Here is a 72,089-nt window from a genome sequence, read left to right on the forward strand (position 1 = left end):
CATTATGGTGATTATATCTCCTGCCATCCCTGCCACGAGCCTAGCTCAGAAATTATTCTGGGTAGGAAAAATCCCAGAATCTTGAGTTGAATACTGAAGAAATACAATTTAGCCAAAATCTGTATTTAAAATTTTAATTTTGGTTGGCTAGTTCTTTCAAAAGAAAGTTTTTGATATATCAACAAGAATCCTTGGCACTATGCTAGATATTTGAACACAATTAATTCATGTTTGACAGTGTCACAGCCATTGCAGAATTGACTGCCTTATTCTCTGCGTATCTATGGCCAAATAGGATTACTCCTCTCTCTTTCACGTGTCTTCATTTAGTTCTGTGCTATTTTCCCATACTCCTTATAAACCTCAACTCTTCAATCACCTATTCATAGAATGTTAAACTGGATTTTCTAATAATGAGCCTCTAATATTCTATTTTAAAGGTGGGGAAATGGAGACTGTGAAGGGAAAAAGAATATCTTGTGCTGGTTAGTGCTAGATTCAGGTTCCAACTTGTCATCATGAACTCTTTCTCCTAAAGCCTGACACTTCCTCCAGACTTATTTCCTGTTCTGTGTCTACAACTGCTCTTCACTCTCTAGCTCAGATCCTATGTCTTCAACAAAGTTTTTCTATTGCTATGATCTAAAGCACTTCTTCCATTCTCTAATCTCTTCTAGTGACCATTGCGTGTAGTACACAAACTATGCCTTTCTTTACTGTCCTTTGTCATTAGCAAGTTTTTATTGTGTAATTTTATGTGGCTTTGTGAACTATTTTCCAACGATACTGTAAACTGTTCAGATAGGGAATAGCCTTCTCTATCTTTCCATGTTCATCAGTGTCCTGTAGGTACTATATCACTATTTATTTTTTCATACATTCCTGTCTTGTTTTTTGCTTCCCACAGTGAGCTTTTGGGGAAGAGAGAGGAAGAGCTTTGGGTCTGGTTATTTTCCTAGTTCCCAGCTTAGCAGCCTGCACCTAGGTTTGGTGGCTATAGTAAATATTTGTTGATCTGAAAAGCTAGTGCAATCCATTTCCTGTCCTTATCCTCCACTTCTGAATGTAAACTGCTCTCTTTTCCCAAGACACCGTGCCTTCATTATGACTGCAGCATTTCACAGAAATGCTGCTCTCTCTGTACCAAGAGGACACAAAGCCTTGGGGAAACCACTTCAGGGATGAACATACCCAGTGACACTTCAAAATTGCTGTCCCAAATGTTTTAAAAATTCTTCAAATTATTTATCAAGGATTGTAACTTTACATGCTTTTCTTTGAATCCTCAATATAAATTGTATCCTTTCCTTGGTTGCTATTGAAGAAATCTCCCCTGGTTCATTTGTGAGTCTGACATGCTCTGCATATAAGATTGAAAGCTGGAGATTTTTTAATAGCAGTCAAAATTAGAGCTGCTTTGTGCCATTTTCTTCCTCCCACCTGTCTTGACTTGAGTCATTTTGCTTTTTGCTCCAGCTCTAGCACCACATGATCCTCTCCAAATGTAGTATCTGAATTATTAATACCGCTCAGGCCATGAGCAGTGCCCATGAAGATTGTGCACAGCTCAATCTGAAAGTATGCACCAAATCATTAAATGTTGGCCTCCCACTATAAACCCTAGGACTGTACCTGTCTAGAGATGTTAATTTGCTAAATTATTTTCCTACTGCTAGTTTCTAGATTACTTCAAGTTCAGTTCAATTAAATTTATTTTAGCACACATTTGTTAACCACCAACATTGTCCCAGGAGGCCAAGTCAGTCAATGTTTCTCAGCAGATCTCAAAACTTAGTGCAGGAGAAACACACAAACAAGGCAGGTGGAGGCACCAATGTTATCAGATATCAAGTCATGGTCATTACTTCAGAATTATGGGTGGAAAAGACTCAACAGAGGAGAAAGAACGTTATCTCATCCCTGAAAGATGAGGACCCAGAGAATGTTGGGGAAGGGCTGGGCTAGAGAGCATTTCAGACAAAGGTAAGGATATAAGTAATATAGTCCATGTGAGAGCAAATGAGGAACATTAAACATGAAGCCCAAAGTTACCAGGACAAGAAGGACATTTAATAGTGCAACACATGTTGCACAAGAAGTATCATGTAACTCTTCTTTCCACCATAAAGTGGATTCTTAGCTCAGACCCACAAAGGATCTTCCTTAAATGTAAAATGTGGTCAGGGTAAATACCTGCTTGCCACCCTGAAAGACAAAACTTGTATGCACAAGTAGGAAGACTCGGGATAGTAAATACTAGGATGAGTAAGGGCTGAGCCCTCCATGAATAACAAACACCCAGTTATGAGGATGTTTCCCTGGATGTGGCAGATGATTGACACAAGTCAGTTTTATCTCTGCAAGGGTCTGGGAAGAAGTCAAATGTTGGAAACACAGGTATATACTTGAGAATTACTCTAAATTTAGATAAAATTTATGACAGGACACCAGAAAAAATGTATTTATATAACTTACTAGAACTATGTAAAATGGAAATTAAAACTCAGTGTGGAGCTGTGGGCACCAGCAGAACTGGTGATACAAGAGGAGAAAAGGTCCAGACAAATCTGGACAGATTCTTCCCTTGGAGATAGCTGGCTAAGGGCTTGAACCAGTTTTTCCCTGAGGAGTGATGGGAAGTGTTTGTTAAAATACACTCTATGTCTTTGTCTTTCAAAGTTCTTCTTTCAGAAAATCACACTCAAATTGGATTGATTCCATTTGCTGGAATAACTGGAGTCCAAGGTCAAGGCTTTGTTAGGTCTGGATCAGTCTCTTTGATGGGTCAGGAAGTGTCTCCTTAATGCACATCCAGAAGAAAGAGAAGGCCTCTATTTCCCAGCAATGCAGCATAAGGTCCAGATGTCATTCTCACTGGCCTTGATACGGATGTGTGCCCACCCAGGACCAACCACTGTGGTGAATGGAATGGACTGATAGGATAAAGTTTTTTTTTTGTTTTTTTTTTTTGTTTTGTTTTTTGTTTTTTTTTTTTTTTTTTAGAGAAATCGGGATGGTGGGAGGTAAGAGAAGTGCTGGATGTTCATGGGCTCACTCAAGAAATGTATATCAACCAATGACATAGTAGAACTCAACTCAAATTTTACCTTTTTTGGGAAACCCTCTCTCACTTGCTCAGTGTCTGCTTGTCCTATCGCATTTCCCCTCTCCATTTGTTATAATCCTATTTTCACAGTCAAACTGTGCACTCCTTCAGAGTCTGCATCCCATTTCTACAGTGTACCAAACCCAGGAAGGGTGTTCTGGGGTACAAGTGAACAGGCATGGGGTGCACAGAAACATACTATAGACCTACAGAGACATGCAGTATTGGTAGTATTGCTGAATTGATTCTTTTTTTTTTTTTTGATGTATAATGACACATTATGTTAGTTGCATGTATACAACATAATGATTTGATATTTGTACATGCATTGATTTTTGAGGGTAAAGATATAAATGCTTCAATATTTTTACCAGTATTTGTAATATAGGTATAATTTATTATAGGTAATAACATTGAATAAAAACATTTCTTGGTCCAAGGAAGGCACTCAATGAATAGTTTTTGGATGAATGAGTGAATAGATGAGTGCAAGCTCCACATAATATTATTACTTAAGAAAATAACTAATATTTACTTATTATTTTCTCAGTGCCAGGTACTATGGGAAAAAAAACCCCTTTTTTTCTCTCTCGTTTGTCACAAAACTGCAAAATATCCAGAATTTGCTTTATTTTATAGCTAAGAGGAATGAGATTCTGAGAGGTTGCTTGATGTATGCAAGCCCACACCAAACAAGTTTGTCTGTGTCCAAAGTTAATTCTTCAGTCATTAAGCCAATGGCAATCAAGTATTTTGAGGTGTGATAACCTTTCTTAAATTCCAGCCTGAGGTAGAACAGTTGAGGAAAAATGTGTTCTGGTTAGAGTAGCAATGTATAGAGAAAGTGTGAAAGACAGAGAGAGAGGAGAGAGACAAAAAGACAGAGACACAGAGAGAGAGAGAGAGAGAGAGACAGAGAGAGAGACAGAGAGTGATACACAGAGAGAAAGACAGAAGAGAGAGAGGTGAGATGGAGGGAGAGAGAGCGAAGAAGTCTATGTATGTCTGTGTGTGGTGGGAAGCCAGGATGGGGGTTAGGTTTGGAGCCCTTATCCCTATAACCATGCAGAGATGCTCTGTGGAATAATCAGGGCCCTCTGAGACTGTAAATCATGCTCACCTTCAGACTGCTGCTGGCCTGATTTGAGGCCAGTTTCTCTGACTACTAGTCTTTACACCATCCCCAGTTGTTGGTTGTTCAGGCAGTGGTGGAGAGCTGTCTGGAAGAAAGAGGAACACGCACCAGTTTCCTGGATTTCCTAAAGGAAACCCCACCTGCTCAATGTCTCAGTAACTGAGGAGGGTTAGTTCCCTCTAGGGTCTGGTGTACACTCACACAGGTTACACCAGGACATTGGGAAGCCTTGCTTGTAAGAGTCAAAACAAGAAACCCAGTTCAGCTGGGACCTTGATGCCTTTAGCCTGGTTCATCATAATAAGAAATATTTCTAGTTAAAATAATAATAATTACAAAATAAAAGATGAATTGCATATGTCCTGGGGACTGTGTTTATCCTTCAAATTACTGCTGGATCTGGAGTTGGGGACACATTGTTAAAAACCTTGTCAACAAAGCCCTCTGAGTGCACTGCGGATGTGGATTATAAGAATTTGTTTGGTATTATAATCCCTATACTCTTCAGAACATATGCCCTACTTGTCAGGGCAATATGAGAAATTGCCTCTCTTAAAAGAAGAGAAACTTCCACATGGATTTCATATTCTTTCTTAAGGAAATAAGAGCACAATTAACAGAAAGCCATGTTTTCACATAGGAAAATATATTTTACTTTTTTCTGTTCAGAGTAAGGTATTTAGAATAAGTTCATTATCAGGCAAACATATTTCTTTTCTAGAACTTTTGATGAATCATTGGACAAAATTGGGGCTTCTCAAGGGGTTCCACACCTCCAGAAGATGACTTGGCTTTGGGAGATACAAATCTACTCTTGGCTCAGTTGTGTGCTTCTTTGTTCAACAAGCTTATGTTTGGAGTGCATGCTGCCAATTTGGAACTGAGCATAAATGGGAACAGGGTGTGGTGTGCTGGCCATTGGCTGGGACCCCAGTGTGAGACAGCAAGGTCAGTCACTCAGAGCATTATTGCAGGAGAGCATAAAGATGCTGGGCACAGCGCCTTAGTGTTGACAGATGGTGGGGTGTGGAAGACCCACGTCTGGGTGCAGAGAGAAGACCTGATGGCTGCCTGGACTTCGTGGGCTCCATATCAAGGGCAGGGGCAAAGCCACAAGATACCACCACTCATTCATTATGTGTCTCCTGCCTCTTTGACTATCTTGGAGTTGCAGGGCCAAGATATGGGTGAAAGGAGAGAACAAAAAGCCAAGAGACCAGCATTTCTCCTGGTTGAGGAGGTTGGAGGCAAGCCTCTGAAAGAGCCCAAGGGAGTCACATCAAATAATGTTTTCTGACATCTTGTGTTTAAACATAAAATTTTGTAGGAGTTTTTTCCACCACAAGCCTGTATTAATAAAAAAAAAATTCCTTTTAGCTAAGCAAAATTGACATGTCCCAGTGGCTCTGGCCCCATGGTGTATACTCAGAGGAGGAAAAACAAGATATGATGAAAGGTGGACTTATTTGACCTCTTAGAAAGTTGTGGGATTGGGACACCAGTAAGATGCATTTGTCTCAGTCAGAGATGGATGTAACTTGTCAAGGGAGCCCTCTTGGTCCATCTTATTCTGTCCTGAGTCTAACTTGATCTCATGATCCTGTCTTCCATTTCTGTAAATCACACTGCCCCTATGTCTGGGCAGGCCATTGGTTGTTCTCTCCCAGAGCCTTTCTACTTGTCATTACCCAATCATGCCTATTCCTATGTATACACTCACAGGACTTCAAACCCCACCTCCTCCAAAACACCTTCCTGGACTGTATCACCCCATGTTGAGCCTTGTAGCATTTATTATATGAAGAATTCAGTGTATTGCTCATTATACACTGATTTATTCTATAACAGCCTTACTCAGGGCTCACAAGAAGCAAGTGATAGACCAGATTTGAATATGGATGTGCCTGGCTAAAAGTCCATGTCTTATTTTCTGAGAGAGAAAGCCCATAGCTGCAATCTTCCTGTCTCACCTGGGTATTTGATCATTTCCTCAGCAAGTCTTCAGGTGTTCATGGAAATATTCTACTACTTGTGAGCATGACCCCAACAGGGTATTCAGAAATACTCAAAGATTCATGGAAAAGGCCTCAGAGACAATCTTATTTGACCTCCTGCTTTCAGAGAGGGTACTGAGCACCAGAGTGGACCACAATATGGGCAGTGGCCGAACTGCGTGACAGCTCCATTCCCTTGCCTGCGTTCCACATTCAAGTGAGCCACAGAATCTCATGATGCAGTGAAGATAAGGTGGGGGAGGCAAAGAAGTCCAGTGTTACAAGCAGCATGTCTGCTTCCATCCACTGCTTTCAGAGAGCGTTAAGGTCTGGCCAGTGTCTTGCCTGCTAGGTCTTAATCTATGCCAAAATGCTGATTTTGTGTCTTCCAGAAACTCAGTTCTCCCATTGAAATGGTTTCTGAGCAGATACTCTGGGCTTTATATGCTCAAAATAACCTGGTTTATTTAGTTCCATTTCCAAGTGCTCTTGAGAAAATAACATCACTTCTGGTACACTGCTGGAGTAGTGTACTAATGGAGACAGCTGCACACTGATGAGGTCTGGCATCATCCTTCCAGTACCCATTCCTAGACTCCTGGCCCATGCCTTGTAACCTGGGCACCTGGAACTCAAATTCCCTTTGACTCTTCTTATTCCAGCCACCAGTCAGGAGTAAGCCCCTCTCAGGGTCCCCCACACCCATTCCTTCATCTATTCTCCTCCCTGTTCCATCCAGACTGTCATTCTACCTGGGTGTAGGATCATCTCCCAATTGCCACCTCACTCAAACCCTTCATGCCTCACACCAAAGTGAGACCAACCTTCATAAGACCCAATTTTGACCATGTCATTTAATCTTCTTTATTAAAAATATTCAGCTATCCTTTGTCTAAACTATGAAGCCGATCTTCTCAGCTTCCCACTTCTCACATGCACAACATGGTGTCAGTCTAGTTTGGATTCCCAGGACCTGCCCTCAGGTCCTTTTCTTGCAGGGATGGGTAGGGACCACAGGTTTTGGGGTAGGCATGCCTGCTCTGCTCCATCCATGTGTGTGCATCCCTAACATCTCTGGCCCCTATCTTCTGCTCTTCTCACATGGTTGGTAGCCCTAGAAGTGCTGGCACAGAGCTCTCACCACAGACTGCCCACTCCACAACCATGAAGTTTCTCACTTCCTGACACAAAGTCTCTCTCTATGCCCTTTCCCTGTCCTCTAACCTCACTTGCAGGTGCCTCTTAGCTTTACCTCTTTGCCTGTCTTAGTCTCCTATGGAAAACCTCCTCAGGCACCAATTTCCATGTCCATGTGTGTCCACCTCGGTCACCCCAGGCCACAGGGGTGTGACCAGTTGAGGTCCTACAGGCATCACTCTCTGCCTCACCTCAGAGGATACGCCAGGTTTGCAACATCCTTGCTTAGGTTGCAAATGCTATCAGCCTTGTCTTATCCCCCAAAGCAGGAGGAGTGTCTCACTCATTATGAGCAGAGGTAACGGTTATCCCCACAGTGTGAGGGCTCTTAAAGGAAAGGCTGCTCTGTTTTATTGATGTCCTGATGTCTCACATGGTGTCGGGAGCACAGCTAATGCTCATTTGATGCATGGTGAGTAAGCAGCATGTGGGTCAGTGGAAGGAGCCTGGGGCTTTGCAGACAGTGACTACAAACTCACTCTGCTCCTTACTAGCTGCAGAGCATGACAAGCTATTAGGCAACTCTCTGTGCCCCATTTGCCACATTTAAACAATAAGAAACTTTGCTATTCTTTGGGCTTCCAGAGTGAAAAATGACATAAGAGAAGCACTGAACCCCTGACAGCAAATCCTTTTTCCTTCAAGTTCTGCTGCTAGGTGGTCATGGACAGCTTGGGGTTCATGGAAAGGATTCTGGGGCCAAGTCTGGGATACAGAGAAAGCTGGAGTGGTAATGTGTGTTATCAGCAACTGTATGTGTCATTTCCTCCTAGGATAACATGTTTTTAAGACAAGGGAATGGTTATGTTTTGTAGCTCTCCTCTTGGAGACAGTGTGAAAGGGAGTCACAGAAAGACTCTGTCAGGCACTATTCACCCTGGTTTTGTATCTGGGTCTCCAGTTTTGTGGTTCTGCCTTCCACAATGTCAGAACAAATTGTCCTGTTAACCACTTACGGGTTATGGGGAGGAGGGCCAAGATCAGATCTGGTAGACGAGATTGACAATGGGTTAGAAATTATTCACTTTGCAAGCAGGTGCTTTGACATTTTGTAGATACAGCCTTGGGTTCACTGCCAGTATTGCAACCCACACCAGTCCACTAGGAAAGGGATGTTTTTGTGTAGATTATTAAATATTGATTGTCCATCTTCCTTAACATTTTAATTGCATTTCAGAGAACACTAAGCTGCAATAAATGTGGGGCAGCCTGGTTTCCCTTTGCCCCTAGGGGAATAAAAAATCTGGAGAAGCAAGAATGCAGAAAGAAACCTTATAAATAAACCAGAAGAATTACAGTGAGGACAGCTACACATGGCCTGACTGGCAGCAACATTGTAAATCTGAATATGCAGAGAGCTGATTTCTCCAGTGTAGGAGAAAAAAAAATAAAATCAGCTTTCTTGTGTGAAGATTCAAGACATGTCTGAGCACATATGCTCATTCTTGGCCATCCTAAAGATGTCTGCACTGCCAAATGCTGTCCAGCCACTTCCTACTGCTCTGCCTGAACACAGGCTGGGTGGTAGTCCTGGATCCCAGGAAGAAGTGGGAATGAACCTTGAAAAACGAAGTTCCAGGCTAATGGGGAAACATATACATGATTTCTGTTCTCTTGGGAGAAATGTGCTGGTGTCTGGGAAGATGGGGGTTACAACCTGTTCATCTGATGGGAGAGAAGCAGAATGCACTATGATCATGGACACCTGAGGGCTGAGTGCAAAGAGCTGTCTGTGGCTGCCCCCAGGAGCGTTTTCCATCCTTGCACTATGTCAGTGGTATCCCTGGGGCTTGAAAGTCCTGGCCCAAAAAAGACTGCATTAATCCAGTAAAATGAGACTTGGTTTATAAATTAAATATAACTAAGTGAAGCTCTTCCAGAAGCCTCCCCAAGACACCTTGTGTTTAGGAATGCCTCTCCATAACCTTCCAGGCTCTAAGAGCAGGAATTGCTGCTTCCATTTACTCCTTGTCTACAGTTTTTCTGCTTTGTGATTTATTTTGTGCTGGCATCTTCTATAGTTAACTTTTCACGTGATGCATGTCTCATCTTTCTATCTGTGTGGCAAGTACCTCAAAGTAGTGAATGCACCATATGCTTCAGAATGAACATTTGATCTCAATTATGAAAGATGCTCTTCTCCTCAAGCTTTATTTTGCTGATGAAGAAACACCCTGAAAGTGTACATGAGTCCTCAAAGCTCTGTGGGGCACAAAGCAGGTCTGGGGCTGGACCTCAGCAACCCCAAGGACTGATGGCAAAGGTGAATTCCTGCTTGTCAACACTGGGCTGCATGGGAACATCCAACACAGTTACCACACAAAATACAACATTTCTTTCCTTCCTTGCTTAACCAAATTACTGTCATTAATGATCCTGTCATAGCCAGGGATACTGTTTTCTTGGGTAGATTCAATTTTAAGTCTATTATTAAATTCAATAAAAGTATTTCATGTATGAAATAAATTTTGCACTTACCAAACAAAATATATTGTAATCTCTACTGTTTCACTAGTTTAAAGTTTTAACAAAATTGAAAACTCAATGGGGTCACACAGAATTAGAGTCGAAATGACTAGTTTCATGTGTTTGCCTTTATGCTACCACTGATGACTTTGAATATACTGTTTAAATACAAGAATATGAGTACTTTCAGGGATGGAGTTGCAAACTGCACCAAAGGAGACGAAATTTTGATGAAATTTTGAATGGTTCCCATTTTATGATTGAATATACATGAAGAGCTGAGTTGGATGAGTTGGTGTGTGTTTGGGGTATACTGTATGAGGGGAGGTCTCTGAATCAACTTCCACGTGGAATACAATCTTTACTTAAACATAAGTAATGAAAATTTGCTAATATTAGGCTAATGTTTATATTATTTTAATAATATAATTATATAATTTTAATAATATAACTCATGAACTCAACATGAACCATAGCAATTGTTTAAAACCTAGACCAACATAAGATTTTCCAGAGGAGAAAGATGTTATTAGTGACATTCTTTAGACTGGTGATAATAGAAAATAGATCAAATTTGAGTAAGTTTTATCATTTTTAAAGTTCTCTATTGACAATGTGCTGCCTATTGCCTCTACATGGAGTGGGCTGCTCCTGTGCCCCACCTTTCGTTTGGTCCTGTTCTGCAGATGGTTTGTGATAACCAACCATATTTTTCCAGAGGCATAGGTCCCCAAACACTCATTTTTCTCCTGGTCTAGCTATATCTATGAGCTCTCATACAAGTGGGAACAATAGCAAAAGAACACTTGCTTTGGTCTGTGGCCTAACACCCTGAATGGAATCACAGGGAGTATGTCCGGGCCACCTGGAGGCTTTCTGCCTAGATCAGAGGGGCTATATATCCTAGAATGAAACCAGCTAAATAAAGCACTCTTCCAACTTGGCCCTAACTGGATATGTGTGACTTTAAATTCTGCTGGCAAGGAACATGTTGACATTGGCAAAGCAGGTCAGCTGTTGAGAAGAGTAAAAATCAAAGAGAGGGATATTATTCATCTGCTCTTGTTTGGCAGCCCCAGTGCTTGGGTAGTCAGGTCACTGTCTACCCAAGTCAGCCACATACCACCAGACACTGCCACCAGCATTGAAGAAGAGGTTCAGAGAGTAGAAGAGGTTAGCAACTGAGAGTTGGGGTAATTTGACTGCAGAATATTTGTGAAATTTCTTACTCAAAGGTTGCAAATGTCACTTTTGTTTTGAAAATATTCTTTACCTAAAAAAATACTGCTTATTCAAGAAAAGGAAAAGTGGGGAGACTTTTTTTTTCTGCCAGTCATTCTTAACCACAGCTGCACTGGATTCACTTCTTGGTGGACCCTTAGAAAAGCTAAATGTCTGAACCAACTCCAGCCCAGTTGTATCAAATTCATGGCCTATGGGCCCAGCATCTGTGTTTTTTTTTTTAATGTTTATTTATTTTTGAGAGAGAAAGTGAGGCAGAGCATGAGCAGGGAAGGGGCAGAGAAAGAGGGAGACAGAGAATCTGAAGCAGCTCCAGCTTCTGAGCTGTCAGCACAGAGCCTGATGTGGGACTCAAACTCACAGACTGTGAAATCATGACCTGAGCTGAAGTCAGATGCTTAACTGACAGAGCCACCTAGGTGCTCCTATCAATATATGTATTTTTTAAAATGCTCTTTAGGTGATCTTAATGTGTAGTCTGGGTGGGTATCTCTGCTAGGCCCAACAGGCAGAAGCCTGAGAAAATAGCTTCTTTGGGCTATTTCTACTGTCAATCCCACTACATGTCGGGCAGGCCACTGAGGCATTGGGTGTTTGGGCCATGTACTGGAGCCAATTTATAAACTCTCCACTTCAAAGCCAGTAACAAAATTCCTGCTTGGGAGTGAAGAAATTAACAAATGATTCCAATTTCCTATAATTTTAACAAGTCCAAGGCTATAATAAAGCACACACAGTACTCAGTGCCAAGTGAGCCACACCAGCATGGGAGATGCATTGGTTTGGAACATGTCCTGTGATGGCATTAGTGATGCTCCCACCAGTAGAGAAAATGTCCTGCAATCATGGAGGCAATATCTTCTTTGCCAAATAAATGGAAGTGAAGATGGTAATATTGGGTACTCATTTAACCAGAGAATACATCTTGATTTATTTTCTTATGTTGCAGTATATTGTTGATTCTAAATGAACCAGTTTGTATCCTTTAATATTCTGTTGAGATCATGTGTAGCAAATCTTTTTGATGCCTTTGGGGGATCAAAAGTGTTCACCATTTTTTAGTGATCTATTTAAAATCCCTGAGAGTCACCAGTAGCCGTGGTGATTTGAATATTCACTTGAAGAAGACTTGCTTTGAAGCCTTCTATGATACATTGCAAGGTTTATGCAATTTTTTAAAATAAGGTTCCATGCCCAGCATGGGGCTTGAACTCAGAATCCTTAGATAAAGACCTGAGCTGAGATCAAGAGTTGGACACTTAACTGACTGAGCCACCCAGGCGCCCCAAGGTTTGTGCAATTTAACAAGAAACCCTGCCAATGTAGCTCTCAACTTGTTCCGTCTCTCATGTTATTTTTGCAATTTCTGAGTACACAGAATCCAACAAATGTTCCACTAACGTCTGAGGCATCTTTCCGTAGCACGTAAATATACAACCTAGCAAGATACTTGTGACAAAGGTCTCTTGTGTCCTTAAGCTATGATCAAACAGGACTCTGACAGATGGCACTGCTTGCACTCTCCTGGTGAAAATAGTCAATAGCTTTCACACTTAAAATTGGAATTTGGAAATAAAAGGTGGGTCAGGGCAGGGGTCTTCACTGAGTTCTGTCAATCACCATCTTATAAGAGATACAAAAATGAGCAAAGCGTTTATGGATTTATTTCTTCAACAGGGACACAAAACCTGGAACAGACTATAATTATGACAGTGACCATCATGAGTTATAGCCATGTCATCAGGATCACAGCTCTAACACATTTTCATTTGCATGTATGTAAACAGAGTTCCTCATGATAGTACTAATTCTACTCTGAACACACCGTTCCAGGAAGCTGGTCCTCTGGCTGGCTGGGCTCCACACATGAGCATCACATAGTACCTGTCAGCAGACACCACTCAGCAGTACTGACCATTATGTACTCTAAAGTAAAAAGCACCACAAACTGTCCATAACCTGTCATGTGAGGAAAACATTGCATGTGGGGTGACAAACACAGGCAGTGCACTGGCCATTAGGCACATGTGCATCACACTTGCCTTCAGTTAGGCTGTCATAGGTCCACATGTGTGTACCACCTTTTCACTCTAAACCATACTGGAAAGCTCATAGCCCCAGAAAGGGTGACTTTCATTTTGTGAGCTACTGCCTCAGTGTCTAGGAGGTAAAGACAAGGAGAGAAGCTAGGAAGAAATAAAAGTAGGATCAGTCTGATGAACACAGGAGTTTGAAACCATGGGAATGAAAGCAGACTAGAGCAAAGCCTCATTCCATCAGATCCACTAACAGGAAATTCTGCATGCATCAATCAAGTGGAAAGTGCCAGCCTTCTTGGTGCATATGTCTGGACAGAATTTGATTCCGGAGGAGATTGGCTTCCCTCCGGGGCTGGCGGCCTCTGTGAGTGATGTCACCAGCTGGTTGGCAGTGAGGTGACAATGTAAATCAGCTGCTAAGCAGCAAGGACAAGCACAGACCAAGGACTAACCACAGGGCTGGAAGGGAGAACTATCACCTGGGAGGCAAAATGGAGGGGCCAGCTGAGTCCTGGAAGCAGATGGTGGACAGGGCCTGTGGCCACAGAGAGAATTCAACACAGCAGTATGGTAATACAGCTCAATTCTCAGGACGTCTTTGTGCAGAGAAAAAGTCTGGGGAACTGGCCCTCTGCCTCGCAAGTCGTCCTGTTCCTGGGATGTTTTTGTGTGAAGACAAAACCTGGGTCTTGGCCCTACAGTGCTACAAGATAATTTTGGTTTCATTACTCTCAAATTTATTCTCTGCATCTTCCAGGTGGTAAAATGCCATTTCCCAGCATGTGATACCTGAAAACTGACAGCAGGCCTAAATCCTTATTTTGGTACCTGAGCTCCCAGCAGCACAGACCCTGTTCAACTCTTCAACCTCCTCTCTAGCCCCTCTGCCCACTGATCCGTGGTCATTCATAGCAAGCTATATCCTTTCTACTTCTGTGGGTCCACAGGGAGATCTCCCTCCCATCTCAGCTCTGTCTTTCCCTTGCACACACCATTGTTATCCATTCTTCAACACTTCTCAGCCCTTGGCCCCTGCAGGAAGCTCTCCCTGACTCACTTGACATGGCCCTATCATTGAATTCTGGCTTTGACTTCTCTTACCTTGCATTCCCCAGGCTATGAGATCCCAAGAGGAAGGTCAAGCTCTGGTTTTCTTATTTTCTCTACCACTTAGCATGTTTCATTGATGTTTAAATATTCCTTGTGATTTGGGTTCAAATTTAAGCTGTGTTTTATTTTGGAAATTTGTTTTTCCTTCATAGGGAAATCCTAAAAAATATTCAAAAGCCATTCATTGATCGGAGCTTTAACAACAAAGGGAAATATGAAAATGTGCCCATTGTGACCAGGAAAGTTGGAGCATTCTCTTTGCAGTTGTCATTTCTTCATCTAATCCCAAATTTAACTTAGGGCTGAGTTAGATGCCATCCTGTAGGCATTAAAAAGTGTAGGTAATATAAACACAGTTCCCACATGCTTCAGTGCCAGGTGTGCTGCTGAGCAGACCAAGGAGATCCAGCAAACTGTTCCCAGATCTATAAATCAGGCCCCAGAAGTGAGCTTCTCCAGTTCTGAGGGAATAAAGAAGAAGAGAAGGATGATTAGCTTTTTATCAATTGATTCCTAGGCCTGGATCATAGTCAGGTTCCTTAGAGGGTAGCTAAGTTTTGCATTATAATTTATTGTTGCTTATAACCTTGGCTTTGTATTCTCAGGAAAGGGAAGCAGAACCTTTCCTTAGACTAGAGGATACACAGTTGATGCAGGAATGCTGGCCCTCTCCTTAGAACTGGATTAGAAATCTGCTTGTCCCAACTCTTGTAAGTGATGATGTGGAAGGACAGGGTACTTTAATTCACAATTACTTCTTCTTTGACATTGATTACCTAATCATAGTTCTGCCATAATCTCCTGGTGGGAAGTGTGTTTTCATCTCATTTATCTCACCTGTTAGAATAAAGACAGGGGATATGTTCTATTCGTTACTCTATTCCATTCCAATAGCAGAAGGTAGGTGTCTGAAAACGGCAACTATATGAATGAATAAGTTAGATCATCCTCAATGATTTGTCAGGGATTTAATGCATACTTATTAGAGTTAAATGGCTAACCTTTGTGGGATAAAGTACAAAGTGACCTACAAATGCCACCGTTACAACAAAAGGAGGGAGGAGATATTACTGTCCCATTTCATAAATGAAGGCACATAAGGGAACACACAACAGCATGTGGTGAGGCGGTGCTTTGTGTCCAGGCCAGGCCTGCCTCTGTTCTCATTATCCTCCTCCAAGCCTTGCTTAACTCTTGTCCCCAGAGAAAATATGCATGTTCACATCACATATTTGTAAGGTTGCATATCACACTGCATTGTGATTCCTGAGTTGTGCTAGTTGGTGAGATCTTTGAAGACAAACCTGCTCTTACAGCTGCTAGCTGCTCCCGGATTGGCACTGACTGGGTGGCACAGGGAGGCTGGAATTCTAGATGGAAGGAATTGTGGGGCCTGGGACTGTGGTCAGAAGGGACACTGAGGGATGGGGCCAGGAAAGAACAGGGATGGGTGGGGACATGGGAGTCTAGAATGGTCCTCAGGAGTGTGGACCACAATGGGGAGAGGAGACGGAGCATCTCATTTGAGCCACAATGTCTCAGAGACAAGATTGGCAGTACTTGTTAAAAAGTTACACAGTCCAGTTGGTCCTCTCCAAGAAGTTTTCTGAATCCTTGGCTTTCAGTGACAGAGGATTTTACTTTTTACTTGGGGAAAGAGGGATTTTGGAACTAAATCATAAAAATAATTTTGGAATTTGAAAAGCATATGGGAGACATATGACTTTGAGTAGAATTCTATGTAGCAAAATAATTAGGGGAGAGAGTGGAAATGACCAGTTATGAGGTGCACATCTTTTAACTGGAGACATTACTCTTGTGTAATGTGGCTAATTTGTTTGCTCAACATGAGTACAGAAAGAATTTCCTATTTGCCAAAATAAGTTATTAATAAAATAGTTCCTGAATAGATGTGACATTTTATAAGCACAAGAATTATTGCTTTTTTAAAAATTTTGTTTGTTTTTGAGAGACAGTGCAAGTCGGGGAGAGGCAGAAAGAGTGAGACACAGGTTCCAAAGCAAGCTCCAGTGTCTGAGGTGTCAGCACAGAGCCCAACGTGGGACTTGAGCTCACAAGCTGTAAGATCATGACCTGAGATGAAGTTGGACACTTAACTGACTGAGCCACCCAGGCACCCCTTATAAGCATTATTTCTAGCTGTTACTCAATCCTTCTGGATCAATATTATCACCATTTCACAGCAAAGGAATCTGAGACTGGACAAGATTGAATATCTTGCCCAGGTATCATAGAAAGGAGCACATAGAATACATTTAAACCCATCACTGTAATCTCTTTTACAAATTTGAGGAAAGAAGGAGGAAGGAAGGAAGGAAGGAAGGAAGGAAAGAAGAAAAAGGAAAAAAAAAAAACCTCAATGGACTTGCATTCTGACTGTAGAGACAAAAGTGAATATGTATGACATGGTGGCACAATAAGATAAAAGCAGTGTAAGAGAACTGCTAAAGCTCACCAGTGATGAGTTTGAGAGCAGTGAGACCCACATGGAGTATTTGGAAGGCCAGCACAGCCTGGGTATCTGCCTGCGATGAGCCTAAGGAGCATCTTAAAAGCCTTTAGAACCAAACAGGGTCAAATTGGAGGCAGCTCTTTAAAGCCTCTCCCTTATCTGTATGGGAGGGTGGGTCAGCACAGCGAGGCCTGAAAGGTGTGCTGGGGTTTGGGATGGGCCCTGAGCCAAGCCTCATGGGCCTGAAGTTGTAACAAATGAATAACACACAGATGCCAGGAAGGCTCATGGGGAAAGCAACAGTGGTATGCCTTCCTTTTGAAGCATGAGCATAGGGGAGAAGCTAAGGAATAGATAACTACATGAGGGAAATGAAGTGGATAAAGGCAGATGGAGGGAAGTCTGGTAAAATTCTGGAGATTACGTTGAGAGTATTTATAGATATTGCACAGAAGCAATGAGTAGGTTTTCTGGGGAAGGTCTTTCAGATATAGAAGTTTTGACCATTATGGAACTGGCAGAATAAGCAGGCATGAGCAAATTTCATATAAAAAAGCAGTAGAAGGCCTTTGGAAACTTCAGAGCAATCTGTGCCCCAGGCTCATCAGAAGCATGGGTGATGGTGGATGGCTCTAGTCTCCATATAAATGAGCATCTTGTAGGAGTAGACAGTAGTTTTTATAGGTGCCTTCAGAATATAGTGTTTGTATTTAAACATCCACATAAAAACCACAACATTTCTTGTTTTTGTTTTCTTAAAACAACATTTAAAACACTATAGTTTTTACTAGTACCACTATATAAGAGGTGAGCCAACACAGACTTACCTCTAAGGTAATATTTAAAAGAAATAAACCTGAGATTCTTCAGGATCAAGATGATATCCTAAGTGATAATGTTTAAACACTTTCCTCTGCCAATTTCCCACTATAATGACTCAACAAATATAAAAGACCAAATTCTATATCACAGTCAGTAGCCATAAAAAATTGAACACTGACCTACAAAATCTCTGACAGCTCATCTTTAACTCTCAGTATGAATGAAGCATGTGAATGTTTGCAAAGAGCAAGATCACAGAACCTAGGAAAACTACAATTCTCTTAGAACAGCACAGTGTGAGCATTTAAAACAAATGGTTTCCTGTCAGATAAACTTACCCCAGGAAGAAGAAATGAACAGTAAAAAGAGAGAGCAAACTGCTTCAACAATAGACGCCCAAACTCGAATCGTATTTTTGAAAGCTGCAGGAAAGATGGAGAATTGGTGGGCAGCAGTAGAAAGTTATGAAAAGCAGCAATTTCAAGGAGTTATTAGATGTTAAAAAAAAAAGAGTGGCATAAAGCATAAGAGACTGTTAAAAACTGAGAACAAACTGAGGGTTGATGGGGGGTGGGAGGGAGGGCAGGGTGGGTGATGGGTATTGAGGAGGGCACCTTTTGGGATGAGCACTGGGTGTTGTATGGAAACCAATTTGACAGTAAATTTCATATATTAAAAAATAAAAAATAAAAAAAAAGAGTGGCATGATTACTGAAATAAACAGCACATTGGAAACTAAGGAAAAGCAAACTATATAATTTCTTAAAGGGATTCTCCTGCAGCTCAGATGAAAGAGATAGAGGGAATATATGAGTGATAAAAAGAAGTAGAAAGATTTTCAGTCCTGAAATGGGTACATTGGGAATTCCAGAAGACAGGATAGAGCAAGTGAAAGAGAGACACGAACAATAGCTTCTCTGAACTAAAATAAAAATAAATATAAATAAATAAATCTCAAATAAATAATGCTAAATAGCAAAACAATCAAAAGTTAAAGTAATTTTACATTACTATTTTTGATACAATTTAATTTTAATATAATTTAATTTTTGTGAACCTTGATGCAAATGTTGAGAAAGATTTCTTTTTTTTATTATATGAAATTTATTGTCAAATTAGTTTCCATACAACACCCAGTGCTCATCCCAAAATATGCCCTCTTCAATGCCCATCACCTACTCTCCCCTCCCTCCCACTCCCCATCAACCCTCAGTTTGTTCTCAGTTTTTAAGAGTCTCTTATGCTTTGGCTCTAAGTTTGTTTGTTTGTTTGTTTGTTTGTTTTTGAGAGACAAAGAGGCAGAGGGAGAATGAGAGCAGCGGAGGAGCAGAGAGAGACTCCCAAGCAGGCTCCGCTCTGTCAGCAGAGCTCCACTTGGGGCTCGAACTCATGAACTGTGAGATCATGACCTTAGCTGAAATCAAGAGTCAGGCACTTAACTGAATGAGCCACCCAGGCACCCCTTAAGGTCACTTAAAATAAAATAAAAATTCTTCCTCTGACCAATTCAAATATTATTGTGTACTGCATCACTGAAAAATAAAAAAAAGTTTTTCATAAACAACAAAAACATATCAAGTAAAAAGAAAGGGCATACAGTTACTTCAAATACATGCATGTGTTTCTGATATGCAGTAATTTGACACTTTCATCCTCAGCATTCAACTCAGAGTTTGAGTCTAAAGTGCTTCACACCTGGAGGTTCAAGGTTTCTCTGAATCAATATTGCAGGGATGGCTCTTAATCTGTGCTAAAGATTGAGAATTTCTGAGCACCATTTGTACCTGCCACACAGTTTGGAGGAAAATGGAAGAATTCTGGACAGAAATGTGCTTTATATGTTTGGGGAACAGCAAGATCAGCAGGCCTTGTAACTGTTGAGTTTGGAGAAGTTAATGGAAAAGAGGTCACTAAATGTAGGGCTTACAGACCATGCTAAGGCTTCTATGTTTCATTCTAAGTGTGATGAGAAATCACTTATGTGACATATTTACATTTTAAGAGCCTTGTTCTAACTTATTTGACAGAATGGACTGCATAAGGGCAAGATTGGATTTACAGATACCAGGGAGGAAGTTATTTTATTTGTTAGGATGAGAAAGGTGAGGATACTTTACATGAGGATGCCACTAAGAGAAGCAGTCAGATTTGAGATATGTTTGAAAGCCAGAGTTTTAGGTGGATTAACTTTTAGAGAAAGGCAGAAAGCAGATAGCAAAACTGTGAGTAACCCTCAATAAAGGATAGTGAGGGAAGAAAGGTAGGTAGGAAAAGAATTGAGATATGAACTAACGGCATTGACTTCAAAGGGCCTACGAAGTTTCAGAGAGGAGGAAGAAAGAGTGCTCTGGAAATAGCAATGTGGAAGAAGGAAAACCAGCTGCACATTTATGCTTAATGTGCATGACATGGGGAAAGGAAAAGAACCCACTAATAGAGAAGTAAGTCCTCAGGGGAAAGCTAGCGTTTGTTTAGAACAAGACTGAAGGGAATTTTCAAAGAGATTTACTATATAGAGGATTTCGCTAATGAGAACTGATAATCTGCAGGGCAGAGTAGAAGGGCTTGGGTAGTGAGGGCACATTAAGAGATTGGTGATTAAGTGAAAGAAAGAACTCAATGGAAGTCTGCATGAAGAGTGCCTTGGGATTCTTGTTATGACATCCCAAAGAGTGACTTAAGGCATGATAAAATTATTCCTAATGGTCTGCTCTGAGGAAGAGAAAAATCAGTTTCAATTATCCCTCTTTTCTGGACTGTTCCTTTGATTGTTTAAAACTGGTACAGCATAATTGAATTATATGTCCTTCAGAATTAAATAGCATCCTTTGCAAATTACTTGGAAACTTCTGACAGATGAATGTCCATTTCCTGAGTCTTAGGCATTTATAATAAAAGAAAAATTGGTCACACCAATTTGCCAATTCTGAAATTTCAGCTACCTAGTTCAAGAGACCTGGCAATATCCATTAATTGTAATTATAATGCAATTCTCATCTTTGTTTCTTTCTATGTAATGTTTCTTTTTTTTTAAATCTTATTTTTAGATGTCCTTGGTTTGTAGCAGTTTGACTAAGTTTTCCTTGTCCTTCTCCAAGGACAGAAGTCTTCATTGACACCCTTACATCAGAAAGAGTGTATCTTTGCCTAGGACTTAGGGGCAGGAGATTTTTCTGTCTCTTCCTTGGTAACCTAACCTAAGGTTTTTGCTTTGCAAGAGAAGAGTCCAGGGAAGCAGTCAGTGTTTCATATCTCTCTTACTTGTGAATCTTTTCTGTGAGTCTAGTGGAAAGTCAATGAGAAAAACCTTGCAAGTGACTGAAAACTTCCTTTGTGTCTGATATTCTAATTGTTTCAACTAATATGTTAATACATAGCTAAACTTTTAAAATGTTAAAATTTTTAACTGCATTTTTTTCTAATTTTTATGGCAGCTACTTTTTCCTAGTTTGCTTTGCCCAAAATAAAAGAGTTCATGCATCCTGTCTATTCTTGGAAAGGCTTTGAATTTCCTTAAAATCCAGTTCACCTGATTGCCTTGTGTTTTCAGCCCTCTTGTGAGTTAAAAAGTGTTATGATTTTATAGGTTATGCAACTTTATCACTTACTGGATGATAGGAGAGTTGTAAGGATCAAGGTGGCATTGCCTTTCTTTTTTCTATATTTTAAACAGAAGTGGGACCTACTTAGCTACAACTGATGTCACAATAAAATATGTAGAATAAAGAATTAATATTAAAAATACACGGAAAACACAAAAGAGGAAGTGAGAACCTAGGATATTCAATGTTTAGGTAAAGGATAAGAGAAGTTCTACCAGAAGAAGCAAATGTGAATGAGGAAGAAAGAAAATTCAAAGACTAGGACTGAGAACATTTTCAAAACTAATAAATGGTATCAAGGTTCAAAAATTCAAAGTTCCATACACCAAAGCAGAATAAATATAAGCTATTAAAAGCAAAATAAAATGGAAAATATTAAAAGCTACTAGGGATGCATATTATCTTCAAAAGAGAAATAATTGGATTGTCAGTTGACTTCTCAACAAAAATAAAGGAATCCAAAAGAAAGTGGAATAGTACTTTCAAACTAATGAAATACAATGTGTTTTTCTATAATACAAAACCAGGGAAAATTCCCTAAAAATAAAAATGAGGTAAACTTTCAGTGGAAACAAACTCATGTTAACAGCAGATTTATTGAATATTTAAAAATCCATTCCAAACAAATATAATGATGCCAGTGAAAATAGTGGAATAAGGACTTCCAAAAATTTACCACTCCATAAAAGACATTTTTAAGTTTCAAAAATTGTCAGAATCAACTTATACAGAGGTCTGAAATTTACCTACAGCTTCCCAGGAATGTTTACTTAAGAAAAACAACCATCTGTAATAACAGCAAACTTAGTGGTGTTTTAATGTGACTTAGTCCCATCTCTTGTTCTCTAGCTCAGTGATACTCTTCAAAAATAATAGCACACATTTCTATGGAAGCGTCACAGATGCTGCTGGAATGGTGTAACTGTTTCAAAACCTCATTCTTACAGAATTGTCTTTATTTGACATGTGTGATTGCTTCAACAAAGACCTGATTTCAGAAAGTGGCTCAAATGTCACCCAGTGTGAACAGCCATCTTCCTGGGGGCTTCTGTTGAAGAAAATTACAAGTAAGCCTTTTAATTTGGCAGCTGCCAGAGGCAATAAGAGTTAGGGAGAGCAATAGACTAAAAAGTTTTATCGAGAGTTGAGGAATGAGCTATTCATAGGTTCTTTGAAAGGTCTGACATATTCTGAGATTCTGTTAGGTCACACACATGGGTGGGGCTACATTCAAACTCAGGGAAGACATAAGAATGTCATAAACCAGTGTCTCTAGCTGAGCTTGAGACTACACACCATCAGGAAGTGAAAGCTAAAGTGGAGGTATAAATTACTCAGCTGATTGTTGAATGTGCACACAGAACCCCTAGGCAAAAACTGGGATATTTATTGGTTCTGTGGACGCAAGGAGATCTCTGTTCAGTCACTGGATAAGCACAAAGCTAAGAACAGACTGCAAAGGCCACATGTGGGGGGAAAAAGTACAGACTTTAAAGAATTAGTTCTGAAAAGTCACTAAATAAGCAAATCACAGCTGGACTGGGCAGAGCCAACAACAAACCTGGGGAGAGGGCAGAATTTTATTTCTGGGATTGCTGAATTAAAATGTACAGTATTCTGGGGCACCTGGGTGGCTCAATCAGTTGAGTGGCCGACTCTTGACATCAGCTCAGGTTATGATCCCAGGGTCATGGAATTGAGCCCTGGGTAGGGCTCTTCACTGAGCATGGAGCCTGCTTGGGGTTCTCTCTTTCCCTCTTCTTCTGCCCCTCCCCAACTCATGTGCATTGTGCATGTGAACTCTTTCTTTCTCTAAAATAAAAAAAAACCAAAAACACAGTATTCAACATTAAAAATTATGAGACATGCAAATAAAAAACAAGTATGACCTAGAGCCAGGAAAAAAAAAAAAAAAGAATGGAAATTGTCTCGGAAGAAGTCCAGTCATTGTTCTTATTGGACTTTAAATTAGCTATTTTAAATATGTTCAAATCACTAAGAGAAAGTGTGGGAATTATGTCTTTCCAAATAGAGAATATCAATAAATGCATCAGAATTACATAATGGAAATTCTGGACTTGAAAGTACAATTATAGTTCTCCTGCATGAGAAATATTAAAGGGAGTCACTCAGGCTCAAGTAAAAGGATACAATACACATTAAAGAAATGAAGAACCCCAGTGAAAGTAACTGCATAGGTAAATATGATAGATGGTATTAATGCACATTTTTGCATTTTTAAATCAGATGATTTAAAAGTTAACTACACAAAGCAATAATTACTGATTTATATTGATGAACACACAATGAATAAAGTGATATTTTTATGACAATACCAGAATAAAGGGGGAAGTAGGATCTGTCTATCTATCTATGCAAAATTATTGTATACTACTGAAATTAAGTTGATACTAATCTAAATTAGGTTGTTATAAATTAAGATATTAATTGGAATCCTCAGGGCAACCAATAAAAAATTATTCAAAAATGCATAGGAAAAAACAAAAACAAAAAGAATAAAAATGGTATAATAGACAACACATATTTAACACCCAAGATGATTACAATGGAGGTAGAGTAACAAAAAGTACATTACATATAGAAAATAAATAACAAAGTACCAGATGTAAATCCTACCTTATCAGTAATCTCATTAAATAAAGATGGGTTGAATTCTCCAATTAAAAAACATGAAATGGCAAAATGGATAAAAACCTGTTAAAGTATATACTGTGTATAAGAGACACACTTTAGCTTCAAAGACATAAATATGCTGGAAGTAAAAGGATGGAGACGGATATACCATCCCAACAACAACCAAATGTGACTTAAATTCACTGTGCTAATATGTTAAAATAAATTTTAAGATAAAAAATCTTTAAGACAAAAAATATGATAAAGGGTCAATGTATCAAGAAGATATAATTATTGAAAATATGTATGTATTGCATATTTAACAACAGAGCATCAAAATATATATAGCAGAAACTGACAGAATTTAAGACAGAAGTAGATCATTCAACAATAATAGTTGGAGACTTCAATAACACACTTTTGATTATTGATAGACAAACTAGAAAGATTATCAGCAAAGAAACGGAGGGCTTTGACAGCAATATAAGTCAACTGGACATTAAAAGACCACTCTATAACACTACACCAAATGATTAGAATATATATTCTTCTCAAGTTTACATGAAAAATTTTCTAGAATAGACCAAATGCTAGGCAATAAATTAAGACTCAATAAATGTAAAATAACTACAATGGAATAAAGTTAGAAAGCAATAAAAGGAGAATTTGGTAAATTAACAAAACAACATTGTCCTAAATAAACAATTGATCAAAGAAGAAATCACAAAAGTGATTAGAAAACACTTTAACGTAGATGAGAACTGGAACATAATATACCAAAACTTACAGAATGCAACAAAAGGAGAACTCAGATGGAAACTGATAGCTGTAAGAATATCTATGTTAAAAAGGAGAGACCTAAAATCAATAACCCAACCTTCCACTTAAAGAAATTAAAAAAAAAAACAACAAGCAAAGTAAATTCAAGGCAATTAGAAGGAAAGAAATAGAGATTAGAGTGTTGCAAGATAAACTGAAGTATATTATAATTTTAAAGAGTTTATTTGAGCATACATTCATGTGGAAGCAAAGCCAGAGATTATTTGATTATTTATAGTTAAACAATTTCCTTTTTGGGGAAAGCCTGGTTGGCTGTTTGTACTTGGTTATTCTTAGATTTCATTTTCTTAGATTCCAGTGCATTGATTCCAGCTTAGGTTTTGTTTATATGAGCTACCAGGGCATTAGTACCACCTGGTCTACTGGCCTCCTCATTTAATTACTTTAACAATTTATCCCTTTTGATCATCCTTTCACACATAACAACTTGACCAAAAATTTGGTATTAGCACCTCTCAAGCATCATTAGGTTAAATTGCTCTTGTCTTGTCATAAAATTCATTTGTATGTCATGTTCTTGGAAGAATTGTTTCTGCTGTTCATTTCATTGTTGATATTGTTTCTGTTTCTCCAAGCACAGTGAGACGATCTGATATAGTGCTGCTGGCTACACACAGAAATTTAAGACTCATGAGAAAACCCAGTGCACTAGGGGGAATAAAGTGATGGCTCTCAAGAGGAGGATATCAAGAGATTGAAGTATATTTCTTAGCCAGAGCCCCCGTGAGCCAAATCAATTGGTACCAAATAAATCCAACAGTGTACCTGACAAAGTATCAACCTGTTTTAGTCAAGTGACAAGTAATTTTTGTATTTAAGTTTTTATAATACCAAATGTGTTGATCTACATACAGCAGGAAGTAATTGCTATGGCACAGAATTCTCCTTGTATAGCCAACAAGTAATTTAAATTCTACTTTCTAAAACCAACTTATCAGCTCTAAACAATCCTTATGCTAAAAAGGCATATTTTGGGATGGCATATTTGTTACCCTTTATTCCCTGCCTTTGAAATTTCTTTAAAAAATTTTATAGTCTAGAAGTTGAATTTGTAGATTGCTTCATCTCACTGAATCAGTTTTTTACTCTTGATAACAGGTCAATTCATTAAACAGTTGTTTTTCATTTCAAGAAGTGGTGTTGCAGGTGGGCTCCCAAAGTGAGGCCGATATGGTGTGGGCAAGCAGATATTTATTAAGAAGCATTGCTATGGAAACAAAAGAAAAACAAAGGTAATAGTTGGAGCAGACTAAAAATCAGTTTCTGAGCCCACAGGAAAATGAGCCAACAATTCCAGATGTTGGCCTCCTAGACATTAGGCTTGAAGCATCTTCTGTAATGTGAATGTTTCTGGTGATGTCAGTAAGTGTACTGGTGAACCTTCTGGGTGGTTCACATGGCAGCAGGCACAAAGGTTGTCCGTACATGAACTATTGGGATGATGTCTATGAAGTTTATATTAGATAATCCAGCTTCAGCTTGCAGGGCTACTGGAAAATGGGCATTTTTGTTCTTAGTGATTCCAAATCAAAAAGCTGGAAGAAAATTGAAAATGTTAATTTGGAGAGTTGTAGCCAGATATTGGAGGAAATATGAAAAATTTAGGATCCAGTCAATTTTATAGGTAAATAGCAAAACCTCAAAGACAGTGAATAGGACTGGAATCTCATATCCACAAGGGTGTTTTACGGTTTTATACTAAAACTTAAGTTTTCTGTCTTTAATTATTCCCAATTTCCAAAAAAGACAATCACAGTAAGGCACGCTTGTTTGCAAAATAAGCCTAGTCTTGTTAAACTATGCTTATTTACCTAAGTGCAGTGAGAATAATGATTTCATGCATACAGTTGGCCCTTGAACAACACTGTCTGAACTGTGCAGGTTCACTTATGTTCAGGTTTTTAAAATAAATACAGTATAGTATTGTAAATGTATTTTTCTTTCTTATGATTTTCTTAATAACATTTTCATATATATATACAGACACAAAATATGTGTTAATTGACTGTTTAAGTTATTGGTAAGGCTTTCTAGTCCATCAGTAGTTATGTTTTTGGGGGACCCAAAAGTTACACATGGAGTTTCAATTGTGTGGGAGTGGGAGTGCTCTTAACCCCTATGTTGTTAGAGAGTCAACAGTATTCTCAAATATGATATTGCAGTTAAAGTTTGGTGATAGTTAAAGGGTTTTATGGACTCCATAAAATCCATCTTGGTTTCTTAAAATTGTCAGGTAATAAAGAATATCAGGTGAGAGTTTTAAAAGCCTCTTTGGGATAAGAAGCCAATTCAAGGACTTGCTCAGTTGTGTCTTGTTACAATGGATTCTTACTGAACTTACAAACATTAATATATCATCATGAAACACTAGAAATGTTTAATAAGAGTTTTGAATTCTGCAGGGATCAGAGAGTGAGTAAAAATATCCACTTTTTATTTATAAGAGAATAATTTACCAAATTGCTATAAGTTATGAGGAGCTTAAAACAAAAGAGAAAAGTGGTTATTTAAATATGGAAAACAAAACATTGAAGAACCAGCAATGTTTCAAGCAGCTATAAAAATTATAATCATAGAGGCACCTGGGTGGCTTAGTCAGTTAAGCTTCCAACTTTTGATTTTGGCTCAGGTCATGATCTCATGGCTCATGAGTTCAAGCCCTGTGTTGGGCTTTGTGGTGGACTTGGAGCCTGTTTAAGACTCTCTCTCTCTCTCTCTCTCTCTCTCTCTCTCTCAGTCCCCCTCTGTCCCTCACCTGCTCACACACTCTCTGTCAAAAAAAATTATAATGATAGTCATCAGTTAGTTTAGTCCCATGTAATTAATTCTTGATTAACATTTGATATTCAGTTAGCAGTGTTATGAACCTATGTATTAGAGTTCTGAAAAAAATTTTACCTTGCTCAGTAGTATGATCTTAAAGATATAAGAAATCTGTACTTGTCAAAATCCTTTCCAGGAATCTTTTTAGAGGAAGCACTTGTGTAAAAACATCAGAGTAAAACAGTATCTGGTTAGAATATGATGAAATTACAAGGAAGTGCCCTCATTTCTGTGGCATAAGTTTTAAGACAACTACAATGATGACTGATAACATTGCACCCAGACATATAAGATTTCTAAAAATTTCATACAATTTCTGGAATACTTACATAAATAACATATATCCATACAAATATAACCTAAAGAATGTTTAGGATCACTTCTTATTTGACAATTTTTCTTGTGTATTTTAACATACCAAATAAATCTAGTCAGGTTAACATCTCTCTTTTATAAAGTGAGAGAAAATTATTTTGAGATGTTCCAGGGACCCTTTGGTAATTCCCAAAGTTGCCTCAAGGTCAAAAAGTCATTTAGAATTTAATTATGGAAAGTTTGTAAAAAAATTCAAAAGGTTTGAATACTGTTGTTTATCTAGTAAATCAAAATGACAAAGACTTCTAAGGCAAATAAAGAAAGTTACTGTTTTGTGAAAAACCTTGAGAAAGAACTGAATCTTCTCCTAAGTAATAAAAGACGTGATATTGACAACATGAAGCAAAGAAAATTATTTTGATAAAACCCAAATTACCCAAAAGGTAAAGGAAAACTTTTCATAATCTCTTACCAAGAGCAGAACGATAGTCCAAGAAAATGTTTTCCTTTTAACAAGTAAAAGAGAATTACATTTTAATTTTGCATAGGCATACTATTGATATTAAAGCTCATTAAAAAAACTTTATAAATTCATTATATTTTAGCCAACTTGACCACTTAAGAGTTTCTGCCTCTCTATTTTCTATATCCATTTAGTTTTTTTTTTTTCTTCTTTCTCATTCTGAATAACTAATAATTCTGCTTTGGACAAAATCACTCTTTTCCTTCAGAAATGTATTTTCATATTTCATACATTTTCCTTCCAAAAAAAATCCTTTATCCCCTGCATACGAAGTTATTTCTCTTATTGCTAGTAGTTTCAATTCCATATATCGATTAGGATTCTTAACCCTTAGAGAACTTAATTTCTAGTGAAAACTAAGTAAGCAATTGTAGACTGTCTGTTACAGCAGCATTCTGTAGATTGGCAAATTTGTGACTACATTTCATAATTCCTGGAAATATGTCCTTTCTCATAGGAAAAATTTCAATGTGGCACAAAACATGTTTATTAATAAACCCAAACATTCTAGCTTCTCTGTAATAAGAAGGTAAAAGTAGATAAACCTATGTTTAGCAAACAATATATTAGAATTCTATCTTATTTGGAAATTGTTGGAAGGATAGTTTCATGTATGCAGTCCCACAATCCCCACTTAGCCACACAAGAATGGGCATTGGGTCCGGAATACTTTCCTACCAGTCAAGATAGAGCCCACTCGGCCTGTGCCAGCATTTTCACCTTGTGACACCTTATCTCACCTTGTTTAACTCTCTGAGTAGTCCTTTGTTTCTTTTTGTTAGTTTGTTTTTTAATTTATTTTTGAGAGGTAAAGTGAGCGGAGAGTGGGGGAGGGACAGAGAGAGAGGGGGCAAAGGATGCAAAGCAGGCTCTGTGCTGACAGCAGAGAGCGTGATGAGGGGTTTGAACTCATGATCCCTGAAATCATGACCTGAACCAAAGTTGGATGCTCAATCCACTGAACCACCCAGGTGCCCCAACTCCTTTGTTTCTTTTTAAAGTATATGCATCATGTGGCATCTGAGCAACCCACTGTTATATCTGCCCTCCATTAGGAGAGGATGGGTTTCTCCACTGAAGGAAGAAAGGGATGTGGCAGGTCAACTGAACTGTTTTGGCTGTTGAGAAAGACTACTGGCCAACAGGGACCAATAACTGCTATAGAAGACATTTTTTTTAATGTTAATGTTAAATGTAAAACATTTTTCCATCCATTGTTTATGTTGTGTTTTTCTTGGGTATTCTGCTACCAAGATGCAATGGGAAGATGGATTAAGAATACTTCCCTGGGAATGACAGCCAGTGAATGACATTTTATTCCATTGGGATTGGTGAAAGGAGTAGTTGGGCTTCAAATTCCTTCTAGAGACCTGTTTTTGTTTTTGTAAAAACTTGATTTGTAAGACAAGAACTGTTGTTTTTACTTCCTCAAATAGGTTGCATTCTAAATGATATCAAGGGGATGACCCACCCATCCAACTGCATTACCTGCTATTTTTTTTTTTTTTTTTACATATCAGGGAGATTTCCAACTAAGGTGGAAATCAAACAATTATGATGTTATAGATTTAGAGTTATGTGGTTTTGGAATGCTATAATAAATTATTTCATAAAGACTTTACAAAGGTTTCTTTACTCTTGGGTACATACTTCCATTTTATCCTAGGAAAGAACATAAAATTTTTACTATCAGATTTTGAATATTAGTCTCTAATTTGTCCAGTTTTTGAACTGGAGCTCCTTTTATTTTTTATTTTTTATTTTTAAAAATTTGTACCCAAATTGAGCAACAATGATTTCAGGAGTAGATTCCTTAGTGCCCCTTACCCATTTAGCCCACTCCCCCTCCAACAATCCCCTCCAGTAACCCTCAGTTTGTTCTTCATATTTATGAGTCTCTTCTGTTTTGTCCTCGTCCCTATTTTTATATTACTTTTGTTTTCCTTCCCTTATGTTTATCTGTTTTGTCACTTAGAGTCCTCATATGAGTAAAGTCATATGATTTTTGTTTTTCTCTGACTGACTAATTTTACTTAGCATAATACCCTCCAGTTCCATCCACATAGTTGTAAATGGCAAGATTTCATTCCTTTTGATTTCCGAGTAATACTACATTGTGTGTGTGTGTGTATATATATACATATATATATATACCACATTTTATTTAACCATTCATCCATTGGTGGACATTTGGGCTCTTTCCATACTTTGGCTACTGCTGATAATGCTGCTATAAACATGGGGTGCATGTGTCCCTTCAAAACACCACACCTGTATCCCGTGGATAAATGCCTAGTAGTGCAATTTCTGGGTCATAGGGTAGTTTTATTTTTAGTTTTTTGAGGAACCTCCATACTGTTTTCCAGAGTGGCTGCACCAGTTTGCATTGCCACCAACAATGCAAAAGAGATCCTCTTTCTCCTCATCCTCGCCAACATGTTGTTGCCTGAATTGTTAATGTTAGCCATTCTGACAGGTGTAAGGTGGCATCTCATTGTGGTTTTGATTTGTATTTCCCTGATGACGAGTGATGTTGAGCATTTTTTCATGTGTCGGTTGGCCATCTGGATGTCTTCTTTGGAAAAGTGTCTATTCATGTCTTTTGCCCATTTCTTCAATGGATTATTTGCTTTTTGGGTGTTGAGTTCGGTAAGTTCTTTGTAGATTTTGGATACTAACCCTTTATCTGATACGTCGTTTGCAAATATCTTCTCCTATTCTGTCGGTTGCCTTTTAGTTTTGTTGATTGTTTCCTTTGCTGTGCAGAAGATTTTATTTTGATGAGGCCCCAGTAGTTCATTTTTGCTTTTGTTTCCCTTGCCTCCAGAGACGTGTTAAGAAGTCGCTGCGACCAAATCAAAGAGGTTTTTGCCTGTTTTCTCCTCGAGGCTTTTGATAACTTCCTGTCTTACATTGAGGTCTTTCATCCATTTTGAGTTTATTTTTGTGTATGGTGTAAGAAAGTGGTCCATGTTCATTCTTCTGCATGTCATTGTCCAGTTTTCCCAACACCACTTGCTGAAGAGACTGTCTTTATGCCATTGGATATTCTTTCCTGCTTTGTCAAAGATTAGTTGACCATACATTTGTGGGTACATTTCTGGATTTCTATTGTGTTCCATTGATCTGAGTGTCTGTTCTTGTGTCAGTACCATACTGTCTTGATGATTACAGCTTTGTAGTATAGCTTGAAGTCTGAAATTGTGATGCCTCTTGCTTTGGTTTTCTTTTTCAAGATCATTTTGGCTATTCGGTGTCTTTTCTGGTTCCATACAATTTTAGGATTATTTGTTCTAGCTGTGTGAAGAATGCTGGTGTTACTTTGATAGGGATTGCATTGAGTATGTAGATTTCTTTGGGTAGTATTGAGATTTTAACAATATTTGTTCTTCCTATCCAGGAGCATAGAATCTTTTTCCATTTTTTTGTGTCTTCTTCAATTTCTTTTGTAAGCTTTTTATACTTTTCAGTGTATAGATTTTTTCATCTCTTTGGTTAGATTTATTCCCAGGTATTTTATGGTTTTTGGTGCAACTGTAAATGGGATCAATTCCTTGATTTCTCTTTCTGTCGCTTCATTGCTGGTGTATAGGAATGCAACCAATTTCTGTGCATTGATTTTATATCCTGCAACTTTGCTGAATTTATGAATCAGTTCCAGCAGTTTTTTTGTTCAATCTTTTGGATTTTCCACATACAGTATCATGTCATCTGCGAAGAGTGAAAGTTTGACCTCCTCCTGGCTGATTTGGATGCCTTTTATTTCTTTGTGTTGTCTGATTGCAGAGGCTAAGACTTCCAATACCATGTTGAACAACAGTGGTGAGAGTGGACATCCCTGTCTTGTTCCTGACCTTAGGGGGAAAGTTCTCAGTTTTTCCTCATTGAGGATGATATTAGCGTTGGATCGCTCATATATGGCTTTTATCATCTTGAGGTATGCTCCTTCTATCCTTACTTTCTTGAGGGTTTTTATCAAGAAAGGATGCTGTATTTTGTCAAATGCTTTCTCTGCATCTATTGACAAGATCATATGGTTCTTGTCCTTTCTTTTATTGATGTGATGAATCACATTAATTGTTTTGTGGATATTGAACGAGGCCTGCATCCCAGGTATAAACCCCACTTGGTCATGGTGAATAATTTTTTTAATGTATTATTGGATCCGGTTGGCTAATATCTTGAGGTTTTGTATCCAAGCTCATCAGGGAAATTGGTCTATAGTTCACCTTTTTAGTAGGGTCTATGTCTGGTTTTGGAATCAAGGTAATGCTGGCTTCATAGAATGAGTTTGGAAGTTTTCCTTCCATTTCTATTTTTTGGAACAGTTTCAAGAGAATAGGTGTTAACTCTTCCCTAAATGTTTGGTAGAATTCCCCTGGAAAGCCATCTGGCCCTGGATTCTTGTCTTTTGGCAGATTTTTGATTACTAATTCGATTTCCTTACTGGTTATGGGTCTGTTCAAATTTTCTATTTCTTCCTGATATTTCAGTTTTGGTAGTGTATATGTTTCTAGGAATTTGTCCATTTCTTCCAGATTGCCCATTTTATTGGCATATAACTGCTCATAATATTCTCTTATTATTGTTTTTATTTCTGTTGTTTTGGTTGTGATTTCTCCTTTTTCATTCTTGATTTTACTTATTTGGGTCCTTTCCTTTTTCTTCTTGATCAAAATGGCTAGTGGTTTATAAAATTGTTAATTCTTTCAAAGAACCAACTTCTGGTTTCATTGATCTGTTCTACTGTTTTTTTGGTTTCAATAACATTAATTTCTGATCCAATATTTATTATTTCCTGTCTTCTGCTGGTTTTGGGTTTCATTTGCTGTTATTTTTCCAGCTCCTTAAAGTGTAAGTTTAGGTTGTGTATCTGAGATCTTTCTTCCTTCTTTAGGAAGGCCTGGATTGCTATATAATTTCCTCTTATGAACGTCTTTGCTGTGTCCCAGAGGTTTTGGGTTGTGGTGTTATCATTTTCATTGACTTCCATATACTTTTAATTTCCTCTTTAACTGCTTGGTTAGCCCATTCATTCTTTAGTAGGATGTTCTTCAGTCTCCAAGTATTTCTAACCTTTCTAAATTTTTTCTTGTGGTTGATTTCGAGTTTCATAGTGTTGTGGTCTGAAAATATGCGCAGTATGATCTCGTTTTTTTTGTACTTACTTAGGGATGATTTGTGTCACAGTATATGGTCTATTCTGGAGAATGTTCCATGTGTACTGGAGAAGAATGCATATTCTGCTGCTTTAGGATGAAATGTCCTGGAAGATGGCGGCGTAGGAGGATGCTGGGCTCACCGCGTGTCCTGCTGATCACTTAGATTCCACCTACACCTGCCTAAAGAACCCAGAAAACCACCAGAGGATTAGCAGAACAGAGTCTCCAGAGCCAAGCCCAGACGAGAGGCCCACGGAAGAGGGTAGGAAGGGTGGCGAGGCGGTGCGTGCTCCACGGACTGGCAGGAGGGAGCTGGGGTGGAGACGCGGCTCGCCTGCCAAGCAGAGCCCCCGAGTCTGGCTGCAAAAGTGGAGGGGCCGGACGGACTGTGTTCCGACAGCAAGCGCGACTTAGCGTCTGGGAGGTCATAAGTTAACAGCTCTGCTCAGAAAGTGGGAAGGCTGGAGGACAAAGGGAGGGAGAGCTGCTGAGCCCCTGGATGGCAGAGCTCAGCTTGGAGGGGAACAAAGGCGCTTGCCAGCACCATCTCCTCCGCCCATCCCCCAGCCAAAATCCCAAAGAGAACCAGTTCCTGCCAGGGAACTTGCTTGCTCCGCGCAAACACCCAACTCTGTGCTTCTGTGGAGCCAAACCTCCGCAGCGGATCTCCCTCCCGCTGCCACAGGGCCCCTCCTGAAGTGGATCACCTAAGGAGAAGCGAGCTAAGCCTGCCCTTCCTGCCCCCGTGCACCTTGCCTACCCATCCCAGCTAATACACCAGATCCCCAGCACCACAAGCCTGGCAGTGTGCAAGTAGCCCAGATGGGCCATGCCATCCCACAGTGAATCCCGCCCCTAGGAGAGGGGAAGAGAAGGCACACACCAGTCTGACTGTGGTCCCAGCGGTAGGCTGGGGGCAGACATCAGGTCGGACTGCGGCCCCGCCCACCAACTCCAGTTATACACCACAGCACAGGGGAAGTGCACTGCAGGTCCTCACCACGCCAGGGACTCTCCAAAATGACCAAACGGAAGAATTCCCCTCAGAAGAATCTCCAGGAAATAACAACAGCTAATGAACTGATCAAAAAGGATTTAAGTAATATAAGAGAAAGTGAATTTAGAAAAATAGTCATAAAATTAATCGCTGGGCTTGAAAACAGTATACAGGACAGCAGAGAATCTCTTGCCACAGAGATCAAGGGACTAAGGAATAGTCACGAGGAGCTGAAAAGCGCTTTAAACGAAATGCAAAACAAAATGGAAACGACGACGGCTCAGATTGAAGAGGCAGAGGAGAGAATAGGTGAACTAGAAGATAAAGTTATGGAAAAAGAGGAAGCTGAGAGAAAGAGAGATAAAAAAATCCAGGAGTATGAGGGAAAAATTAGAGAACTAAGTGATACACTAAAAAGAAATAATATACGCATAATTGGTATCCCAGAGGAGGAAGAGAGAGGGAAAGGTGCTGAAGGGGTACTTGAAGAAATTATAGCTGAGAACTTCCCTGAACTGGGGAAGGAAAAAGGCATTGAAATCCAAGAGGCACAGAGAACTCCCTTCAGACGTAACTTGAATCGATCTTCTGCACGATATATCATAGTGAAACTGGCAAAATACAAGGATAAAGAGAAAATTCTGAAAGCAGCAAGGGATAAACATGCCCTCACATATAAAGGGAGACCTATAAGACTCGTGACTGATCTCTCTTTTGAAACTTGGCAGGCCAGAAAGGCTTGGCACGATATCTTCAGTGTGCTAAACAGAAAAAATATGCAGCCGAGAATCCTTTATCCAGCAAGTCTGTCATTTAGAATAGAAGGAGAGATAAAGGTCTTCCCAAACAAACAAAAACTGAAGGAATTCGTCCCCACTAAACCAGCCCTACAAGAGATGCTAAGGGGGATCCTGTGAGACAAAGTACCAGAGACATCGCTACAAGCATAAAACATACAGACATCACAATGACTCTAAACCCGTATCTTTCTATAATAACACTGAATGTAAATGGATTCAATGCGCCAACCAAAAGACATAGGGTATCAGAATGGACAAAAAAACAAGACCCATCTATTTGCTGTCTACAAGAGACTCATTTTAGATCTGAGGACACCTTTAGATTGAGAGTGAGGGGATGGAGAACTATTTATCATGCTACTGGAAGCCAAAAGAAAGCTGGAGTAGCCATACTTATATCAGACAAACTAGACTTTAAATTAAAGGCTGTAACAAGAGACGAAGAAGGGCATTATATAATAATTACAGGGTCTATCCATCAGGAAGAGCTAACAATTATAAATGTCTATGCGCCGAATACCAGAGCCCCCAGATATGTAAAACAATTACTCATAAACATAAGCAACCTTATTGATAAGAATGTGGTCATTGCAGGGGACTTTAACACCCCACTTACAGAAATGGATAGATCATCTAGACACACAGCCAATAAAGAAACAAGGGCCCTGAATGATACATTGGATCAGATGGACTTGACAGATATATTTAGAACTCTGCATCCCAAAGCAACAGAATATACTTTCTTCTCGAGTGGACATGGAACATTCTCCAAGATAGATCATATACTGGGTCACAAAACAGCCCTTCATAAGTTTACAAGAATTGAAATTATACCATGCATACTTTCAGACCACAATGCTATGAAGCTTGAAATCAACCACAGGAAAAAGTCTGGAAAACCTCCAAAAGCATGGAGGTTAAAGAACACCCTACTAACGAATGAGTGGGTCAACCAGGCTATTAGAGAAGAAATTAAAAAATATATGGAAACAAACTAAAATGAAAATACAACAATCCAAACGCTTTGGGGCGCAGTGAAGGCAGTCCTGAGAGGAAAACACATTGCAATCCAGGCCTATCTCAAGAAACAAGAAAAATCCCAAATACAAATCTAACAGCACACCTAAAGGAAATAGAAGCAGAACAGCAAAAACAGCCTAAACCCAGCAGAAGAAGAGAAATAATAAAGATCAGAGCAGAAATAAACAATATAGAATCTAAAAAAAACTGTAGAGCAGATCAACGAAACCGAGAGTTGGTTTTTTGAAAAAATAAACAAAATTGACAAACCTCTAGCCAGGCTTCTCAAAAAGAAAAGGGAGATGACCCAAATAGATAAAATCATGAATGAAAATGGAATTATTACAACCAATCCCTCAGAGATACAAACAATTATCAGGGAATACTATGAAAAATTATATGCCAACAAATTGGACAACCTGGAAGAAATGGACAAATTCCTAAACACCCACACGCTTCCAAAACTCAATCAGGAGGAAATAGAAAGCTTGAACAGACCCATAACCAGCGAAGAAATTGAATCGGTTATCAAAAATCTCCCAACAAATAAGAGTCCAGGACCAGATGGCTTCCCAGGGGAGTTCTACCAGACGTTTAAAGCAGAGATAATACCTATCCTTCTCAAGCTATTCCAAGAAATAGAAAGGGAAGGAAAACTTCCAGACTCATTCTATGAAGCCAGGATTACTTTGATTCCTAAACCAGACAGAGACCCAGTAAAAAAAGAGAACTGCAGGCCAATATCCCTGATGAATATGGATGCAAAAATTCTCAATAAGATACTAGCAAATCGAATTCAACAGCATACAAAAAGAATTATTCACCATGATCAAGTGGGATTCATTCCTGGGATGCAGGGCTGGTTCAACATTCGCAAATCGATCAACGTGATACATCACATTAACAAAAAAAAAAAAAGAGAAGAACCATATGATCCTGTCAATCGATGCAGAAAAGGCCTTTGACAAAATCCAGCACACTTTCTTAATAAAAACCCTTGAGAAAGTCGGGATAGAAGGAACATACTTAAAGATCATAAAAGCCATTTATGAAAAGCCCACAGCTAACATCATCCTCAACGGGGAAAAACTGAGAGCTTTTTCCCTGAGATCAGGAACACGACAGGGATGCCCACTCTCACCGCTGTTGTTTAACATAGTGCTGGAAGTTCTAGCATCAGCAATCAGACAACAAAAGGAAATCAAAGGCATCAAAATTGGCAAAGATGAAGTCAAGCTTTCGCTTTTTGCAGATGACATGATATTATACATGGGAAATCCGATAGACTCCACCAAAAGTCTGCTAGAACTGATACATGAATTCAGCAAAGTTGCAGGATACAAAATCAATGTACAGAAATCAGTTGCATTCTTATACACTAACAATGAAGCAACAGAAAGACAAATAAAGAAACTGATCCCATTCACAATTGCACCAAGAAGCATAAAATACCTAGGGATAAATCTAACCAAAGATGTAAAAGATCTGTATGCTGAAAACTATAGAAAGCTTATGCAGGTAATTGAAGAAGATATAAAGAAATGGAAAGACATTCCCTGCTCATGGATTGGAAGAATAAATATTGTCAAAATGTCAATACTACCCAAAGCTATCTACACATTCAATGCAATCCCAATCAAAATTGCACCAGCATTCTTCTCGAAACTAGAACAAGCCATCCTAAAATTCATATGGAACCACAAAAGGCCCCGAATAGCCAAAGTCATTTTGAAGAAGAAGACCAAAGCAGGAGGCATCACAATCCCAGACTTTAGCCTCTACTACAAAGCTGTCATCATCAAGACAGCATGGTATTGGCATAAAAACAGACACATAGACCAATGGAATAGAATAGAAACCCCAGAACTAGACCCACAAACGTATGGCCAACTCATCTTTGACAAAGCAGGAAAGAACTTCCAATGGATAAAGACAGTCTCTTTAACAAATGGTGCTGGGAGAACTGGACAGCAACATGCAGAAGGTTGAAACTAGACCACTTTCTCACACCATTCACAAAAATAAACTCAAAATGGATAAAGGACCTGAATGTGAGACAGGAAACCATCAAAACCTTAGAGGAGAAAGCAGGAAAAGACCTCTCTGACCTCAGCCGTAGCAATCTCTTACTCGGCACATCCCCAAAGGCAAGGGAATTAAATCAAAAGTGAATTACTGGGACCTTATGAAGACAAAAACCTTCTGCACAGCAAAGGAAACAACCAACAAAACTAAAAGGCAACCAACGGAATGGGAAAAGATATTTGCAAATGACATATCGGACAAAGGGCTAGTATCCAAAATCTATAAAGAGCTCATCAAACTCCACACCCGAAAAACAAATAACCCAGTGAAGAAATGGGCAGAAAACATGAATAGACACTTCTCTAAAGAAGACATCCGGATGGCCAACAGGCACTTGAAAAGATGTTCAACGTCGCTCCTTATCAGGGAAATGCAAATCAAAACCACACTCAGATATCACCTCACGCCAGTCAGAGTGGCCAAAATGAAGAAATCAGGAGACTATAGATGCTGGAGAGGATGTGGAGAAACAGGAACCCTCTTGCACTGTTGGTGAGAATGCAAATTGGTGCAGCCGCTCTGGAAAGCAGTGTGGAGGTTCCTCAAAAAAATAAAAATAGACCTACCCTATGACCCAGCAATAGCACTGCTAGGAATTTATCCAAGGGATACAGGAGTACTGATGCATAGGGGCACTTGTACCCCAATATTTATAGCAGCACTCTCAACAATAGCCAAATTATGGAAAGAGCCTAAATGTCCATCAACTGATGAATGGATAAAGAAATTGTGGTTTATATACACAATGGACTACTACGTGGCAATGAGAAAGAATGAAATATGGCCCTTTGTAGAAACGTGGATGGAACTGGAGAGTGTGATGCTAAGTGAAATAAGCCATTCAGAGAAAGACAGATACCATATGGTTTCACTCTTATGTGGATCCTGAGAAACGTAACAGAAACCCATGGGGGAGGGGAAGGAAAAAAAAAAAGAGGTTAGAGTGGGAGAGAGCCAAAGCATAAGAGACTGTTGAAAACTGAAACAAACTGAGGGTTGATGGGGGGTGGGAGGGAGGGCAGGGTGGGTGATGGGTATTGAGGAGGGCACCTTTTGGGATGAGCACTGGGTGTTGTATGGAAACCAATTTGACAGTAAATTTCATTTATTAAAAAATAAATTAAAAAAAAAAAAGGATGAAATGTCCTGAATATATCTGTTAAGTCTATCTGGTCCAGTGTGTCATTCAAAGACATTGTTTCCTTGTTGATCTTTTGATTAGATGATCTGTCCATTGCTGTAAGTGAGGTGTTGAAGTCTCCTACTATTATGGTATTACTATCAATGAGTTTCTTTATATTTATGATTAATTGATTTATATATTTGGGTGCTCCACATTTGGCACATAAATGTTTACAATTGTTAGGTCTTCTTGGTGGATAAACTCCTAAGCATGGAGCTCCTTTTAGGGTAAAAGAATCCTTTCAAATATTTTATTATCAGGTTTCATCTGGGACAAATAATATTCTTGTCAGTATTAAAGCCTTAAAGAGGCAAATTTTGATTCATTTAGTCTTTGAAACTTCTGCATACGAATAAAATACGCATCTTCTCTGGGGGAATTTCAGGCCTCTCTTTAGGTACTTCATAAATGGTTAGGTTTATGTATGTTAAAATTTCCTCACTGTGGACATTGAAATTCAAGATATTTTTTGGTAAGGTTAGCCCCCTTGTTCAAACAAGCACATTTCTGGGGTCTTATGTTTTATACACACAGTTAGCCAGAGTCCTAGATGGAGAAGGCCAAGACTCTTTGGACTCAGAGGAGCCCACTTTCTTCTTTTCCCCTTAAAATAAAATTTTATCTACCTGAGGCCTCAAACCAAGTAAGATTCAGTCCAGACAAGAAAATGCTCAAATAGTCAGAGAAGTCATAACTTAAAAGCTGTGGGATCAAATATTTAAGAGGGACCTACCAACAACCTTTTGAATCAACAGGAAAGCAGTGAGCATAAAGGACTCAGTGGGCACCTATGACTAATTTCCTCAGTACTCTTGAAGCCCTACCTCATGCCTCTTAAAAGACACACACAAATTTATTATAGACTGAAGTTAAGAGCTTCAACTATAAAACTCTTAGAGTAACATATAGGATTCAATATTCATAACCTTGGGTTGGGCATTTAAAATTAGATGTAACACCAAAGCAAAGGCAACAAAGAAAATTTAAAAATGAGACTTCAACAAAACTGAAAACTTTTATGTTACAACGGACACCATCAAGGGTTTGAAAAGATTAAAAAGAGAATGGGGGAAAATATCAACAAATCATACCTAATAAAAGACTTCTGAAATATAATTCAATGATAATTTGCTGCTAAACATTAGTAGCAAATCAAGATACTTTCTATGAAGGAAGGAAGATAAGTCATGGAGTAGAAGGGAGAGAGTACTCAAAAACTAAAGGCCTCAAGTGAATCTGGCACAGCTCAGATCAAGGCAAGATGAATGAGTCATAGGTGAGTTTACAGGGATTTCAGCTCCCTAGATTTAAGTTATTACCACCAAGTGTAGACCACTTCTGTTGGCCCTTTATATAATGAGCACTTTTTATTTAATTTTTCTTAAAATATACAATTTTAAAAATGGGCAAATATTTGAATATGCCTTTCTCCAAACTAGGTATACGAATGGCCAATAAGCATAGGAAAAGATGATAATCATAATTAGTTGTTAGAGAAATGCAAATCAAAACCACAATGAGATTCCAGTCACATATGGTAGGATGGTTAAAATTAAAAAGGCAGATCATGACAAATTTTGAAAAGGAAATGGAGAAATTGGAACCCCCATGTGTTGCTTTGGGGAATTTAAAATGGTGCATTTATTTTGGAAAACAGTTTGGTAGCGCCTCAAAATGTTAAAGATTGGGTTACTGTATGACCCTGCAGCTCAATTCCTAGATATATACCCAAGGGAAATAAAAGCATATTTCCACAAAAAATCTTTTACACAAATATTTATAGCAACATTATTATAGCCCCAAAGGAAAAAAAAAGTCCACCCACTGATCAATGGATAAATAACATGTGGCATATCCGTACTAAGAGTAAAAGTATTGATTCTCCATGCCAGAAAGCAATGCTCCTGCACCACCTGGGTGCCCTACCACTCAACTCAATTCAGACACTTTAGAGATAACAGAAGATCCCACAGGTTAAGTCTCGGATCACAAAGATGCCAATTACAATTCCAGGTGGTCACCTGTGCTTTTGACCAAGTTGCTATAGATTGGAAGTTTCAATGATCACCATTTTGTATCTTCTGGTAGACGATTGATTATGCTTGTGGTCTGAATCTTAGAAACAGGTTTCTCCTAGGTGGCCTGTCCTAGACTCTAACATCTACAAAGACAGGTACCAAGTCTTTTATATTTTCCATGCTGTGTTTAGCACCTAGTGTACTGATAGCACACAGAAAGCAGTCACATATATGTATTAAATAAATGATTCATCTCTCCCTCACCCTGTGCTGACCAGTAGCAATCAGAGACATTTATCATGCAGGTCACACGGTGCAAGTCATAGGTAGTTTAAAATCCAAAGTCCTTTGGTGATCCTTAGACCAAGACAGGAGGAATGAGTCATAGATGAATTTACAGTGTCTTTTGGACCCTACATTTGAACTAGCCCTGCCAACCTAGGCCATTTCCATTAGCCCTTTACATAATTAGCACTTTTTACTTAATTTTGCTTTAAATATGCATATAAAGGCTGTTGCTTTGTGCTATGCAACGAAGGGAACTTATTTTTCCCCTAGGCATAAAATAATACCTGTTCATCCTCCCTGGGAAGGAACAATTTAACATCAATAGGAAGGCCTTTTAATATCTGGTGCTGAGTTTTATTTAACCACCAATTAAGTTGCCATTTTATACTGCCAACAATATTTTCAATCTCTCTAATTCTGGAACCAAGTCAAAGTGGGAGAAATTATAAATCTGACTCATTCAAGATACCATTTGATATAATTATTATATTTTATCAGTGCCCATAATGCAAATAAAGAAGGGCACATTTTTTCCTTCAATAAAAGTGGTGCCTTGCAATAAATCTGTAGTTACTTACTACATTAAAGAAAATGCAAGGAGGGTAAAACAGAAGGAAGACATGGCAATGTGGGAGGCTAAATGGGTGTCTGTAGCCCTGGAGCTTACAGACATTTGGAGGAGGGGACATCCACCGCTTACTTTCTCAGAACCTTCTGCATCTTCAGAGTGTTCTGTGGGGAAGGCCTGTCTTGTGTGTGCTGCACTACTTCTCACAGCTGCTCATCTAAGCATCTGCTACACATGGTGCTCAGATTACCTCCTCGCTTACCCTGTTCTAATTCAGCCCCTATTCCTGTGTCCCAGTTTTCCCAAAGCACTCCTGGATGACAGATCTATGTCTTCCTTCAGTAAAGCCATCATATTTTCAAAAGGAACTCTGTCATCCCTGATCAATAGGTGACAGTGGATTTCAGCACTTAATGTCAATGGGATTTTGAGGGCACATCTGGAAAAGGAAATGTGATTAATTAGCACTGTCTGGGGTGGTAGGGTGGGGAGAATGTTACATATTCACCATCTCTGATGCAGTCCAGCCCTTTTATTTAAAGCTGAATGTATTTTAAACAGATAGGGGCCCCTCACATACCCTACAGCAGTCACAGTGGTACCCGTGGGTTTGCAGACTGCTTTTCAAGCCTCCAGACTGCTCCTCAAAGACTGAAAGCACACTCCCACCCCAATATGTTGTCCCTGATGACCCTCCTGCCTATCCTTCCTTGTTCAGGTATTAGTTTTCAGTTCGTTCCCTGCAGACTTGATTTAAAACAACATGATTTCCTCTTCCCTGCTTACTTCTTCTCCATAGTACTTAACATCAGTGGATCTACCACATAGAGTTGGTGATGTGATGATCTGTCTTCCTACCCAGTGTGCCAAAAATTTGAAAGCAGAGGTATCTGTGTGCTTTCCTTGTGCCATTTCTATAGTACAGAATACGTCTGCACAGAATTATCCTTCACAAATAGATGTTTGTTTGTTTTTTCCAATATATGAAATTTATTGTCACATTGGTTTCCATGCAACACCCAGTGCTCATCCCAAAAGGTGCCCTCCACAAATAGATGCTTGAATAAAATAATGAAATGACTATTAAACTATCTTCCTTGTATGAAGATACCTTTAATTTTTTTTTTCTTATTTGGGGTGTATTTTCTTTCTTTAGGTTTCCCTTCCTTCTGTTTTTCTGACTTCTTGGGCTTCACTTATGTCTCTTATATCAGGCACATTAACTGAATTTTCAAAATGTTTCCTATCAATATTCCCAATGAGTACAGGTAGGACACTTTATAGAATGCCCTTGATTGGAATTTGTCTGATGCTTTTGTCATAGTTGGACTAAAGTTATAAGTTTTGCGGAGAAACAGCACAGAATTATGTTACATCATATCAAATGTCTGTCCTGTAACATGACTTATCACTGCTGGTGTTAACCTTGACCACTGGGCTGAAAAGATGTTTGCTAGGTTTTTCCACTCTAAAGTTACTGTTTCCTCCCTTTTTGCATACTGGAGTCTTTATTAGGAGTCCACTATTCACAGCCTAGATTTAAAAGGGGGAGAATGATACTCTGCATACTTGAGGAGAAAGAGCTACATACAATTTTTCAGAAATTTTCTGCACAGGGTATTGGTCACTCCTCCATGTTTATTCAATAACTTATTCATGTGGGTATGGACTCATGGATATTTATTTTATACTTTGGGCTAAAATCTTATAGTACATTATTTATTAAGATACTCAAATATTTCAGCTTTGGCCATTGGTAGTTCTTTCAATTGACTCCTGGTGCCCCTTTGACATACCCATCAATGTGAATTTACATTTTTTGAGTACTTTCTTAACTTGTGGCACTACAAGTTGTTTCAGGCATATTTTGCATATTCCCTGCTTCAGCCCTAAAATCAGTCATTTATCTGAAGAGGCTATTTTCTTATAGTAGAGAATAGTAGTACAATAAATATCTGGACACTGAATGTGCTCATACTTATGCAGTGTGGTTGCTTCTAGGTCCTCTCAGCTGACAAAGCAAGGGAATATATGTTCATATGCTATTTCATGTATCTACATATATCTATAAATATTTGAGTTTCACACATAAGAACCAAAACAAGCTAAATATAAGTTGACACTGATATATTCAACTCCAGTCAAGTACCGCACTGATTATTTTAGCTCATTGCTTATTTGTAACCTTCACATCAACAGTGAGAAAACAAGCTCTCACCTCTGTTACTCATTTACTTTGATTTTAGTACACATGGTAAAATGGTTCTGTTCTCAGTTTTCAGTGTCTGTGTGCTTCCAATGCTCTAGACACCAGCTAGGTATCATATAATTCAACTATCTACCCAGAGATAGCATCATATCCCTCAGGTTAAGGGCTTAGTCCTACACGACGATCGTCTCTTTGACTTCAGACACCAAATGCAAGTCCAGGTTGTCGCAGCTGGACCCCAACAGCTATAGATTGGAGGTGCCAACAACCCCCTCCTTGGGTTTGATTAAATTGTTAGAGCACCCTACAGAACTCAGAGAAACATTGTAATTGGTAGGTGGCTGGTTTATTATAAAAGAATATGACTCAGAAACATACAAATGGGAGAGATGGATAGAGCAAGGTATGTGGAAAGGCATGTAGCTTCCATGTCCTCTCCTGGCACCACTCTCAGAATCTCCACATATTCACCAACCCAGAAGCTCTATGAACATTGTCCTTTTGGTTTATATGAAGGCTCCATTACCTGTGTATGTTGATTAAATCATTGGTCATTGGTGAATGAACTTAATCTCCAACTCCTCCCCCCTGCTGGGAGGTCCTGGGAAGTCAAGCATGGGACTAACTGTTCCAACCCTCTAATCACATGGTTGATTCCAAAAATGGGCACAAAGACCAAATATTTATCATAATGTTTCTTATCATAAATCACAATATGGTTAGAGGTTTCACCACAATGTGGTAGAAGTTTCAGAACTTTTAACCTGTAGTCCAGGGGGAATCAACTTTGCCAATTAGAGTAGGCTGTTTATGTACTGTTCTTTTTACCTTTGATATTATAATGGCCACTTATTCCTAAGTTACTTAGGTCAACACTTTTTCTAAAACTCCCTTCAGTGAGAATGTATCATAGATTTGTAATACAATTAGATTCTCTAGCCAGCGTCTGTATTCTGTCCTGGGACACCTCAACCTCCTAAATTAATTTTAAATATTTGTATACAATAAGGTGCATTTTCTGTGTTGTAAGTTCTATGGGCTTTGGCAAACATATATTGTCATGTATTTACCCTCATGGGATCATGCAGAATCATACACTATTATACTGTATGGTATCATACAGATACTATGCAGATATGTGTATTTTAAGTATTTTCTCTGAGGAGTTACTTGTCTTTCTTTAGCATAATTTTTTCTTTTGCAGAGCATTAGGTTTTAATTTTAATAAAGTATAGCCTACCTATTTATTATTTCATGGATCACGCTCTTAAGAGTTTTATCTGAAAAGCTTATTACCAAACCCAAAGTCACATAGATTTTCCCCAGGTTTTATTCAGGACATTTTATACTTTCGCATTTTACCTTTAGGTCTATAATCCATTTTGCTTTTATTTTTGCATAAGATTTCAGGTGTAGGCTTATTTTATTGGTATTTCTAGTTTTCTCTACATAGATTCCATGTATATTTCGCTAGATTTACATATCAGTCTCTTTTCCTTTCTCCATTCCTCCCTCCCTCCCTCTCTCTCTCCCCTTCTTTCTTCTTTCTTTCTTTTTCTTTCTTTCTTTCTTTCTTTCTTTCTTTCTTTCTTTCTTTCTTCTCTTTCTCTCTTTGCTTTCTTTCTTTCTTGGGACTATTGTAAAAGATACTGTTTCCTTGATTTCAAATTCCAATAGTTTAATACTGGTATATGGGAAAGCTATTACATTTTGTACATTGACCTTGTATCCTACAATTTTTCTATACTTACTTATTACTTCTGGGAGTTTTTTGTAGACTCCCTGTGGTTTTCTACATGGACGATAATGTCATCAGGAAAAAAAAATGCTGATTTGTTTCTTTTCAAACTGTGCTTTTTCAAAATGTTCCTTTTCAAACTGTGCTCCCCTTATTTCTTTTTCTTGGCTTATTACCTGTACAGGACTTCTAAGACAATGTTGAATTGGTGTGGTGAGAGAGGACATTGCTGTCTTTTCATTGTCTTATTTAGAAAATTGTTCAGTTGCTCATTTTTTAAGTATGATGTTAGCTATATGTTTTATTTTGTTGTTTGTTTATTATTTATTTATTTATTTATTTATTTATTTATTTATTTTTGGTGTCTATGTTTTTATATTTATTTTTTAAATATGAAATTTATTGTCAAATTGGTTTCCATACAACACCCAGTGCTCATCCCAACAGGTGCCCTCCTCAATACCCATCACCACTCTTCCCTCCCTCCAACCCCCCATCAACCCTCAGTTTGTTCTCAGTTTTTAAGAGTCTCTTATGTTTTGGCTCCCTCCCTCTCTAACTTCTTTTTTTCCCCTCCCCCATGGTATTCTGTTAAGTTACTTATGATCCACATAAGAATGAAAACATATGGTATCTGTCTTTCTCTGTATGACTTATTTCACTTAGCATAACACTTTCCAGTTCCATCCACGTTGCTACAAAAGGCCATATTTCATTCTTTCTCATTGCCACATAGTATTCCATTGTGTATATAAACCACAATTTCTTTATCCATTCATCAGTTGATGGACATTTAGGCTCTTTCCATAATTTGGCTATTGTTGAGAGTGCTGCTATAAACATTGGAGTACAAGTGCCCCTATGCATCAGCACTCCTGTATCCCTTGGGTAGATTCCTAGCAGTGCTATTGCTGGGTCATAGGGTAGGTCTATTTTTAATTTTTTGAGGAACCTTCACACTGTTTTCCAGAGCGGCTGCACCAATTTGCATTCCCACCAACAGTGCAAGAGGGTTCCTCTTTGTCCACATCTGTTGTTGCCTGAGTTGTTAATTTTAGCCATTCTGAAGGTGTGAGGTGGTATCTCATTATGGTTTTGATTTGTATTTCCCTGATGATGAGCGTTGTTGGGCATTTTTTCATTTGTCTGTTAACCATCTGGAAGACTTATTTGGGAAAGTGTCTATTCATGTTTTCTGCCCATTTCTTCCCTGGATTATCTGTTTTTAGGGTGTTAGGTTTGATAAGTTCTTTATAGATTTGAGATACTAACCTTTTATCTGCTATGTCATTTGGAAATATCTTCTCCCATTCCATCAGTTTCCTTTTAGTTTTGCTGATTGTTTCCTTTGCTGTGCAGCAGCTTTTTGTTTTTATGAGGTCCCAAAGCTAATTTTTTGCTTTTGCTTCCCTTGCCTCCAGAGACGTGTTGAGTAAGAAGTTGCTGCGACCAAAATCAAAGAGGTTTTTGCCTGCTTTCTCCTCGAGGATTTTTATGGCTTCTTGTCTTACATTGAGGTCTTTCATCCATTTTGAGTTTATTTTTGTGTATGGTGTAAGAAAGTGGTCCATGTTCATTCTTCTGCATGTCGCTGTCCAGTTTGTTTTCCTAGCACTACTTGCTTTGTCAAAGATTAGTTGCTCATACATTTGTGGGTCCATTTCTGCGTTCTCTATTGTGTTCCATTGATCTGTGTGTCTGTTTTTGTGCCAGTACCATACTGTCCTGATGATTACAGCTTTGTAATACAGCTTTAAGTCTGGGATTGCGATGCCTTCTGCTTTGGTTTCTTTTTCAAGTTTGCTTTGGCTATTCTGTGTCTTTTCTGGATCCATACTAATTTTAGGATTGTTTGTTCTAGCTCTTTGAAGAATTCTGGGGTTATTATTTTTTTTATTATTTCTGTTCCTACTCTTATTTTTTTTCAATATTATATGCAATTTATTGTCAAATTGCTTTCCATACAACACCCAGGGCTCAACCCAAAAGGTGCCCTCCTCAATATCCATCACCCACCCTCTCCTCCCTCCCACCTCCCATCAACCCTCAGTTTGTTCTCAGTTTTTAAGAGTCTCTCATGCTTTGGCTCTCTCCCACTCTAACTTCCTTTTTTTTTTTTTCTTCCCCTGCCCCAAGGACTTCTGTTAAGTTTCTCAGGAACCACATAAGAGTGAAAACCTACGGTATCTTTCTCTGTATGACTTCTTTCACTTAGCATAACACTCTCCAGTTCCATCTACATTGCTACAAGAGGCCATATTTCATTCTTTCTAATTACCACATAGTACTCCATTGTGTATATAAGCCACAATTTCTTTATCCATTCATTAGTTGATGGACATTTAGGCTCTTTCCATAATTTGGCTATTGTTGAAAGTGCTGCTATAAACATTGGAGTACAAGTGCCCCTATGCATCAGCACTCCTGTAACCTTTGGGTAGATTCCTAGCAGTGCTATTGCTGGGTCATAGGGTAAGTCTATTTTTAATTTTTTGAGGAACCTCCACACTGTTTTCCAGAGTGGCTGCACCAGTTTGCATTCCCACCAACAGTGCAAGAAGATTCTTGTTTCTCCACATCCTCTCCAGCATCCATAGTCTCCCTATTTGTTCATTTTAGCCACTCTGACTGGTGTTAGGTGATATCTGAGTGTGGTTTTGATTTGTATTTCCCTGATGAGGAGCGATGTTGAGCATCTTTTCATGTGCCTGTTGGCCATCTGGATGTCTTCATTAGAGAAGTGTCTATTCACGTTTTCTGCCCTTTCTTCGCTGGATTATTTGATTTTCGGGTGTGGAGTTTGGTGAGCTCTTTATAGATTTTGGATACTAACCCTTTGTCTGATATGTCATTTGCAAATATCTTTTCCCATTCCGTTGGTTGCCTTTTAGTTTTGTTGATTGTTTCCTTTGCTGTGCAGAAGCTTTTTATCTTCATGAGGTCCCAGTAGTTCATTTTTGCTTTTAATTCCCTTGTCTTTGGGGATGTGTCAAGTAAGAAATTGCTGAGGCTGAGGTCAGAGAGGTTTTTTCCTGCTTTCTCCTCTAGGGTTTTGATGGTTTCCTGTCTCACATTCAGGACCTTTATCCATTTTGAGTTGGTTTTTGTGTATGGTGTAAGAAAGTGGTCTAGTTTCATCCTTCTGCATGTTGCTGTCCAGTTCTCCTGGCACCAGTTGTTAAAGAGACTGTCTTTTTTCCATTGGATGTTCTTTCCTGCTTTGTCAAAGATTAGTTGGCCATACTTTTGTGGGTCTAGTTCTGGAGTTGCCATTCTATTCCATTGGTCTATGTGTCTGTTTTTGTGCCAATACCATGCTGTCTTGATGACTACAGCTTTGTAATAAAGGCTAAAGTCTGGGATTGTGGTGCTTCCTGCTTTGGTCTTCTTTTTCAAAATTACTTTGGCTATTCGGGGCCTTTTGTGGTTCCATATGAATTTTAGGATTCCTTGTTCTAGCTCTGAGAAGAATGCTGGTGCAATTTTGATTGGGATTGCATTGAATGTGTAGCTAGCTCTGGGAAGCAATGACATTTTAACAATATTTATTCTTCCAATCCATGACCATGGAATGTTTTTCCATTTCTTTATACCTTCTTCAATTTCCTTCATAAGCTTTCTATAGTTTTCAGCATACAGATCTTTTACATTTTGGTCAGATTTATTCCTAGGAATAAATTTATTATTCTTAGTGCAATTGTGAATGGGATCAGTTTCTTTATTTGTCTTTCTGTTGCTTCATTGTTAGTGTATAAGAATGCAACTGATTTCTGTACATTGATTTTGTATGCTGCGACTTTGCTGAATTCATGTATCAGTTCTAGCAGACTTTTGGTGGAGCTATTGGGTTTTCCATGTATAATATCATGTCATCTGCAAAAAGCGAAAGCTTGACTTCAGTTTTGCCAATTTTGATGCCTTTGACTTCCTTTTGTTGTCTGATTGCTCATGCTAGCACTTCCAACACTATGTTAAACAACAGTGGTGAGAGTGGACATCCCTGTTATGCTCCTAATCTCAGGGAGAAAGCTCTCAGTTTTTCCCCATTGAGGATGATATCAGCTGTGGGCTTTTCATAAGTGGCTTTTATGATGTTTGAGTATGTTCCTTCTGTCCCGACCTTCTTGAGGGTTTTTATTAAGAAACGGTGCTGAATTTTGTCAAAGGCCTTTTCTGCATCGATTGACAGGATCATATGGTTCTTATCTTTTCTTTTATTAATGTGATGTATCACATTGATTTTCGAATGTTGAACCAGCCCTGCATCCCAGGAATGAATCCCGCTTGATCATGGTGAATAATTCTTTTTATATGCTGTTGAATTCGATTTGCTAGTATCTTATTGAGAATTTTTGCATCCATATTCATCAGGGATATTGGCCTGTAGTTCTCTTTTTTTACTGGGTCTTTGTCTGGTTTAGGAATCAAAGTAATACTGGCTTTATAGAATGAGTCTGGAAGTTTTCCTTCCCTTTCTATTTTCTGGAATAGCTTGAGAAGGATAGTTATTATCTCTGCTTTGAACGTCTGGTAGAACTCCCCTGGGAATCCATCTGGTCCTGGACTCTTATTTGTTGGGAGATTTTTGATGACTGATTCAATTTCTTTGCCGGCTATGGGTCTGTTCAAGCTTTCTACTTCCTCCTGATTGAGTTTTGGAAGCATGTGGGTGTTTAGGAATTTGTCCATTTCTTCCAGGTTGTCCAATTTGTTGGCATATAATTTTTCATAGTATCTTGTATCTCTGAGGGATTGGTTGTAATAATTCCATTTTCATTCATGATTTTATCTATTTGGTTCATCTCCCTTTTCTTTTTGAGAAGCCTGGCTAGAGGTTTGTCAATTTTGTTTATTTTTTCAAAAAACCAACTCTTGGTTTCGTTGCTCTGCTCTACAGTTTTTTTAGATTCTATATTGTTTATTTCTGCTCTGATCTTTATTATTTCTCTTCTTCTGCTGGGTTTAGGCTGCCTTTGCTGTTCTGCTTCTATTTCCTTTAGGTGTGCTGTTAGATTTTGTATTTGGGATTTTTCTTGTTTCTTGAGATAGGCCTGGATTGCAATGTATTTTCCTCTCAGGACTGCCTTCACTGCATCCTAAAGCGTTTGGATTGTTGTATTTTCATTTTTGTTTGTTTCCATGTATTTTTTAATTTCTTCTCTAATTGCCTGGTTGACCCACTCATTCGTTAGTAGGGTGTTCTTTAACCTCCATGCTTTTGGAGGTTTTCCAGAGTTTTTCCTGTGGTTGATTTCAAGCTTCATAGCATTGTGGTCTGAAAGTATGCATGGTTTAATTTCAATTCTTGTATACTTATGGAGGGCTGTTTTGTCACCCAGCATGTGATCTATCTTGGAGAAGTTTCCATGTGCACTCGAGAAGAAAGTATATTCTGTTGCTTTGGGATGCAGAGTTCTAAATATATCTGTCAAGTCCATCTGATCCAACGTATCATTCAGGGCCCTTGTTTCTTTATTGACTGTGTGTCTAGATGATCTATCCATTTCTGTAAGTGGGGTGTTAAAGTCCTCTGCAATTGCCACATTCTTATCAATAAGGTTGCTTATGTTTAGGAGTAATTGTTTTATATATTTGGGGGCTCCCATATTCGGCGCATAGACATTTATAATTGTTAGCTCTTCCTGATGGATAGACCCTGTAATTTTTATATAGTGCCCTTCTTCATCTCTTGTTACAGCCTTTAATTGAAAGTCTAGTTTGTCTGATATAAGTATGGCTACTCCAGCTATCTTTTGGCTTCCAGTAGCATGATAAATAGTTCTCCATCCCCTCACTCTCAATCTAAAGGTGTCCTCAGGTCTAACATGTGTTTCTTGTAGACAGCAAATAGATGGGTCTTGTATTTTTATCCATTCTGATACCCTATGTCTTTTGGTTGGCTCATTGAATCCATTTACATTCAGTGTTATTATAGAAAGATACGGGTTTAGAGTCATTGTGATGTCTGTATGTTTTATGCTTGTAGCGATGTCTCTGGTACTTTGTCTCACAGGATCCCCCTTAGCATCTCTTGTAGGGCTGGTTTAGTGGGGACGAATTCCTTCAGTTTTTGTTTGTTTGGGAAGACCTTTATCTCTCCTTCTATTCTAAATGACAGACTTGCTGGATAAAGGATTCTCGGCTGCATATTTTTTCTGTTCAGCACATTGTAGATCTCGTGCCAATCCTTTCTGGCCTGCCAAGTTTCAAAAGAGATCAGTCACGAGTCTTATAGGTCTCCCTTTATATGTTAGGGTACGTTTATCCCTTGCTGCTTTCAGAATTTTCTCTTTATCCTTGTATTTTGCCAGTTTCACTATGATATGTCATGCAGAAGATCGATTCAAGTTACGTCTGAAGGGAGTTCTCTGTGCCTCTTGGATTTCAATGCCTTTTTCCTTCCCCAGTTCAGGGAAGTTCTCAGCTATAATTTCTTCAAGTACACCTTTAGCACCTTTCCCTCTCTCTTCCTCCTCTGGGATACCAATTATGCGTATATTATTTATTTTTAGTGTATCACTTAGTTCTCTAATTTTTCCCTCATACTCCTGGACTTTTTTATCTCTCTTTCTCTCAGCTTCCTCTTTTTCCATAATTTTATCTTCTAGTTCACCTATTCTCTCCTCTGCCTCTTCAATCCGAGCCATGGTCATTTCCATTTTATTTTGCATTTCGTTTAAAGCGCTTTTCAGCTCCTCCTGACTGTTCCTTAGTCCCTTGATCTCTGTAGCAATAGATTCTCTGCTGTCCTGTATACTGTTTTCAAGCCCAGCGATTAATTTTATGACTATTAATCTAAATTCACTTTCTGTTATATTATTTAAATCCTTTTTGATCAGTTCATTAGCTGTTGTTATTTCCTGGAGATTCTTTTGAGGGGAATTCTTCTGTTTGGTCATTTTGGATAGTCACTGGAGTGGTGCGGACCCGCAGGGCACTTCCCCTGTGCTGTGGTGTGTAACTGGAGTTGGTGGGTGGGGCCACAGTCAGACTGGTGTGTGCCTTCTCTTCCCCTCTCCTAGGGGCGGGATTCACTGTGGGGTGGAGTGGCCCGTCTGGGCTACTTGCACCCTGCCAGGCTTGTGGTGCTGGGGATCTGGCGTATTAGCTGGGGTGGGTAGGCAAGGTGCAAGGGGGCAGGAGGGGCAGGCTTAGCTTGCTTCTCTTTAGGTGATCCACTTCAGGAGGGGCCCTGTGGCAGTGGGAGGGAGTCAGATCCATTGCTGGAGGGGTGGCTCCACAGAAGCAGAGAGTTGGGTGTTTGTGCAGAGGAAGCAAGTTCCCTGGCAGGAACTGGTTCCCTTTGGGATTTTTTTCTGGGGGATGGGCGAGGGAGATGGCGCTGGCAAGCGCCTTTGTTCCCCACCAAACTGAGCTCTGTCCTCCTGGGGCTCAGCAATTCTCCCTCCCTTTGTCCTCCAGCATTCCCGCTTTCTGAGCAGAGCTGTTAACTTATGACCTCCCAGATGATAAGTCCCGCTTGCTGTGGGAACACATTCTGTCCGGCCCCTCCGCTTTTGCAAGCCAGACTGGGGGCTCTGCTTGGCAGGTAGACTGCCCCTCCGCCCCGGCTCCCTCCCGCCATTCCGTGGATTGCACACCGCCTCACCGCCCTCCTACCCTCTTCGTGGGTCTCTCGTCTGTGCTTGGCTCCGGAGACTCCGTTCTGCTAATCCTCTGGCGGTTTTCTCTTACTTTATACATTTTTAACTAGTATAAAATACGCTCAAATAGTACTATACTACTTAACATTTGCTCTAGTCACCTTATATTTATAATTTCCCCCTCCCATCTCTTGGAATGTTGCTGTCATTGAATTCAATTATTTATATTCTATTATCATCCATTATTATTATTATTATTATCATTTTAAGCATTGAATTATCTTTTAGATCAATTAAGAATACAAACAATAAATTATTTTATTTTACCTTTATTCCTTCACAGATGCTCATCTTTGCTTTATGTAGATCCAAATTTCTGGTTTGTGTTATTTTTTTTCTTTTGCTTGAAAAGATTAACATTTTTTTTTCCCCCGGAGAACATTTGCTGTCTACGATTTTTTTTTCAGTTATAATTTGCTAAGAAAATATTTCTCCTTCACTTTTGAAATATAATTTCACTGGATATAGAATTCTAGGATGACATTTTCCCCTTGCATTTTATTTTATTTATTTATTTTGAAAGTTTTTATTTAAATTACAGTTAGTTAACACACAGTATAATATTAGTTTCAGGTGTACAATATAGTGATTCAACACCTCCATACAACACCCAATGCTCATCACAGCAAGTGCACTCCTTAATATTTTACAACTTCACTCTTTTCTTGCTTATGTGGTTCCTTATGAGAAGTCTAATATAATTTCTATCCTCATTTCTATGTAAGTTTTTTTTTTTTCAGATTTCGCTCAAGATTCTCTCTGTGTTGTTAGTGTTCTCTGAGCTCCATGTTTTTTGGCCTGTCATTAATTTTGGAAAATTCTTAGTCACTGTTATTTCAAGTACTTCTTATGGCATCCTCTCTATTCTCTATCTGGTATTACAATTACATGAACGTTACACTTTTTAATAACTTCCCTGACTTTTTGGATCTCTTAGAGCTATTATATTTTTAAATTTTTTTTGTCATTGAATTTAGGTTGGAAAGTTTCTGTTAACTTTTCTTAAAATTTACTGGTTCTTTGTGCTGAGCCTACTGATGAGCCTGTAAAAGGTATTCTTCATTATTTTTTTCTGTGATTTTGATGCCAATGATTTTCTTTTGATTATTTTTTATAGTTTCCATTTCTCTGGTGACAATTCATATCTGATTTTGCAAATTTTGTACTTTATGCATTAGAGTCCTTAACATGTTAATTCTTTTACATTCCCTGCCTGCAAATTTAAACATCTGTGTCCCATATGAATATGGCTTTTATACTTTCTTTGTCTCTTTGTCAAAAACTGTTTGTTCTTATGTTTTTGCATGCTTTGTGATTTTTTTTTTTTTTGTTGCAAGCAGACATGTTCTAGTGGGTAACTGGTGCTGAGATAGCAGGTCTTTAGTGTGAGAATTTGTGCTATTTTTTAAGTTTATTTATTTTGAGAGAGGGAGAGACAGCAGGGGAGGTTCAGAGACAGGGAGAGTCAGAGAACCCCAAACAGTCTTCGTGCTATCAGCACAGAGCCAAATGCAGGGATTGATCCCAGAAGATCATGACTTGAGCCAAAACTAAGAGTCAGACACTTAACTGACTGAGCAACCCAGGCTCCCTCTGCTGTTATTTCTAGGAAGTGAGATGTATTTAATTCTTGCTGTAGTTGTCAGCGCTAGTGTCTTCAAATTTTCATCTCTCATCTTGGTTTGAGGCTTCCCTATAAACTACCCCTCAAAGAAAAGTTGTCTTGTAGCTCATTCCAATGTAATCCACTGTAATTTTGGAGAATTGGTGTGGGGAAAGGGTTTGGGTATGGGAGCATTTTAGAATCTTTTGATGAAGGCTCAGTAATTCAGTGGCTTTTTCTAAGGCAGTAGTCTTGACACAACTTTCTCCCACTTCCCCTTCCCTCTGATTCCTTTCCTTGACTGCATCATGCCTGTGCCCAGCTGACTTTGTTTTATTTCTTCTTATGCGAGATAGGGAGGCCAAAGGGAATTGGACTCAGGAAGAATACCATTCCCAGCTTGGATAGGGCTTCAGAATTGTGCCCTGGTAAAGTCATTCCCCCTGGAGACTAAGGGGAAGAAGAAGGTTGTGGGTATGTTTGACAATTATTAATATTTCCATTCCCCTTCCAGTGTATTTTTCACAGATCCTTATCATAAGAACCTTATAAAAGAAAGAGTCATGGAGGTGTGAGAGCCCCTAATACAGAAGCCTCCCTGGAGTTTCCCATTCAATTAGTCCACATTCAACCTCCAAATTCTCAAAATGACCATTTATTTCTACAGGTTTGTGACTTCAGAGGCTTAAACCATGTAAACAACTCCAGGTAAGCAACTCTTGGGTGCTGGATCTCTCTGGATGTGTCTGTCTCTCCAGATTTCAGGGTGGTTGTTTGCCTTGTGACCTCAGTTTTCTTATGGGTTCAAGTTTACCTAGCTTTTTTTCTGGTAAGGATGGTAGTGATGATTTCCAAGCTCATTACAAGTTCATCTCTGGATTAACATCTTTTTTTTTTTAATTTTGAGAAAGAGCACAAGTGGGGAGGGGCAGAGGGAGAAGGGGAGAGAGAGAGAGAGAGAGAAAATCTTAAGCAGGCTTCACACAGTGTGGAGCCTGATATGGGGCTCAATCTCACAATGGTGAGATCAAGACCTGAGCCAAAATCAAGAGTCAGATGCTTAATTGACTGAGCCACCCAGGCACACTGAACATGAATTATTTTTAATGTTTTCTGTCTTACTACTCTTCACTGAATTCTGGCCAGTGTCTTCAGATCTTTCTAGTACTACTATACTTAATCCCACTGTTATCTTTTTAATTCAATGAAAATATATGTGCACTTGAATTTTAAAAAGTTTTATTTAGCTTTTATTCAAATATTCCTGTTTAATAAACACTGCTTTTTCCTGCTCTTCAGTCATCCCTTCCAATACTTTTAAATATACTTATATTTAATTTTATTGCTCTACATCTTCCTTTACCATATGCTCTGAGGTGTGAACAGTAGGAGAGTGAGAACATGTAGTTCAGAGACTCCACTTTGTAGTCAGGGTGAGCTGGTTCAAAATCTTCATGCCAACACATCATAGAGATGGTGTGATCTTGGGGAAGTTTCCTCCAAAATATAGATGTCTCACTTGCGAAATGCTAATATTAATAACTGAGAATTCATCAGTAATGGAAGTCTACTTCAGTGTCTAGCACTCTTATTTTCGACATGCTGATGTTTATTCTCATATCTTACCTAACTGATGTTGTCTAGATTATCAAAGATGACCTAATTCCTTAATAAATAGATCCAGACAACCCCCAGACCCTTACTCCATCTTCAAGTACTCTTCTCAGCCTCAGGGCTAGTACTGATGGAAATGCTGGGATGGAGGGTGAGCTGCTCACTGTCCCCAGGCTTGTTCCCCCTCTTGCAGCAGTTAGGCCCTTGTGCTCAGCCCCACTTGATTGAGTCATTATTCATATTTCCCCCACATTTTCACATTTTTAATTGAACCTGGATGCTGTCCCATGATAGTTGAGTGTTGATTTTCCTGGAGTTGACATTGAGCTCAGCTTCTGTGTTTGAGGCAAATTTCTTGGTGCCAAGGGTACAGTAGACAGAAAAGGACACTATACACATAGGGATTATATGCCAATGGGGAAACAGAGCACAGACACCTAAACCAACTCAATTACCAAATAACAGAATCACCAAGAAGGTAAAGCTGGGGTAAGTAGAGAGAGTGGTAAGTGAGGTATTCTCTGGGTGAATGGGGACAGTCCTTTGTACTACTTTAAGAAATTGAATCTGAGACTTTGTAGCATCAGACTCAGTTGTCTTCTTCCAACACCCTTCCCTCCCCCAAGCCACCCTTTCTGGTTCTTACAGCTGTCTTTTGCCTTCTTGTCTTCCAGGGATCCACAGTGTGGGGCCCCATGAAGTATTAGCCTTTCTCTTTTCATTCAACCTCATAGACTCTAACTAGAAGTGACTGTCATGGCCAAATAAACTACTTTCACCAAAATGTTAATGACTAAAGTTTGCAAATATCTTTCACCATTAAGAAAGATAACTTAAGAGACCCAGACATCAGTTCAAGGGAAAAATTATTTTATAATTCCAGACGTTGCAAGGAAATGTTGGAGAAATATTTTGGTCATTATTATAGATAGGTAGCCTTCCTCTTGCCTTTTCTCAAGAAATGGAGAATACTATGCTTTGCATTTGAGTCCAGCGATTAAATGGGATTGTCACTCATTTCCCCACACTAGGTCATATTTTATTCAACTTTATAAAAGGCAAAAGATATTCCTGCCCAGTTCCAGAACAAGATGGTACAGATTTACTTTTTCTGATGGGTGGTCTTGTTTATACTTCCCTACAAATACAACTAAATTCCTTGCAAGTTATATAACAAACAATGAGATGGTTCTGAAGACTAGAGAGAAGAAAGTAAAAGGTTAGGGATTTTAGGGCTTGAGTACCAATCCTTTGTGAGTTACCAGTACTTCCTTTTTATGTCCCATGTGCTCTTGAATTGGGCATCATGCAGGCTTGAAAGCCAACATCCTCCACTACCCCCAAGAAAAGACAAATGAAAAGCCTTCTCTCCATGTCCACAGGATTGGGAAAAGAGAAGCCCAAGCAGGACCAAGTGTGGAATCCCACTCCTGTTTCACAAAGGGAGTTTCAGTGGGTGGTCTGAACTAGTCTCACCATCTCCCTTCATTCCACAACTTAGACTCAAGTGTCAAATACACACCAGCATCAGCAAAGCCCTGGTCATCGCAGTCAATACCACACAACCAGTTTACTGGCAGAAGGACCAATCTATCCACAGTGACAGCATCAAAGAAGCCCTACACTCAGGGGCATAAGACAACTCATGCCCAGTGGCTTCTGCCCTTCCTTTGCCCAGAATGTTGTAGGGACTGCTGAATGCCCAGAGATGTGCCTTCCACCACTGCTGATGGCGTTAGCAGGGAATGAGGGGGAGAACCAGTCACAGTTGAAGAATAAAGCAGAGAGAAAAAAATTGGACAATTATCTACTAAACTGGAAGATTTAAATAGGACCCAAAGTCTCCTAATATAATAAACAAAATGTAGAGAGTACAATAAAAAAATAACATGTCATAGAAAGAACTGGTAAACCACAAGTGGAATGAGAAAAGATAATCAAATGGTGCTAGTCCCAAAAAGAACCAGACGTTGAAATTATCTGACAAGGATTTTATTTATTTTATTTTTTTTTTACTTGAAAACTTTTTATTTATTCATTTTCTTCTTTTTTTTCCAATATATGAAATTTATTGTCAAATTGGTTTCCATACAACACCCAGTGCTCATCCCAAAAGGTGCCCTCAATACCCATCACCCACCCTCCCCTCCCTCCCACCTCCCATCAACCCTCAGTTTGTTCTCAGTTTTTAACAGTCTCTTATGATTTGGCTCTCTCCCACTCTAACCTCTTTTTTTTTCCCTTTCCCTCCCCCATGGGTTTCTGTTAAGTTTCTCAGGATCCACATAAGAGTGAACACATATGGTATCTGTCTTTCTCTGTATGGCTTATTTCACTTAGCATAACACTCTCCAGTTCCATCCACGTTTCTACAAAGGGCCATATTTCATTCTTTCTCATTGCCACGTAGTACTCCATTGTGTATATAAACCACAATTTCTTTATCCATTCATCAGTTGATGGACATTTAGGCTCTTTCCATAATTTGGCTATTGTTGAGAGTGCTGCTATAAACATTGGGGTAAAAGTGCCCCTATGCATCAGTACTCCTGTATCTCTTGAATAAATTCCTAACAGTGCTATTTCTGGGTCATAGGGTAGGTCTATTTTTAATTTTTTGAGGAACCTCCACACTGTTTCCAGAGTGGCTGCACCAATTTGCATTCCCACCAACAGTGCAAGAGGGTTCCCGTTTCTCCACATCCTCTCCAGTATCTATAGTCTCCTGATTTGTTCATTTTGGCCACTCTGGCGTGAGTTGATATCTGAGTGTGGTTTTGATTTGTATTTCCCTGATGAGGAGCAATGTTGAGCATCTTTTCACGTGCCTGTTGGCCATCCGGATGTCTTCTTTAGAGAAGTGTCTGTTCATGTTTTCTGCCCATTTCTTCACTGGGTTATTTGTTTTTCAGGTGTGGAGTTTGGTGAGCTCTTTATAGATTTTGGATACTAGCCCTTTGTCTGGCAAGGATTTTAAAGATGCCATCATAAATAAACTTCAATAATAAAGTAGAAAATCTCTTGAAACAGATGGAAAAACTCAGCAAATATATAAAAGAACCAAATGGAAATCATAAAACTGAAAATTAAATAACTAAAATTAAAAAAAATATGCTGGTTGGACAAGATACTACAGTCAAGGTAACAGATAATAGAAGCAGTAAACTTGAAGATAGATCAATAATATTTACTTAACAATAGAGAGAAAATCAATGAAGAATAATTGAACAGAGCCTTGATAACATGTGAAATAATTTAATAATAATAATAATAATATCTAAAATTTGTATCATCAGAGTTGAAGGAGTACAAATTCATGGCTGAAAAAAGCATTTAATCAAATAATCACTTAAAAATCCCCAAACACGGCATTAGACATAAACCCACAGATCTAATATGCTGCGAGGATTTCATGATAAACTAAAAAAATCATGTCATGATACATCATGTTTAAATTTCTGTAAACTGGAGACAAAGAAAAAATATTCTAAAAGCAACTGCTTTTCTTATAGGTGAAAACAATTTAAATGATGGAAAATTTCTCCTCTTAAACCATGGTGGCCAGAAGAAGTGACATAACATTTTTTAAGTGCTTATAAGAAAGAACTATAAATTCCAAGTCCTATATCAACAAAATTTTCCTTCAAGATTTAAGAGAAATGAGGAAATTCTCAGATGAAGAAAAGCCAAGAGAACTTGTTGATAACTGACTGATCCTTAAAGAATAACTAAAGAAATATTTCCCCCAAAAAACAAAACAAAACAAAAGAAACATCTTGGAAAATTCATGAAGAAAAATAGAATAATTAAATGTATAAAAGTAGAAGTAAACATAATAGATTTTCTGTTTATGATTTCCTTAATTATATTTTACCTTTGAAACAAAAATTGTAACATCATCTGATGCAGTGCTCAATGTAGAGAAAAGACTTAAGGCAATTATACTTAATAAGTGGTGATATAAGGGAACCTAATGTAAGTAAAGTTTCGATACTTCACATGTAGTGATAAAACATGGACACTGGTAGGTTTTGGTATTTTAAATTTGTATATGGCAATATCTAAGGTAAACATTAAAAACTCTATAAAACACCATGCTCAAAATCATTGAAAATAAATAAAAATAAATTTCATAAAATGTTCAAGTAACAGAAGCAAGAAAGAAAACAGAGGTATGAGCAACAGAAAGATTAAGCAAAAGTAATAAAATTGCAGATGTATGTCTAACATATCAATAATTATCTCAAATGTAATGGCCTTTAAAGAGATTGGATTAAAAAACATGAATATGTTTAAAAAACATGCATATGAGAAATTCAAGACTCAGACACCCATGTTATAGATAGTTTGAAAACAAAAGGGTGGAAAAAGATATATAATGCAAATATTAACTATAAAAAGTAAGTGTGGCTGTACTTATATCAATTAAAGAAGATTTCAGATAAAAGAGTTCAGATAAAAGGATGAAACATGATGTTGCATCATAATAAAACAGATTAATTCACCAATGACATATAATGCTAAATGCATATGTACCAACAACAGAGATTCAATATTTATGATACAAACACTATAGTTTTTAAAGGAGACATAAGAAAATCTCCATCCACAGTTGGGGACTTCAATACTCCACTGTCAGTAATTATAGAACTTCTAGGGAGAACAACAGCAAGGATATGGAAGGACTGAATAACATTGAACCATCAAGTTTGAATCAACATTAATAGAGCCACAAAGCAACAATGTAAGCTTCTGTCTCAAGATTAGAACTAAATACACCCAAAAGAAGAGGAAGGAAATAAGACAAAAAGAAATGAATGCAATTGAAAACAGGAAAACAACAGGAAAAATCAATGAGGCAAAATTTTGTCTAAAATTAAAAAATATATAAAACGATAACAATACTTACAAGGATAAAAATGGAGACAAAAATCACCAATATCAAAATAAAACCTGGTATACCATAACAGATCCTGCCAACATTAAAAGGGTAAGGGGCACCTGGGTGGCTCAGTCTGTTATTCCTCTGACTCTTGGTTTCAGCTCAGGTCATGATCTCACAGTTTCGTGAGTTTGAGCCCCGTGTCAGACTCTGCGCTCTCAGCGCAGAGCTTGCTTGGGATTCTCTCTCTCTCCTTCTCTCTCTGCCCCTCCCCCACGTGCACTGTCTCTCTCTTTCACGTAATAAATAAATAAGCTTAAAAAATCTTTAAAAGGGTAGTAAGGAATACTATGAACAAATTTAAAATCGAATTTGACAAGTTAGAAGAAACAGACCAATTCAGTAAAAAAACTGCACGTTACCTAAATTCAGTCAAGATGAAAAGATAATCTGACTAGACCTATAACCATCAAATAAATTTAATCTGTAATTAAAATCCATTTTCCCATTTCTTCAGGTCCAAATGATTTCACGGTAGAATTTTACAAAATATTTGAAAAAGAATTAACATTTTACATAATCTGTTCCAGGAAAAAGAAGAAAAGGGAATCTTTCCCAACTGGTTTTGTGAGGTCGAGATTACCCTGTTATCAAAACCGAACAGTATGTGCCTGCACACCCTGCATGCACACGCACATGCATGCTCCCAATATCTCTCATAAACATGGATGCAAAATCCTCAATACAATTTTTACAATCTAGCAATGCTTATATAGTCTTCTAACAAGTGGGATATATTCCATATATACAAGGCTGGTTCAATATTAAAAAAAATCAATCAGTGAAATTCATCATATGAATAAACTCCAGATGAAAAATCATGATTTTATCAACTGATACAGAAAAAAAAAATATTTTGCAAAATTCAAACTCAGTCACAATAAAAACTCTAATTATATTAGGAATGAAGTGACATTCCTCAAACTCACAGTATTTGTAGAAGTCTACAGATAACATCATAATAGTAAAAGACTGAATGCTTTACCTCTGGTATCAGGAAGAATCCTTTGTCACCACACACATTAAACAATTTTCTAAGAGTTTTCATCACTGTGGTTAGGCATGAAAAATTAAAAGCATGCAAAACTGAAAAGAAGAAATAAAACTATCTCTATTTGCAAACTGCATGACTACCTAGAAGATACTAAGACATTTACAATAATAACAAAAGCTCATAGAACTAACAAGTGAGTTAAGTGAGATCATAAGATATAAGATAAACCCACAAAAATTAATTATATGTCTATGTGCTAACAATGAACAAGTGGAAGCACATACAAACATGCAATATTACTGAAACAATTAAATACATAGATATAAATATGACAAAACATGTACAGGATATATACAATGCAAATGATGAAATGCTAATGGAAAAAATCAGAGCATACCTAAATGCTTTATGAAAAGTAGTGTACCAGTATTGGAAGACTAAACATAGTAAAGAAGTCAATTCTCCCTAAATTGATATGTAGGTTTAACAACATTCCTATTAAAATTTCAACAAGGTTTTTGTAGATGTAGACAAAAGTGTGGTAAAATTTACAGGAAAAGGACCCATTCTAGAATAGCCAGAACAAGGCTGAAAAGTATTTAGTGAAAGAAATCATTCTTCCCAATGTTGAAACTTGCTCTATAGCTACAGTAATCAAGACATTGTGGTATTGGCAGAAGGACAGACACGAATCAATAGAAATAGGTCTGTACAAATATGCTCCATTAATTTTCAACAAAGGAGCAAAAGCAACCTGATTGAGGAGGAACAGCTTTTTCAATAAATGATGCTGAAACAATTGGATATTCATAAGCAAAAAAACTCAAAAAACAAAAAACACCTGATTCTCGACCTAAACCTCATGCTTAATATGAAAATAACTCAAAATGGATTGCCATTCTTAAATATAAAATATGAAAGTATAAATCTTTTAGAATAAAACATGAGATAAAATATTATTAAACTCAAAACCAATTGCATTATACATAAAATGAAAAATTCATAAATTAAACTTCATCAAAACTAAAAACTTTTGCTCTGTGAAAGACTGTTAAGAGTTTGAAAATACAAATTATAGACTCAGAAAATATTGTCCAGTTATGTATTTAACAAAGGACTCATATCTATAATATGCAAAAAACTCTCAGAACTCACCAGTAAAATACAAGTAATTGAGAAGAAAATGGTGGGATGCCTGGGTGGCTTAGTTGGTTAAGTGTCCAACTCTTGATTTCAGCTCAGGTCATGATTTCATGGTTTGTGAGATGGAGCCCCGTGTAGGGCTGTGTGCCGAGGCTGCTTGGGATTTCTCTCTCTCTCTATGCCCCTACCCACCTCAAAAATAAAAATAAATATTATTTAAAAGAAAATGGACCAAGAAATGCACAGATAATTCACTGAAGAAATTATACTACATAAATGTCGTATAAACACATGGAATGATGTTCAATATTGTTAGCTCTTAGTAAGTGCAAATTAAAGCTACGAGAGATACTATACATGTAAATACTGGTGAGGTGGCAGAGACACTGGAGCGTCCCATTCATTGCTGGTGGGGAGGGAAAATAGTATAACCATTCTGGAAAATATCTTGACAGTTCCTTTAGAAAGTAAAAATGAACTTTTCATACAACCCAGCGATTTCCTTCTTGGAAATAAATTCTAAAAAAAATGAAAATTTATTTCCAGGCAGAAACTTGTAAACCACAATTTGTAGTGGCTTTGTTTGTAAATATCCCCCAAACTGGAAACTCCCTAAATGTCCCTCAATGGATGAACAATTAAACAAACTGTTTCATCTGTACAATGAAATACTATGCATCAATAAAAAGGAATAAATCATCAATACACACAACCACAGGAATAAACCTCATTGAAGTTATGTTATGTGGGAAAAAGCAAGGTAAGATGTATTTCAGGATTTCTTATAGTGTATATTCATGGAATAGCATAGTTGTAGATCTGAACAACACAGTAGTGATGTCAGGGGTTAGGGATAGAGCTGGTAGGGATGTGGCTATAGGGGGTGAATGAGAGAGTATTGTCGTGGTTTGACATTTCAGGATGTTTATGTTTGTGACAATTACGCAAAACTACACGTGTGATAAAATTACATTGAGACACACACACACGGGCATATAACTGGTAAAATATGAATAAGCTCTGTCTGTAATAATTTACTTTCCTATAAATCTATACTACTTCAAAATTAAAAATAAAGGTTTTAAAAATGGGGAAAAAGTTAATAGCTGTCAATAGTTCTTAAGAAATTTGGCTGCTTTTATATCCACTCTAATTCAAATAGTTTCATATTAGAGGAATTTGTGATTTTATTTCAAGAGAAAGCTCTATGCATTTTGTTCTTTATTAGAATGGATAAGAACATGAGTTCAAACCCTGATCTACCATCACATTTTAAACTTGTCTACTAAAACTCTCCTTTTTTGTCTATTTTTTAAAGTTTATTTATTTATTCATTTATTCATTCATTTATTTTTTTTGAGAGAGAACAAAAGAGAGGGAGAGACAGAGAGACAGAGAGAGAGGGAGAGAGAAATCCCAAGCAGGCTCTGTGCTGTCAACACAGAGACTGACACAGGGCTCGATCTCAGAAGCCATGAGATCATGATCTGAGCCAAATCAAGAATCAGATGCTTAACCAGCTGAGCCACCCAGGGGCCCCCAAACTCTCCCTTTTGGATCTCCATTAACCAAGCCAGAAGACACAGGTCCTTTTCCATTTATTTCCCATGTCTTCTCAGTGAATGATTTCCCCCAGAATATAAGGTAACATTCAAGCACTTGACTTATCAATTGTATACATGCCCCAACCTAACCCCTTGGCATATTATATCCAAGCAGTAAGTTCTGACATTTTGAGAATTGTTCACTTAATTGCTTAATATTTCAGTTTATTGTCCTGACTCCTGACTAAAATTTTATCTACTATCTTCCTCAGTGTTTTAACCTGGTCCAGTCCACCTAATCTTAAGCAGTTATTGGAAAAAGCAGGAAAGCATCAGTTTGAATGTCAGATAATTAAAAGCTCAAACCCCAGTTTAAGCACAAATTGTGTAATATTGATGACAGACTTCTTAATCTTAGCAAGCTTCAGCATATTTACTTACAAAAGGACATGATTATACCTATTGAGAAGAATGGGTTAAGTGAGATCATGAGTGGAAAGCATCCAGAACTGTGCCATGCATGCTCAGATGCATATGCAGTCAGTCTCATCATCTCTCCTTCAGTAATCAATACTGTCTGAACAAAGTTCACAACTGTAGAAATAGAGGAAATAAAACAGAAATAGATGTGGGGCAGAATCTTCTGAACAACACTTTAGTACAGTTGAATTTTATCAAATAGCAAATAGACAATTATTTTGCAAAGGAAAGGATAAGAAACAGTGATATGAGTAGGCAATTGCAGGGTGCCAGGTGGGGTGACTTTTATTTGTTGAAGACCTACTCAATACCAGGTATATTTTCTTAGCACTTATAACAATGCAAAAAGTGTGAGTATCTGTGTCTAGGAACTCAGAGATATCATATGATTTGTTCAAATTATCAGAGCTATTGTATCATTGTCTTTTAGTTTATATATATATAAAAACTAACCTCAAAACTAAGCCTCAAAACTCAGAGGCTTAAAATAATAAGCCTCTCACAAGTTTCCCAAGTTAGCCAAGTGGTTTTTCTGGTCTCTTGTGTGTGCATTCAGTTGCAGGTTGGGCATTCATTTGCAGCTCTGGTGCTCTTGGCTGGGCTTTCTCCCATTTCTGTGGGTCAGTTGGCTGCAGGCTGGTCTAGAGTAGCCTCAACTGGTACAAATGGCGTCTCCTTTGGCTTCTCACATGAATATGTCTCACATCTCCCTTCAGAAGGCCAGCCTGGGTGGGATTTTGTTGTTGTTTTTGTTTGTTTGCTCACTTGCTTAAAAACAATGACAGAGAAATGAGAAAGAAGTGAAATACATAAGTGTTTTGTAAAGACTATCTTTGTGCCAGCCTTGTTATTAATTCTTTTGTTAAAAGTCACATGCCAATTCCATAATCAGAGAGTGTGGAAAGTATAAAGTTATATGACCAAACATGCAGATACTAGGAGGCCATTTATTCAGCCACAATTACTAAGAGCAGAAACTTAAACCTGCTAGACCTCAAATCTAAATTAGTACCACCAGACCACAGTGCTTCTCCAGACATAATGCTCCAAATATAGTCTGGAATAGAAGACTATGTACTGCAAGCCAAAGTGATTGATGGCCATTGAAATTCAACCAGAACCCAGGCTTCTTGGGACTGAACCCATTTCTGTCAGAAATGCCCTTCTCTGCCATCTGTCCACTTTATAACTGTCATAGTTTGAAGGACTAGAAATGTGACAGGCTAGGAAGCCAAGAAGGACCCCTGCCTCCACTTCCCCTTGAGTCCTATACTGAAGTAAGACTGTATAAATGTAGTTAAATTTAATTTCTTGTTTTATTTCCTCGAGACACATTACAATAGTCTCATGTGTCTAAAACACATCCACATCTAAAAGACAATCTGGCCAATCTGAAACACAACTCATAACGAAGCCCACTGTTGGAATTCACAAGAGGGCAGCCAAGAAGCAAATGGTGCTAACTGAATTCCTTTAGATATGTCAAAGGAAATCTTGTCTCTCAGGTAGATAAAAATTGAGACATCTAGGATGTTTTTATCAAATTTAGCCTATGTGGAAATGGTGAGATCTTTCTGGGGACTATAATATTTAAAGTTACATTTCATTACTGAAACTTGTAGTGGGTCTGCAAATCACATCTGTTTAATTCCACACCTATGAAATGTCAGCCACTTGATGACTCTGAATAATGACTTCAACTGCCTGAAAACTTGGAATATCTTGCTAAATTTTCTGTAGTGTTTAACTTTTCAACAAACAAGTGTCGATAGAGCAAGGACCCTTGATAATATGAGCCAGATCTGATAGAAGCAATTCTCTTCTGAATGTTCAGAGTCTAATTTCCAGACAGCCTTTCCCCATACCAGCTTTATTTGCATGAAGGGCTTTTATTCTAGAAGTTTGTTTTGTTCCCTTAAAGTGACTTAATACCTGTTTAAGGGTTTGTTCCTCAGTAAGAATGGAAAGTTGTCCAGTTTTCGATTCACAGTCAACAAACTTTTAGAAAGCTCAGAATCTGAGGCAGACGTTTTGACAAAGCCAGGATTCTTTTTTTTTTTTAACGTTTATTTATTTTTGAGACAGAGAGAGACAGAGCATGAACAGGGGAAAGGCAGAGAGAGAGGGAGACACAGAATCTGAAACAGGCTCCAGGCTCTGAGCTGTCAGCACAAAGCCCGATGCGGGGCTGAACTCACGGACCGTGAGATCATGACCTGAGCTGAAGTCGGACGCTTAACCGACCAAGCCACCCAGGCACCCCAACAAAGCCAGGATTCTAAGATGAATAGGATATGTCCCTCCATACTGAGGCTCATCGACTAGTACAGGTGCAGATGTGCTCACCTGGATGCGCCACAGAACAGGAGAGACAGCAGGATAGGTGGTGGGAAGCCTGGCTCTATCTTCCCTCCTGAACCTTCTCTACCACCTGTTTTAGAAGAAATTCTACCACCCTGAGGCCCCACCCACAGATATAGGTCAGGTAAGTCCATGAATCAATGACTCCAGGATATGATAAGGATATGGTAGGGTTAATCCACCCAGCTCATCACAGATGTACTGGGAACCAGGCAAGTTTCTCAGCATGCCTTATTCCTGCTTCTGCACCTTTGAACAGCTGGTCTTCTGTCAGAAATGCCCTTCTGTGCCATATAGCCACTTTATAAATTTCCTTTCCTCTCTTAAGATATGGCAAAGATGTCAGCTCCCTTGGAAGGCTCAGCCCATGGCCCCCTTCTCAGTATCCTTCCCAAGTTCTGAGAGTCCTCAGGACTCACTCTCATTATAATATCCAGGATATGGCCAGGCTGTGCTAAGGAAGTAGCCACCAGGCCCTCCTCATGTTTGTAGTCAAGAGCCTGGTGCAAAACTTGTCAGTGGTGATGAAAAGTGTCTGGGGGCACCTGGGTGGCTCAGTTGGTTAAGAGTCCAACTTCGGCTCAGGTCATGATCTCACAATTTGTGGGTTTGAGCCTTGCGTTGGGCTCTGAGCTGACAGCTCAGAGCCTGGAACCTGCTTTGGATTCTGTGTCTCCCTCTCTCTCTGTCCCTTCCCTACTCATGCTCTCTCTTTGTCTCAAAAATAAATAAAACATTTAAAAAATTAAAAAAAAAGAAAAGTGTCTGTAAAATTCAATCATATCACAATTCTTTGTTTTTGCTTTTATCTCCCTTACTAGACTCTACATGGGAGCTAAATCTGACCTCTCATTTTATCCTTGTTTCTTTTTTTTTTTTTTTTTTTTTTTTTTCTATTTAACAGAAGTTTCTTTAGCATTTTTTTTTTTAATTTTTTAATATATGAAATTTACTGTCAAATTGGTTTCCATACAACACCCAGTGCTCATCCCAAAAGGTGCCCTCCTCAATACCCATCACCCACCCTGCCCTCCCTCCCACCCCCCATCAACCCTCAGTTTGTTCTCAGTTTTTAACAGTCTCTTATGCTTTGGCTCTCTCCCACTCTAACCTCTTTTTTTTTTTTTTTCTTTCCTTCCCCTCCCCCATGGGTTTCTGTTATGTTTCTCAGGATCCACATAAGAGTGAAACCATATGGTATCTGTCTTTCTCTGTATGGCTTATTTCACTTAGCATCACACTCTCCAGTTCCATCCATGTTGCTACAAAAGGCCATATTTCATTTTTTCTCATTGCCACGTAGTATTCCATTGTGTATATAAACCACAATTTCTTTATCCATTCATCAGTTGATGGACATTTAGGCTCTTTCCATAATTTGGCTATTGTTGAGAGTGCCGCTATAAACATTGGGGTACAGGTGCCCCTATGCATCAGTACTCCTGTATCCCTTGGATAAATTCCTAGCAGTGCTATTGCTGGGTCATAGGGTAGGTCTATTTTTAATTTTCTGAGGAACCTCCACACTGCTTTCCAGAGCGGCTGCACCAATTTGCATTCCCACCAACAGTGCAAGAGGGTTCCTGTTTCTCCACATCCTCTCCAGCATCTATACTCTCCTGATTTCTTCATTTTGGCCACTCTGACTGGCATGAGGTGGTATCTGAGTGTGGTTTTGATTTGTATTTCCCTGATAAGGAGCGACGTTGAGCATCTTTTCATGTGCCTGTTGGCCATCCGGATGTCTTCTTTAGAGAAGTGTCTATTCATGTTTTCTGCCCATTTCTTCACTGGGTTATTTGTTTTTCGGGTGTGGAGTTTGGTGAGTTCTTTATAGATTTTGGATACTAGCCCTTTGTCCGATGTGTCATTTGCAAATATCTTTTCCCATTCCGTTGGTTGCCTTTTAGTTTTGTTGGTTGTTTCCTTTGCTGTGCAGAAGCTTTTTATCTTCATAAGGTCCCAGTAATTCACTTTTGCTTTTAATTCCCTTGCCTTTGGGGATGTGCCGAGTAAGAGATTGCTACGGCTGAGGTCAGAGAGGTCTTTTCCTGCTTTCTCCTCTAAGGTTTTGATGGTTTCCTGTCTCACATTCAGGTCCTTTATCCATTTTGAGTTTATTTTTGTGAATGGTGTGAGAAAGTGGTCTAGTTTCAACCTTCTGCATGTTGCTGTCCAGTTCTCCCAGCACCATTTGTTAAAGAGACTGTCTTTTTTCCATTGGATGTTCTTTCCTGCTTTGTCAAAGATGAGTTGGCCATACGTTTGTGGGTCTAGTTCTGGGGTTTCTATTCTATTCCATTGGTCTATGTGTCTGTTTTTATGCCAATACCATGCTGTCTTGATGATGACAGCTTTGTAGTAGAGGCTAAAGTCTGGGATTGTGATGCCTCCTGCTTTGGTCTTCTTCTTCAAAATTACTTTGGCTATTCGGGGCCTTTTGTGGTTCCATATGAATTTTAGGAATGCTTGTTCTAGTTTCGAGAAGAATGCTGGTGCAATTTTGATTGGGATTGCATTGAATGTGTAGATAGCTTTGGGTAGTATTGACATTTTGACAATATTTATTCTTCCAATCCATGAGCATGGAATGTCTTTCCATTTCTTTACATCTTCTTCAATTACCTGCATAAGCTTTCTATAGTTTTCAGCATACAGATCTTTTACATCTTTGGTTAGATTTATTCCTAGGTATTTTATGCTTCTTGGTGCAATTGTGAATGGGATCAGTTTCTTCATTTGTCTTTCTGTTGCTTCATTGTTAGTGTATAAGAATGCAACTGATTTCTGCACATTGATTTTGTATCCTGCAACTTTGCTGAATTCATGTATCAGTTCTAGCAGACTTTTGGTGGAGTCTGTCGGATTTTCCATGTATAATATCATGTCATCTGCAAAAAGCGAAAGCTTGACTTCATCTTTGCCAATTTTGATGCCTTTGATTTCCTTTTGTTGTCTGATTGCTGATGCTAGAACTTCCAGCACTATATTGAACAACAGTGGTGACAGTGGGCATCCCTGTCGTGTTCCTGATCTCAGGGAAAAAGCTCTCAGTTTTTCCCCGTTGAGGATGATGTTAGCTGTGGGCTTTTCATAAATGGCCTTTATGATCTTTAAGTATGTTCCTTCTATCCCGACTTTCTCAAGGGTTTTTATTAAGAAGGGGTGCTGGATTTTGTCAAAGGCCTTTTCTGCATCGATTGACAGGATCATATGGTTCTTCTCTTTTTTTGTTAATGTGATGTATCACGTTGATTGATTTGCGAATGTTGAACCAGCCCTGCATCCCAGGAATGAATCCCACTTGATCATGGTGAATAATTCTTTTTATATGCTGTTGAATTCGATTTGCTAG

The 72,089-nt window shown here is 38.5% G+C and overlaps 1 long non-coding RNA gene across 1 annotated transcript; it reads left to right on the top strand.

Annotated features, from left to right (window-relative positions):
• The first annotated feature begins 25,807 nt into the window (after positions 1-25,807).
• Positions 25,808-58,029, top strand: LOC102962291. The gene is made up of 3 exons (XR_006221680.1): positions 25,808-25,892; positions 56,324-56,364; positions 57,945-58,029. It is a non-coding gene; the product is annotated as an uncharacterized LOC102962291 (long non-coding RNA).
• The last annotated feature ends 14,060 nt before the right edge of the window (positions 58,030-72,089 follow it).

The sequence above is a fragment of the Panthera tigris genome, chromosome C1, assembly GCF_018350195.1.
Source record: "Panthera tigris isolate Pti1 chromosome C1, P.tigris_Pti1_mat1.1, whole genome shotgun sequence".
NCBI lineage: Eukaryota > Metazoa > Chordata > Mammalia > Carnivora > Felidae > Panthera > Panthera tigris.